This window comes from Mesoplodon densirostris, chromosome X (genome assembly GCF_025265405.1).
Source record: "Mesoplodon densirostris isolate mMesDen1 chromosome X, mMesDen1 primary haplotype, whole genome shotgun sequence".
Lineage (NCBI taxonomy): Eukaryota > Metazoa > Chordata > Mammalia > Artiodactyla > Ziphiidae > Mesoplodon > Mesoplodon densirostris.
This window is the reverse complement of record NC_082681.1, coordinates 38,858,876-38,930,964: the sequence shown is the minus strand read 5'-3', so window position 1 is coordinate 38,930,964 and position 72,089 is coordinate 38,858,876. Positions and strand designations below refer to the sequence as shown.

General features: G+C 38.8%; 1 pseudogene; it reads right to left on the bottom strand.

Annotated features, from left to right (window-relative positions):
• Nucleotides 1–33,424: 33,424 nt before the first annotated feature.
• Nucleotides 33,425–62,096, bottom strand: LOC132481544 (tigger transposable element-derived protein 1-like; annotated as a pseudogene).
• Between the last annotated feature and the right edge of the window lie 9,993 nt (nt 62,097–72,089).

Below are 72,089 nucleotides of genomic sequence, written 5' to 3'. Positions count from 1 at the left end.
GTGAGCTATGGCAAAAAGGAACAGGCAAATATCACTCATTCATTAGTTAATTAAACACATTTTTTTGAGCGCTCAACTATGAATCAGGTACTATTCTAGGCACTGAGGGAACAAACAGACACAGTTCACTGTATTCTTAGGGCTTGTAAACAAACAAATATATAATATGTTAGGAGGTAGTAAGTGCTATGAAATTTAAAAAAAATCAGGATAAGGGAATAGTGATGATGAGAGGTCGGGGTGCTGTCCCAGAACTAGGTGAGCATGATATAGAGGCTGAAAAATCCAGTGTAGCAGCAAGCCAGCACTAGTGAACAAGAGATACTAAAGACAAATGCTAATGTTTGGGCAGAGCTGTTTGTTCTCTACTTTGGTTTTTCCTTTGTTGGAGGTGGCAGACTTCAGTCCACAGGTATTGATCAGAATCCTAAAGGAGTCTAAAGAACAGGGGCATATCTTGCCTCTGATTGAGGGTGGAGTAGAGTTTTATATATCACCATTAAAATGTCTTGACATTTGGAAACATTCCTTTATACGCCAACTGTGGCTTGCACTTATGCTATCTTGCATGCCACACCCACTTTCCAGATAGCCTACAGCTTGGATTAAAGGGGTGGGTTGGAGTAAAATGAGAAAGGGAAGAAATTCCAAAGAAAGGTGGAAAATCTTTAAAATTGGCATTAAAATCTTGGCCTTGGAGGCTTAACATCTAAACAGTTCTTAAAAGCCAAAAAATATGACAATGTCTAATACAGTACTTGATGTAAAATCTATGCTTAGCAGATAGTTGAATGTATGAATGAATGAATTGAACAAATGCCACAACAAAAGGAAAAACTGGAAGCAAAAGGATAAAAAATGGCTTCTTGTGATGGGAGATAGACTTTTTCTCCAAATATAGATTCCTCTGTGGATTTTTATCTTTTGAAATAGGGCCATTTATAAGCAGTTAATGAAACCTTTTTTTTTCCTTTAAAAACCACTCCATGCTAGTTAAATGAGGTCAGTTCATTTCTCTTATTTAAAGAACTAGTTAATGTACCTTATGGATTTATAGCTCAGAACACTGTGATCTCATTGCATCCACATAATTTCAGGACCTTTATATTCATGGACCTAAGAGCAATCTCTTAATCACCTCATTATCTTTAAAGATAGAAGGAAGATCCCCCCTGCCTGCCAGTTTTTCACTTATCCTATTCAGATGCCTCAGAATATGATGTTAAATCTGTAGTTGTTATCTTTCTCTCTTTCTTCCTTTAATAGATGGCTGCTTAAATTATAATCTTAGCCATAGTACTTGAACTGCTCATTTACTTAAAAATGCTATCATTTAAAAATTTAATCAGAAAAACGTATTCTGTTCAAATTGCAGAACAACAAACATAATTGAACAGGAGAAGTATTTTCTCTCTCTTAACTCCCACATATCAAGAAAATACAAAGATTTGAATCTAGACGCTTCAAAATGGAATTTCTAACGCCCTCACTCCCACTTTCTCCCGAGAGAAGAGAACAAATCAATTCTAGTTCATGTTTTCCTTCCTGGCCAAGGCAGAAAGTATTCATCATTCTCTGGGCAGAAGGTCATGTGGTTTCCTTGAGTCATGTTTTGCTTTCACATTCAACTATTTGATAAAAGTTTCCCTGGAGACTTTTTGGATGAAGAGATCACCTCTCCAGAATGAATGTGTTCATCTTTTTTTTTTGTTGCAACACAAGAATTCATTTGAGATCTTGGTGAGAGAAATGACTTATAGACTATAGCCAGGGACTGCAAGACTGGTTTGTGACCAGGTAAGCTGGCCCACCCATCCCTTCTTTCACTTCAGGAGCTCCAACAAAACTACCTAAATGTTAACTATCTTGTTTTCGATTAAGAGCCTGCAAATAATCACCCAGGAATCCCAAGCTCATTACCCAAGTGCTTTCTTAACTGTGCTGAAAACCTGGACAGACTCTAATTAAATAGGCTAATGGTTATAGAATCCTAGAACTAGAAGGAATCTTAGAGATTATAAAGTCCAAACTTACCATCCTTAGAAAGGGGAAACTGAGGCTCAGAGAAGGGAATTTGCACAGAGTTATACAACAGTCAGTGGTAGAGCTAGGATTATAAGGCAATTTTTCTTGATTCCCAATCTAGTGCACGTTAAACTATCCTCTCATCAGTTCAGCACTGTAAACATCTTCTGCATGGTTATGCTCCTGGTAGGCTGCTTTCTCTGTAGTGCATTCGACAGCCACTGTATCCCAATGGTGATGTTAGGAGAAGGGACGTGCCCCTGCCTTTTCTTCACCTTTGCCCAAAGTTTAGTCACCTTCCCTCCTGCATCAGCTATTTTGTTGGACACATATTTTTCTCAGTAGATAGACTGCTCAGATTGATAAGTAAACAGAGAGATAGATACATAATCTCATTCAGGCTCCTTTGTTAAGTGCTGTCATAGAATTGTGTTCTTTTTATCACAGTACTTATTTACCTCTGTGTGCATAATTTCAGACTGAGGTTTGAGAGGAAGATAGCATGGTGGTTAATCGCATACATACTCTTAAGCCAAACTGCTTGGGTTCAAAACTTGGCTCTCCCCATTTGTGAACTGTTTGACTTTGGGCAAGATGCTTAATGTCTTCATGCTTTAGTATCCTCATCTTTAAAACAGGGATAACAATAGTACCCACCTCAGTGTCAATAAAGGTTCAATGAGAGAAGCGGAACCACTAGAGGTGACAGAGAATAAGGGATTTTATTATAAGGGTTAGACATGATGTAATTGTGAGATCTAATTAGTTTCCTTAAGACTCATTTCAGCATTTAATGTTGAGCCTAAAGTCATCAGGGGAAGTGGGAGAACAAATTGGAACCTAATAGGACATAATCAGTCCTGCAAGGACAGTCTAGAACCTGTGCCTATCTTGTAATGCCTCCAGCCTTGGTGATGTGGAGCTGTACATGTACCTGGTCCAGAATTCAGAGGAGCTGAAGGAGGACATCCTGCAGGAGCTTGGGGAGCTGCAGGTCTGCTTCCTGTTCCATGCCAATGAGATGGGCCCCACAATGCCATTCAGAGTGTTAAAAATGTCTGCTCCTTCACTTTCACCTTTCAAAATTTACGTGCAAATTCCTCTTATGACCAACCCTAAATTGGAACTATACAGGAAAGTAATTCTGGGAAGCATAGCTCTAGATTATAACTAATTCGACATAATATAAAGCCACCAGGCAGCGCCTGGTGTATTATAAGCACTTACTAGACATTGGCTGTTATACTTGCTAGTGTGGTTCTTTGATGGGTGTTTTTATCTTCTACGAGATTGCAAGTGCCATGAGAGGAGAGAATGTGTATGTTTTTGTGTACTATTGTATCCTACTGCATAGCATAGTGGCTGATACAGGGTGGGAACTCATAAAATATTTGTTGAATGAATAGAAAGTCAGGCAGAAAGAAAACAATTTGGAGAAAATGTAACAGTTGCAAAACAATCTATCAGGAAGTATTGTGATGTTATGGGGAATGCAAATATATGTATAAGGTCTGGTCTCTATCATAACTTGCAGTTGAAGAGTGGAAAATTGGACAGTGGGGTTGCAGGAACCTCAGTAGCATAAGGAAGTTTGAGTAAGGCAGGGCTAGTGATAGCAGAAACTGGTCCACCTGTTAGTGTAGTCCACCTATGCAGAATATTCTCCATTTTTTCCTACAGTCCTTATCCTCTGCACTCTGTTCTTTCCATGAGGAGGCTGACCTTTATGGATATATTCACTAGGTTATTTTGCCTTTTGACTTCTCAGTTGGGTACAGCCAGTGAAAGACAGCAGCAGAAGATGGGAAGAGATGGAGATCAGGATATTTAGTCCCCGAGGTTGATACTGGTGTCAGTGGCTGAATACTTCCCTCAAAGGCCACAATTTGTTGGGGGAGGGGGAGCTTCAATCTCCTAGTCACAGCTGTGGGTCTCTCTCTAGGTTCTAGTAACTGCTCCCTCTACTTGTTCCTTTAGGTGTAAAGATGGAAAAGGCTCCATTGCTATTGTTAACTTTAGGGTCCCTCATCATCCTTTGTTGGTTTCTCTTAACCTTTCCCACACCATTTATATAGCCCCTTCATTAAACTCTTCTCAGTTACCCTTCTGAATGTGCCTTATGTTTCCTTCTATAACCCTTATGGAAACATCATCAGTCCAATATAGTACTCGAAGGAATGTACTGAGGTTTGTGAGGCATGGGAACAACAGGGTCTAGGTGACAGACAACACTCAAAGTCTGGTGTGGGGCGGCATCCTGGTTCTCAAATATGGTAGTAAGAATCCCACTATAGCTGAGCGTGCCATGATACAGAACCAGCTTCCTGAGAAAGAACTGGTTAGATCTAGGCAGACAGACAAGATAACCTTTACTCTCACCAGGAAACTAAGGCCGGAAGATCAGTCATCAACACTGAATCACCATGGAATAAGGAGCAGACGTGTCACAGGAACGTGAGTCCAGGAGTCACTCTGGGCTTATTGGATACCATGAGTGGGGCAGATCAACTAAGGTCAACCCTGCCCACTGGAGGAGATAAAGCTCCCAATACACTCCCAGCCATGGTTAGGATTTGTAGGGTAATCAAGCAGACCTGGAGTTGCAAGTAAATAGTCTCAAAGACCAATGAAGTAGGAGAGGCTAAATAGTGAATTAGATGAGGCCAAATTGTGAAGGGCATTAGTGCCAAACAAAGGAGTTTGGATTTGGAACTGTAGGAGATAATGAGATTGATAGCTTTTTAGCATTTAATGTCAATGACCTTTGAAAAATGATGTGTTATGTTAATGATTTAGGGATGTCTTTACTGACAGTATGAGAGAAATTGATGATAATGATAGCATTTGTCATTTATTGAGCACATACTAGGTGTCAGGCACATGCCCCCCACTTTATAGACAAAGTCTTATTTAATCTTTGAAATAATTCTTGTATAGTCAATATTATTATTATCCTTATTTTACATATGAAGTAACTGAGACTCAAAAAAGGTTAAACATTTTGCTTAGAGTACTAGAGCTAGAGTTGAGCCTAGGACTGAATGGCTCCACACCCTGTGCTTATAATCTCTAAAATAGACCATCTCAGTTTCCCATTCTGTTGTCTTCTCCTTATCTCCAGTCCACCTATGGCCTTTTAATCTTGAAGTTGGCACTGTCCCCTCAGCAGTATTACAAAGGATACTAATTTACCAGCTTTATTCATGAGCACCAAATACTGCCTTCATTCTCAGGCAGATACTGGGCTCTCTGCCAAGGTAATGGCCCTGATAGAAATCTTCGTCCAATCCTCCTACATTTGGATAGCAGATGATGAGAAAGGAGAGTCTGGAAACTTTAAAGCTGACTTTGGAATTGCCCTCTACAGATGCCCTGAGGAGGTCTTAGAATGAGTCACCAACTTTCCTGACTGCATTTACTGATCTTTGGAGAGGAAATATTATCTAGCTCTGGCAAGGGACATTTATGAACCTTAGCTTCCAGTGACCCCAAAGCTTTGGGAAGGTACCCTGTGCCTTTGGAATAGAAAAGAAATTCATCTTCAGAAAAACTAAACCCTCATTAGCATCGGATGTTCAATTATCTTCTCCCCACTTTCATATACTCACTTGTTATTTCTTATTTATTTATTTATTTATTGACCACTCTGCACAGTTTGCGGGATCTTAGTTCCTTGACCAGGGATTGAACCTGGGCCCTCAGCAGTGAAAGTGTGGAGGCCTAACCACTGGACCGCCAGGGAATTCCCCTCACTTGTTATTTTTAAGTAAATGTTTGAGTTAGAAAGGCCCTTGAGGATCTAGTCCAACCTCTTCAGCTTACACATGGGAAAACTGAGGCCCATAGACCAGAAAGGACTTGCCCGTGGTCATATAGTAAGTTCATGTTAGAGCCAAGACTAGAGCCCGTGTCTCCTGGCCTCTTGGTCAGTCACCCCTTTCTGATCTTTTTTAGTATCTACTCATGGTTTATTTTTTACAGCTAGTATGTAAGCTCTTGAAGAAAGTAATCCATTCTATATTTCTTTTGTATGCTTATGAAATGCTTAAAGGTACCTGGAATACAGTGGGTTCTCTGTGAATGTTTGTTAATTAAACTTTTTTTTCTTCTGTTGACCATAGTTGGAGCAAAACAGATCTCTCACAGGTTTGGGGCATTGGGTCAGTTTGAAATCATCTTTACCAATTTAATTTCATCTTGGTCCAATAGAAAGGCCAGTTCAATCTTTTCACTGGACAAAAGGCCTATCAAACAGGCCAAGCTCCCCAAAGGACATTATCTAATCCTAATCCTTAGAAAAACTCCTCAGGAAACAAACTTCCTAAGAAAGCTTGATTTCAGTTTTTTCTTTTAGACCTAAGAGTTGATAAAGTCTCATTGGAGAATTATTCTCATAAATTATATACCATAGGAGCCTCTCCTTATTTTTCCTTTCATGTGGGAAATTCATGAATGCTAACACTTTACAGCTCAACTTCTCTGGCTTTTCTCATCAGGATCCATGATTAGATATGATAGCAGTGTGTTTATCTTTTCCTGGGGCTAGAAAGTCTAAGAGTGGTTTAGAAGCACTGCCAGAGTCATTGGAAATGAAATAGCTGCATCTCATGGGAGGACCTCTCTTGCCTTTTTGAGATCAACTTTCTCTATGTGGTTAGTCCCTCTGATATGGTCATTGATGATGGATAACTCAGTGCTATGGCTGTAGTGTCCATGCATTGATTTTCGGGCAAGGTTCCTAAGCTAGAGGGTCACAACTCACCTTCTACCAAAGTAGAGAAATCCCTTTCTCCACACTCTAAGAATGTGCTGGTAAGACCACCTGGAGCAGCCTAAGCAAAATGCCATAATGCCCAGTCCCTCGATTGGCAGGGGGTGCCTTGAAAGGTAGGGATGGTACATGATGGTGAACTATTAGGTAGAAATATTGCAAGAAAAAAAATAAGTGAAATGTGGACTTCATGGTCTACTGATTGCTGTTTCTGCCTCCTTGCAACCTCTATTTAATCTCCAAGTGCCCTATCTTGTACTGTTCTATTGGAAAATTGCATGTGTCCTTTCCTAACACTTCTTTCCCATCAAAATAGTCTTGGTCTCTGACACATTCACATTAGAAGGCATATGAATGCTGTGGAACGAGCAATGGACTTGGATTCAGCATATCTAGATTCTTCATTAACTTTAAAGCCTGGTAAATTATATGGCTACTAGAAACCCTTTTCTTTCCTTCCACCCTCTCCCTTTCCTCTCACCATTTTGGTATCTGTGGCTTTCCTAGAATTCTAGGGTATCATAGAGAAAAACCTAGGCCAGTTTTGATTGGAAGAATTTTAGAAACATTGTAGATTTAATGCATTGCTGTAACCATGGGATTAGGCATTAATGTATCAAAGCACAAATGAAAGTAGAACTCTTTGACTGCTGTTTTATAAAGTTAATCTTCCTTTCATTACCACTGTTTAAGATTTTCAGGATCTCCTTCTAATTCAGCTCTTTTCTCCTGTCAACAAAGAAAAGGGGTATAGGCAATTTGAAAGACCAATGGAAGGGGTAAACTTGCAAATGTGACCTTCACCTCCAATTCAGACATGCTATCATCAGTGATCTCATCAAGTGATTACTGAATGGTTTTTAGCATCTTGTGGCATAGAGCTGCCTCTCATTGCCTTCTCTTCTCATGGAAAAAGAGAGAGAAGGTGCTGAGTGCTCCATAGATTTTGGTACTAGGGATATTATTTAGCTTCACGTGTGTCTTCCCAAATATTCAGCATAAATTGATAAGAAGAACTCAAAATGGTGCTAATCGTACCAATAAAATGGGGGAAGAAAAAAGAAAGCAGGTTGTTGGTGAGCAGCCACATCCATGGATAAGAAAATGCAGTGTGTTAGAAAATTAGAAACATATGCTTCAGGGAGAACAAAAAAAGAGGAAATACTCATCAAGGTAGGCTAAATGCAGATTGCAACATCTTAAACTTGGGGGGTGGGGAGTATAACTTATCCTCACTCTACTAGCAAACAATAATAATTATTATTATGATAATAGTAATAACACAATGGATGATCACTATAAATCAGGCACTATGTTAGGGGAATTAGATTTTTATTCTCATTTATTCCTAAAAACAGCCCTATGAGGTATCCACTACAACTATCACTATATATATATATTTTTTGGCTTCACTGCGAGGCATGGAGGATCTTAGTTCCTTGACCAGGGGTCGAACCTGTGCCCCCTGCAGTGGAAGCACAGAGTCCTAACCACTGGACCACCAGGGAATTCCCTACTATCCCTATTTTATACTTGAGGAAACAAACTAGACACAGAAATAATATAAATAATTTGTCAAAGATCATAAAGACACGAAATGAGGCAATTTAGATTCTTTTATTTTAATTCACATATAATTTACATACAATAGATGTCACCATTTTAAGGTGTACAAATCAGAGCCTTTCAGTACATTCACAATGTTGTGCAATCATTACCACTATCTAATTCCAGAATATATTAATCGAGCCCAAAAGAAATCCCATACCCATTAAGCAGTCATTACCCATTTTCCTTTGCCCCCCAGCCCCTAGCAATCCATAGTCTGCTTTTTTATTTATTTTATTTTATTTTATTTATTATTATTATTATTATTATTTTTGTGGTATGCGGGCCTCTCACTGTTGTGGCCTCTCCCGTTGTGGAGCACATGCTCTGGACACACAAACTCAGCAGCCATGGCTCACGGGCCTAGCCGCTCCGTGGCATGTGGGATCTTCCTGGACTGGGGCACGAACGCGTGTCCCCTGCATCGGCAGGTGGACTCTCAACCACTGCGCCACCAGGGAAACCCCATAGTCTGCTTTTTGAAAAAAAATATTGAAGTATAGCTGATTTACAATATTGTGTTAATTTCAGGTATACAGCATACTGATTCAGTTATTTTTTCTGATTATATTCTGTTATAGGTTATTACAGAATATTGAATATATTTCCCTGTGCTATACAGTAAATCATTGTTGCTTATCTATTTTATACATAAGTAGTTTATATTTGTTAATCACATACACATAATTTGTCCCTCCACCCTCCCTCTCCCATTTGGTAACCATAAGTTTGTTTTCTATGTCTGTGAGTCTGTTTCTGCTTTGTATGTAGATTCATTTGTATTATTTGTTTAGATTCCACATATAAGTGATATTATATAGTATTTTTCTTTCTCTGACATACTTCACTAAGTATAATATTCCTAGGTCCATTCATGTTGCTGCAAGTGACAATATTTCATTCTTTTTCATGGCTGAGTAATATTCCAGTGTGTGTGTGTGTGTGTGTGTGTGTGTGGTGTGTGTGTATGATTGTATGTGTGTATGTGTACACCCCACGTCTTCTTAAACCAATCATCTGTTGATGGGCACTTGAGTTGTTTCCATGTCTTGGCTATTATAAATGGTGCTGCTGTGAACATTGGAGTGTGTGTACCTTTTTGAATTAGAGTTTTCATTTTTTCTGGATATATAACCAGGAGTGGAATTGCTGAATCATATGGTAGCTCTATTTTTAGTTTTTTTTTTTTTTTTTTTTTTTTTTGCGGTATGCGGGCCTCTCACTGTTGTGGCCTCCCCCGTTGCGGAGCACAGGCTCCGGACGCGCAGGCTCCGGACGCGCAGGCTCAGCGGCCATGGCTCACGGGCCCAGCCGCTCCGCGGCATATGGGATCCTCCCAGACCGGGGCACGAACCCGTATCCCCTGCATCGGCAGGCGGACTCTCAACCACTTGCGCCACCAGGGAGGCCCTATTTTTAGTTTTTAAAGGAACCTCCATGCTGTTATCTACAGAGGCTGTACCAATTTACATTCCCACCAACAGTGCATGAAGGTTCCCTTTTTTGCACAGCCTATCCAGCATTTATTATTTGTACACTTTTTGATGATAGCCATTCTGACTGTTGTGAGGTGATACCACATTGTGGTTTTGATTTGCATTCCTCTAATACTTAGCGATTTTGAGCATTTTTTCATGTGCTTCTTGGCCATCTGTATGTCTTCTTTGGAAAAATGTTGATTTAGATCTTCTGCCCATTTTTTGATTGGGTTGTTTGTTTATTTGAAATTGAATTGTATGAGCTGTTTGTATATTTTGGATCTTAATCCCTTGTTGTTTGCATCATTTGCCAATATTTTGTCCCATTCTCTAGGTTGACTTTTCGTTTTGCTGATGATTTCCTTTGCCTGCAAAAACTTTTAAGTTTGATAAGGTTCCATGGGTTTATTTTTGCTTTTATTTCTTTTGCCTTGGGAGAGCAATCTAAGAAAATATTGATATGATTTATATCAGAGAGTGTTTTGCCTATGTTATCTTCTAGGAGTTTTATGGTATCAAGTCTTGTATTTAAGCCTTTAAACAACTTTGGGTTTATTTTTGTATGTGGTATGAGGGCGTGTTCTAATTACATTGATTTACATGTAGCTGTCCAGCTTTCCCAACACTACTTGCAGAGGAGACAGTTTTTTCTCCATTGTATATTCTTGCCTCCTTTGTTGTAGATTAATTGCCTGTAGGAGCATAGGTTTATTTCTGGACTCTGTTCTGTTACATTGATCTATATGTCTGTTTTTGTGCCAGTACCATGATGTTTTGATTACTAAAGCTTTGTAGTATAGTCTGAAGTCTGGAAGGCTTATATCTCCAGCTTTGTTCTTTTTCCTCAGGATTGCTTTGAGAATTATGGATCTTTTGTGGTTCCATACAAACTTTAGGATTATTTGTTTTAGTTCTGTGAAAAATGTCATGGGTAATTTGATAGGAATTGCATTAAATCTATACATTGCTTTGGGTAGTACGGACTTTTTAACAATATTAATTCTTCCAATCCAAGAGCACAGGATATCTATTTCTTTTAATCATCTTCAGTTTTCTTTATCAATGTCTTATAGTTTTCAGCATATAGGTCTTTCACTTCCTTGGTTAAGTTTATTCCTAGGTATTTTCTTTTTTTAGGCAAGTTTAAATGGGATTGTTTTTTGACTTTCTCTTTGTGGTATTTCACTGTTAATATAAAGACATGCAACAGATTTCTGTATTCTAATTAGTTCTAATAGTTTTTGCATGGAGACTTTAGGATTCTCTGTATAGAGTAGCATATCATCGGCAGACAGTGACAGTTTTACATCTTCCTTTCCAATTTGGATAACCTTTGTTTCGTTTTCTTTTCTGATTGCTGTGTCTAGGACTTCCAGTACTATGTTGAATAGGAGTGGTGAGAGTTGGTATCATTGTCTTGTTCCTGAATTCAGTGGGAAGGTTTTTGGCTTTTGCCCAGTAAGTATTATGTTTGCTGTGGGTTTGTCAAAACTGACCTTTATTATGTTGAGATATGTTCCCCTTATACCCACATTGGTGAGAGTTTTTATCATGAATGGATGTTGAATTTTGTCAAATGCTTTTTCTGCATCTATGAAGATGATCCTGTGGTTTTTGTCTTTCCTTTTTTAATGTGGTATATCACATTGTTTGATTTGTGTATGTTGAACCATCCTTGTGACACTGGGATGAATCCAACTTGATCATGGTGTATGATCCTTTTTATGTGTTGTTGGATTCTGTTTGCTAATATTTTGTTGAGGATTTTTGCATCTATATTCATAAAATGTATTGGCCTGTAATTTTCTTTTTTTGTAGTGTATTTTTTCTGCTTTTTGTATCAGGGTGATGGTGACCTCAAGAATGAATTTGGGAGTGTTCCCCCCTCTTCAGTCTTTTGGAAGAGTTTGAGAGGATGAGTGTAAGTTTTTTTTTTTGTGTGTGTATGTTTGGTAGAATTCCCCAGTGAAGCTGTCTGGTCCTGGACTTTTGTTTGCAGCGATTTTTAAAATTGCAGATTCTAATTCACTTTTGATCATCAGTCTGTTCAAATTATCTGTTTCTTCTTGATTCAGTTTTGGCATGCTGTATGTTTCTAGAAACTTGTCCATTTCTTCTAAGTTGTCTATTTTGTTGGCATATGACTTTTTATAGTATTCTCTTATGACATTTTTGTACTTCTGTGGTATCAGTTGTTATTTCTACTCTTTCATTTCTTATATTGTTTATTTGAGTCCTCTCTTTTCTTCTTGGTGAGCCTGGCTAGAGGTTTGTTGATTTTGTTTATCTTTTCAAAAAAACAGCTCTTGATTTTATTGATCTTTTCTATTGTTTTTATCACTATTTTATTTATGGATTACCTCTTGATCTTTATTATTTCCTTCCTTCTGCTAACTTTGGGGTTTTTTTCCTTCTTCTTTTTCCAATTCCTTTAGGTGGTAGGTTAGGTTGTTTGAGATTTTACTTGTTTCTTGAGGAAGGTCTGTATCACTATGAACTTCCCTCTTAGAACTGCTTTTGCTGTATCCCATAGATTGTGTGAGGTTGTGTTTTCATTTTCATTTCTTTTGAGGTATTTTCTGATTTCTTCTTTGATTTCATCATTGACCCATTAGTTTTTTAGTAGCATGAAGTTTAATCTCCATGTGTTCATTCTTTTCTTTTTAACATCTTTATTGGAGTATAATTGCTTTACAATGCTGTGTTAGTTTCTGCTTTATAACAAAGTGAATCAGTTATACATATACATATGTTCCCATATCTCTTCCCTCTTGCGTCTCCCTCCCTCCCACCCTCCCTATCCCACCCCTCTAGGTGGTCACAAAGCACCAAGCTGATCTCCCTGTGCTATGTGGCTGCTTCCCACTAGCTATCTATTTTACGTTTGGTAGTGTGTATATGTCCATGCCACTCTCTCACTTCGTCCCAGCTTACCCTTCCCCCTCCCCATATCCTCAAGTCCATTCTCTAGTAGGTCTTTTCCCATTTTTCTTTTTTGTGGTTGATTTCTAGTTTCATACCAATGTTGTCAGCAAAATGCTTGAAACAATTTCTATCTTCTGAAATTTGGTAAGGATTGTTTTCTGACCTAATATGTGGTCTATCCTAGAGAACATTCCATTTGCACTTGAAAAAATATGTATTCTGGTTTTCTTTTTAGTTTTGTTTTTTGTTTTTGCATGTAGTGTCTTACAGATGTCAATTAACTCCAACTGGTCTAATGTGTCATTTAGGACCTGTGTTGCCTTATTGATTTTCTGTCTGAATGATCTGTCCTTTGATATCACTGGTTATTAAAGCTCCTACTGTTATTGTATTCCTGTCAGTTTCTCCCTTTATGCCTGTTAGTATTTGTTTTATATGTAGGTACTCCTATATTGGGTGCATATTGGTTGAGTGTAATATCTTCTTCTTCTATTGATCCCTTTATCTTTATATAATGCCCTTCTTTGTCTTTCTTTATGGCGTTTGTTTCAAAGTCTATTTTGTCTGATATGAGTATTGCTACCCACTCTTTCTTGTCATTGCCATTTGCATGAAATATATTTTTCCGACCCCTCATTTTTAGTCTGTGTGTGTCTTTGACCCTGAAGTAAGTCTCGTGTAGGCAGAATATTGCTTTTTTTAAATCCAATCTGCCTGTGTCTTTTGATCAGAGCATTTGTCCATTGACATTTGAAGTAATTATTGATAGGTAGATAGGTATGTACTTATTGCCATTTTGCAGTTCCTTTGTGTGTGTGTGTTTCTTCTTTGTTCATTTCTTCTTCTTTCTGTTTTTTCTTTTGTGGTTTGATGATTTTCTTTTGTATTATGCTTGAGTTCCTTTCTTTTCAGTTTTTGTGACTTTATTGTATGTTTTTGATTTGTGGTTACCATGGAGTTCAAGTATGTTGACCCATGAATACATCTACTTCCTTTAAACTAGTAGATGAGAGGCATACAAATTCAAACACATTTTAAAAGATCTAAATTTGTATACTCCCTCTCTCACAATTTGTGATTTTAATGTCCAATTTTACATCTTTGTACTTATCTTTTTACTGTTTGTTATAGTTATAATCACTTTTACATTATTTTTTATTGTTTTTAAATCTACATACTGGCTTATTTAAGTGATCTTAATCCTTCTATATATTTACTTTTCTTATTGTGATTTTCCCTTTCCTATAGAGTCTTGCTTCTTTTTTATTTAGAGAAGACCCTTCAATATAGAGAGGAAGTGTAGGTTTAGTATTGCTGAATTCTTTTAGTTTTTGTTTGTCTGAGAAATTCTTTATCTCTCCTTCTATTCTAAATGATAATCTTGCTGGGTAGAATATCCTCAGTTTCAGGTTTTTCCCTTTCAAGGCTTTGAATTTATCATGCCACTCCCTTTTGGCCTACAAAGTTTCTGCAGAGAAATCAGCTAATAGCCTTATGGGTGTTCCCTTGTAACTGACTCTTTTTTTTTTCTTGTTGCCTTTAGAATCCTCTCTTTAACTTTTGCTGTTTGAATTATGATATGTCTTTGTATGGGTCTGTTTTGGTTTATCTTGTTTGGGACCCTCTGTTCTTCCTGAACCTGAATATCTGTTTTCTTCTTTAGATTTGGGAAGCTTTTAGCCATAATTTCTTCAAATACATTTTTGATCCCCTTCTCTCTCTTCTCCTTCTGAAACCCCTATTATGGATAGGCTGGCGCATTTTATATTATTCTATAGCTCTCATATGTTGCTTTCATTTTCTTCATTTATCTTTCTGTCTGCTGTTCAGATTGGGTCATTTCCATTATTCTGCATTCCAGATCACTTATTCATTATTCTGTGTCATTTAGTCAGCTGTTCATTGCTTCTAGATTGGTTTTTATGTCAGCAGTTGAATCATCTATTTTTGATTGGTTCGTCTTTACAGTTTCTAGTTCTTGTTACAGTGATTTGCACTTTTATCAATAATCTTTCTTAGTTCAGTTAGCATTTTTATTACCTCCTTTTTAAACTTGGGTTCTAGTAGACAGGTAAACTCGGTTTTATTATTTGTTCTTTCAGCAGATTTCTCTTGTTCTTTTAATTGAGAATGGTTCCTCTGCCTTTTCATTTTACTTAATTTTCTCTGTCTCTATGAATTTAGGAGGAACAGTTATCTACTGTGGTCTTGAAGGTGTGTTTTTATGTGGGAGCATCCCTGTGTAGACTGTGTGTGTCCTGTGTTTTTGGTGTGAGGGCTGGGCTGGTTTTGGTATCGAGATACCAGCCATGTCTTTCCTCAGGGTGTTCTGGCCATTATCTCCTTGATATGGGGTGTGGTTGGTGTTGGGGGATTTAAAGCCCGTGTAGGATGTGAGGTGGGGCTTCCTCTCTATGGCTGTCACCACCCAGTCAGGGGTGGGGTCTGCTCCCCAGTTGTTGGAGTAGAAGCCCTGAGGGTCGGTTTGATCAGGCTCCATTGCCCTTGAGTGAGTGCCCTGCTCCAAAGGAGGTGATTGCTAAAGCAAATGAGGCCTGTGTGGTCACAGAGGACCTATGTACTGCCTGTGTAGGTATCTGCAATTCTACTCAGCAGTGGCCCAAGGTCACATCCCTTTTTCTGTTGTGTTCGTCCTAGATCTAGTGCAAGGCTGTGGTGTGGAGTAGGCTGGGGCTGAGAGTCGGGGTGTTGTGGCTACAGGAATTGAGGTGGCTGTGCTGCTGCCTGGATCCTGGCCTCCCTCTGTGGCAGATTTCTCCCAGGACCTGTCTGCCCCAGATCTAGCACGAAGCTGTGGTGTGGAGTGGGTGGAGCCGGGGTGCTCTTGCTGGGAGATGTACTGCTGTGTACTCCTGAGCATGCTGATAATGGCAACTATAGCCCAACTTGCTGCCCTATGTGCTTGCTGACCATGGCTGCCGCAGACCCACTAGGACCACACCTCAGGCCCTTTGGACTCTCTCTACGTAGCTAAATCAAGCCCTCTCCCAGTGCCTTGCTGCCTGAGATTCAGGTCTTAGCAGAGGCGTGCTTTTGTGTTACTGCCTCACATGCATGCTGACAGTGACTGCTGTGGCTCCACCCACCACCCTGTTTGTGTGCTGACAATGGTGATCACAGCTCCACCTGGCTCATACTCTGGATGCCCCAATTTGTCTCTGTATAGCTAGACTGAGTCTTTTCCCAGGGCTCAGTTGGCCCAGATCTCATGCCAGGCTGTGGTGTGGAGTGAGCAGGGTTAGGGTGTTCGCCCCTTTAGATTTGAAATTACAGTGAAGTGGCAGCCACCAGTACATGACTCTTTCCACCTTGATTGTTGGCAAGCCAGAACATGCACACTCCTTGTGAGTATTCTAGGCTTCTTCAGCCCTGCTCTCTGTCTCAGCAGATTTCCCAGCAAGCAAGAGGGCTTGTTTCCTCTGCATAGGACCCCAGGACTGGGATTCCCAGATTGTGTCTCACCCTGCTCCCTCTCCAGTGCAAAGGTTTACCTATGCAGATATTCTTTTCCTTACATATCCCTTCCTGGGGTGTGAGTCCCAACCCAATGCCTTTTTTTCCCCCCATTTTACCTGGTTACATGGAGATCTTTCTTGCAGCTTTGGTTGTATAGGAGTTCTTCTGCCACTTTCCAGTTAGTTTTCCATGAGAACTGTTCCACATTTAGATGTATTTTTGATATGTTTGTGGAGGAAGGTGAGCTCCATGTCATCCTACTTCACCAACTTGATCCCAGCCCACAGTCTCCTTTTTATGGATTTATCTATTCTGGATGTTTCATATAAATGGAATCATACAATATGAGTCTTTTTATGTCTGGCTTCTTTCACTTAGCATAACATTTTCAAGGTTCATGCATGTTGTGGCTTGCATCACTACTTCATTTATTTTTATGGCCAAATAATATTCTGTTGTATAGATATACCACATTTTGTTTATCTGTCTACCATTTGATAGACATTTGGGTTTCTGTCTTTTGGCTATTGTGATTAGTCCTGTTATGAACATTGACATTCCTGTATTTATTTGAATACCTATATCCACTTCTTTTCAGTATATACTTAGGAGTGAAATTGTTGAGTCTTATTATTATATGTTTAACTTTTTGAGGAACAACCAAATTGTTTTCCATAGTAGTTATAATATTTTACATTCCTACCAACAGTGTACCCCAGGGTTCTGATTTCTCCACATCCTCACCAAGACTTGTTATTGTCTGTCTTTTTTATTATAGTGTGCGTGGTGGTTATTGCAGTGGAATTTCATTGTGGTTTGATTTGCATTTCCCTAATGACTAATAATGTAAAGCATCTTTTCATGTTTGTCTTGGCCATTTGTGTATCTTATTAAGGGAAATAGCTATTGAAATCCTTTGTCCATTTTTAAAATTAGATTGTCTTTTTATTTTTTTTCAATTAATACATTTTAATTTTATATTGGACTATAGTTGATTTACAATATTGTGTTAGTTTCAGGTGTAATATTGAGTTGCAAGAGTACTTTATATACTTTGGATACTAGGCCCTTATCGGATATATGAATTGCAAATACCTTCTCCCATTCCTTTCATTTTTTTAACCTTCTTTATAACGTTCTTTGGAGCACAGAAGTTTTAAATCTATATGAAGTACAGTTCATCTATTTTCCCTTTGATTACTTGTGCCTTTGATGTCATACCTAAGAAACCATAGCTAACGCAAAGTCACAAAGATTTACAACTATGTTTTCAATTATTTTATAGTTTTGACACTTATATTTAGGTCATTGATCCACTTTGAGTTAATTTTCATAAATAATGTGAGGTAGAAGTCCAACATTATGTTTTTTTGTATGTGGATATTCATTAGTCCCAGCAACATTTGTTAAAAAGACTATCCACCCACAAATTGTTCTGGAATCATTTACATTTAATGTAATTGCCGATAAGGTAGATTTATGTCTGATATTTCGCTCTTTGTTTTCTATGTGCTTCATGTCTATTTTATTCCTCAGTTCCTCCAGTACTGCCTTCTTCTGTGTTTAGTAGATATTTTCTGGTGTACCATTTTCATTCTTTGTAGTTTCTATTGCTGCTTACTTTTGTGTTATTTTCTTAGTGGTTGAGTTGGGAACAGCCATTATCACTTTAATTGTAACAATCTATTTCAGAATAATACTAAGTTAATCTCAATAGCATATAAAATTTTGTTTCTCCATAGCTTTGTTCCCCCCTCCATTATGCCAGTATTTTCACAACTTACATCTTTAAACATTGTGTCCTCATCAACATAGATTTATAATTACTTTATGTGCTTAATTGCCATATGTATATCCTCTTCAGTGAAATATCTCTTCCCGTCATTTTTCCATGTTCTAATGGTCTTATTTGTTTATTTTTATTGTTGAATTTTGGAATTTCTTTATATAGTCCAGATACTAGCCCTTTGCCAAATATTTTATCTCCATTTCTAACCTGTCATTTCGTTCTCTTAACAGTGTCTTTAGCAGAGCAGAAGTTTTTAGTTTTGATGAGTTCAAATTAATTGATAATTCCTTTTATGGATTTTGCCTTTAGTATCAAGTCTAAGAACTCTTTGCCCACTCCTAAATTCTGAAATGTCCATCTTCTTTTAAATATCATTTTAGGTTTTACATATAAATCAGTGATCCATTTTGAGATTTTTTTGGGGGGGTGTAAGTTGTGCAGGAGATTTAGATCAAGGCTTTTTTGATTGTTTTTGTTTGGTTGTTTTTTGCCTATCACTGTCAAAGTGCTCCACTACCATTTGTTGAAAAAGCTATCTTTCCTCCACTGAATTCTTTTGCACCTTTGTAAAAATAAAATAATTTGGGCATATTTGGGATCTATTTCTGGATTCCGTATTATGTTCCATTGATTTATGTGTATCTCTCTGCTAATACAATTCTGTCTTGATTATTATAGCTACGTAGTAATTCTTGAAACCAGGTAGACTAATTTTTACCACTTTTCTCTGATTCTTATTACTTTGCTTTTTTTTTTCAAAATTGCTTTAGCTACTCTAGTTCCTTTGCCTTTCCATAAAATTTTAGAATAATCTTGTCTGTATCTATAAGACATCTTGATGACATTTTGATAAGAAGTTGATAGGAATTAAACCCCTATGTCAATCTGGGAAGAACTGCCATCTTTTTACTATGCCAAATTATTGTTCTTCCAATCCATGAACATGGTATATCTCTCCATTTATTTTGATCTTCTTTGACTTCCTTCATCAGTTATGTATTTTTCAGCATACAAGTCTTGTATATGTTTGTTAGATTAAATTTAAGTAGTTCATATTTTGCACAAATTGTATTTTTAATTTATCATCCATATTTTCATCACTAGTGTAAAGAAATACAATTTAAAAAAATGTTTATCTTGTATCTTGCAATCTTGCTGAACTCACTTATTAGTTCTAGACAATCCTTTACAGATTTTTTAGATTCCTTGGAATTTTCTCCATAGACAATCTTCTCATACGTAAATAAGGATAGTTCTGTTTCTTTCTGTGCTATATGTATGCCTTTTATTTACTTTTCTTGTTATTTTTGCACTGGCTAGAACTTCCCAGAACTGTGTTGAATAAAAGTAGTGTGAGCATAAATCCTTGGCTTGTTCCCAGTCTTGGGAATAAAAACATTCAGTCGTCCACTATTAATTATAACATTAGCTGTAGGTGTTTTGAAGGTTCTCTTTATCAAGTTGAGGAAGTTCCTGTCTATCCCTATTTTTCTGAGAGATTTTGTCATGAAGGAGTGTTACATTTTTTCAAATGCTTTTCCTGCATCATTGATATGATTATCTGATTTCTCTTCATTATTCTGTTAATGTGGTGGATTATATTGAATAATTTTTGAATATTGAACCAGTCTTGAATCCCTGGAATAAACCTTACTGGGTCATCATTTATAATTTATTTCATGTATTGTGAATTCTAAATGCTAATATGTTGTGAAAGATTATTGTGTCTGTGTTCATGAGGAATATTGGTCTGAAATTTTCTCTTTTTTGTGCTGTCTTTGCCTGTTTTTGGTATCAGGTTAATACTAGCTTAATAACATGAATTAAGAAGTATTCCTTCCTCTTCTGTTTCCTGGAAGAGAGTGTGTAGAATTGGTGTTAATGTTTTAAATGTTTGGGGAGAATTCTTCAGTGAAAGCATCTGGGCTTGGAGATTTCTTTTTTGGCAGTTTTAAACGTACAACGTCAATTTCCGTAATAGTTCTATACTTGTTCATATTATCTGTTTCATATTGGTTAACTTATAGTAGATTTTGTGTCTTCAGGAACTGTTCCATTTCATCTAAGTTCTCAAATTTATGTGTGTAGGATTTTTCATAGTATTCCCTTGTTATCCTTATGAGGTCTGCAGGGTCTGTAGTGATAAACTTTCTTTTCGTTGCCTGTGGTAATTTGTGACTTCTCTCTCTTTTTCCTCCTCAGTTTTTTTAGAGGGTGGTCAATTTCATTGATCTTTTTAAAGAATTAGCTCTTTTATTCCATTGATTTTTCTCTATTGTTTTTCTGTTTTCAATTTCATTGGTTTCTGTTCTTATCTTTATGACTTCCTTCCTTCTGCTTACTTTGGATTTGTTTTGCTCTTTTATTTTCCTGGCTCTTAAGGTGAATGCTTATATTATTATTTTGAGGTTTCCTCTTTCCTAATGGGTGCATTATCTCTATAAAATTTCCTCCTAGTACACTTTGGCTGTTTCCCACAAATTTTGATATGTTGTATTTTCCTTTTCATTCATTTCCATGTACTTTTTAAAAATCCTTTGGGACTTTTTCTTTCAGCTATGGATTATTTAGAAGGTTGTTATTTAGTTACCAAGATGTTCAGATATTTTCCTTTCATCTGCCTGTTATTCATTTCTAGTTTGATTACATTGTGATCTGAGCACACATTACGTGTGATTTCGAGGTCTGTTTTATAACTCAGGATATGGTCTATCTTCCCATATGTACATGGGTACTTGGAAAGAATGTTTTCTGCAGTTGTTAGTTGGAGTGTGGACAGGGATGGACCCCTGCTAATGCTGGGTAGTGGTGGAAATCCAGGTTCTCCACCAGGCCTCCACTGACACTGTGGAGGTGTAAGCTCATTCTTGGTCATACAGTGAGGAAAGTATCAGCTTCTTGCTTAGCCTTATCTGGTCCTACCCCAGCACGGAGGTTTGGCTGCCTCATTACAACATTGTGAGTGTGGAAGTCTAAGCTTTCCACTCTGGCCTTACTCTTGGGGGTGAGGTCACATTTTTTTCTGTGGGGTATAGGTGGAGTACAGCAGTAATGCCTTATTGTATTGCAGTATTGTTTTAAAGTTTTCTTTCTTGTTAGGCTTCTTCTTTTCTGATCCTCTGGCTAGAGAGAGTAGGCTTTGTTGGGGCTTTTTTTGTCTGCACCTATTGGCACTGCCAGGTTATCAGCTTCTTCAGCTACAAGTATGAGTTATAGGAGGCGAAATAAAAACACAGGAACCTCATGTTCACATTGTTCCCTGGGTCCTGAGGTCTCTAGCTGGTGTGCTTTTTTTCCTCTTCACCCTTCAGAATCTTCTTATGCTTGTTTTTTAATGTAATTTTCATGAGTTTAGTTGTCCTTAGTGGGAGAAATAGGGAGAAGTATGTCTGTCACATATTCCTGGAAGCAGAAGTCCCAAATTAGTTTCTGTAAATGTCAATTTTATGACCGTTTCTCTCCACAGCCTCATAAATAGCTAATCCCTAACTGCTTTTCCATGGTACAGAGAAACAGAAGAAGAGAATTTCAGAGCAGAAGGCCTTATCTGAGGGTCTGATGCTGAGCACATGGTGGGGGATTAGGACTCAGTGAAAAATGTGGCTTGCCAGAAAATGTTAGATCTAGTGTTGTGATGGTTCACAGGGAGGGGAGCATGCTCTGAAGAAGATATGTGCATGTGTGGAAAAATGGGGCAGAAGGAAAGAACCTTGGATATGCTACTTTCTTTTTTAAAAAATTCTTAAAGAATAGAAGATGAATAAAAAATGAGCTCAGTGTGTGTTCAAGGAACAGATATGGATATGCTACTTTCTAACATAATTTACTTACTAACCTTATTTATTGTCTCTCTCTCCCCACTAGTATATAAGCTCCAAGAGGGTAGGAATTTTTGTCTGATTTGTTTACTAACATATCCACAGAGCCTGGAGTGGCACCTGGCATGTATTGGCTCTCAATAGATATGTGTTGAATATTCATTCAAGAAATTCAACAATATCTTGGAGTTGGGAGACCTAGATTCTTGTCCTGACTTTGCCCTAACTAGAGATCTTAACCAGGCCACATTCATCTTTCTGGGCTCAGTTTCTAAATTTATGAAAGATGAAAATTGCACTAAAAGTTCATTCTGGTTCTTTTGTCCTCTATTATTCAGTAGTTCTGTAAATATTTCTATTTTTTTCTGTAACATATCTATGATGTCTATTCATCCATTTTCTCATCCATTCATTCATTCATCCATCCCCGTTCCATTCTTCCATCCATCCATCCAACCATCCAACATTTCTTGAATAATGACTGTGTGATGAGGACTTCAGGATATACAAGGATTTGTGCCAGGGGTAAAGAGGCAGTTAAAGTTGTGCAGTGTGTTACCATGGATAACTGTGGAGTACCATGGAGTGTATAACTGTGTATAACCTCTAAGCTAAGGGGCTAGGTGGGGCTCTGTGATGAAACTAGGTGAGAGCATGGGTTGCAGAAGTGGGTATAGCATTACCAGCAGAAGGAGAAATAGATTCAAAGGCCCTGAGGCAGAAAAGAGCTTTACCTGTGTCAGGGGAAGAAAGAACTGTTCATGGAGTTTAGTGACCTAAGGGCATGGTGGGTGCAAGATAAAATTCAAGAAGTAAACATGTACATGTGAGTCCTTAAAAGAGTGCTCAGAGACCATCTATGTGTATATCTTGTCTCCTTTCAGCTCCTTGAGGAAGAATGGATGGGTAGTGGATAGGGGAGGCTCCATTAACCTCCTCTCAGCTCCCCTCTCTGCATTTATATTTCTTTCTTGGAGACTTTTTATAGAATGAAAGAGTAATAAATAACATTGTTAGGTTATAATCAAAAAAGGAATATCTAGTTAAAATTATTATACTTGCCACGAGACTGACTACTATGTAGGTCATTTCTCATAAAGCCATTTGGATGAATCTAACTTCACAGAAGAGCCCTTAGGCTCATCAAACTCTACCAAAAATTTGCTCAAACATTTAAAAATAAATGCTGTATACTTCCCAGAAAGGGCTGTTAATCACATTGCACAGAAAAGTTCTATTTCAGATCATCTTTCCTCAGATTTTTTTTTTTAAAATTCCTTTCTTAATTATAAGAAGAGTAGTGTAGTAGTAGTAGTGGTAATAGTTAAAATTTATGGAGCATTTACTAGTGGCAAGCACATAAGTAATGACTTTCCATGCATTGTTTCATTTATTATGTGCCAGGCACTATTCTAGTACTTTACATAACTCATTGAATCCTCACCACAACCTAGAAGTAAGAAACGTTATTATACCCATTTTACAGATGAAACTAAAATCTAGAGGAGTCAGTTTGTGATTCAATGTCCCCCAGATAGCAAGTAGGAAGTTAATAATTTAAATTTAGGCAGTCTAACTCCAGGGATTGGGCATTCAACTATTTTGCTGTGTAATGAGTTAAGCCAGCATGAGCTGCCAGTGCCAAGATACAAAGGGATCAAAAATGGCAGAAGCCAACAGATAGACACGAGAATCCAGTTAGTGAATTAGGAATTGGAAAGAAAGATAAGCTCAGATATTGGGTTCAGTTACCCACCACATACAAACCTGAGTGGGATTAATTTGAGCACCAAAGTTGGTGGGGTGATCCTGAGTCAAAAGCCAACAGGAGCAAACCAAAAATTAGGGAGGGAACATCATTTATGAGTCTGCAGTCATTCTGATTGGTTCTGGTGGTTGGAACATATGCTCCCTTTGAAAGCCTGGTGTCTCTTCCCCTCAACAAACTGCCCAACTTAAAGGTAGGCTTTTGCATTTTTCAGGGATAGCATGGAGACTCAAGAGTGATAGAATAGAGAGAGTATTCAAAGGAAGAGAAGTGAAAGGCTTAATGAAGAAGGATCTCTTCCATTATCATTATTGTTTTTTTATTTTTGAATTTTATTTATTTATTTTTGGCTGTGTTGGGTCTTTGTTGCTGTGTGCAGGCTTTCTCTAGTTGCAGCGAGCAGGAGCTACTCTTCATTGCGGTGCGTGGGCTTCTCATTGCAGTGGCTTCTCTTGTTGCAGAGCATGGGTTCTAGGCACGTGGGCTCAGTAGTTGTGGCTCATGGGCGCTAGAGTGCAGGCTTGGTAGTTGTGGCACATGGGCTTTGTTGCTCCGTGGCTTGTGGGATCTTCCCAGAACAGGGATTGAACCCATGTCCCCCGTATTGGCAGGCAGATTCTTAATCACTGCACCATGAGGGAAGTCCCAATTATCATTATTTGCATCTCACCATCTCCTTGTGGTACCATTATAATATCTCTACTTTGTTGTAAAAATCATTTGCATGCACTCCCAGTTTCCTCAAAAGGAATTCTCCACTCACCTGCATCCCACAGGCATCTTTAAGAGAGTAAGTGCCTTTCATCAGTGGTTATAATGCACTCGAAACACGTCAAGGACCAGAGAAATACAAGTAATACACAGATAGAAGGAGAGGAGACTGAAAATCACCTAACCTATTGGGAGCACAGTTGAGAAGCAGGCAATAAGGAGGAAAAGAGCCTCTGAAAAATCAAATTAGGTTGAAACAAGAGGCTGCAGTAGAGCCGCCTTCTGTGTGAGAAATGCATTCATTTCAGGACATTGATTTTGCATTACCTGTTTACTTTTTAAAATGTGCATTGACTTTTATTTTAACATCTTTCTTGGAGTATAATTGCTTTACAATGGTGAGTTAGTTTCTGCTTTATAACAAAGTGAATCAGCTATACGTATACATATATCCCCATATCTCTTCCCTCTTGCGTCTCCCTCCGACTCTCCCTATCCCACCCCTCTAGGTGGTCACAAAGCACCAAGCTGATCTCCCTGTGTTATGCAGCTACTTCCCACTAGCTAGCTATTTTACATTTGTAGTGTATATATGTCAATGCCAATCTCTCACTTGGTCTCAGCTTACCATTCCCCTCCCCGTGTCCTCAAGTCCATTCTCTACGTCTGCATCTTAATTCCTGTCCTGCCTCTAGGTTCGTCAGAAACACTTTTTTTTTTTTTTTAGATTCCATATATATGTGTTAGCACACATATTTGTTTTTCTTTTTCTGACTTACTTCAATCTGTATGACAGACTCTAGGTCCATACACCTCACTACAAATAACTCCATTTCATTTCTTTTAATGGCTGAGTAATATTCCATTGTATATATGTGCCACATCTTCTTTATCCATTCGTCTGTTGATGGACATTTAGGTTGCTTCCATGTCCTGGCTATTGTAAATAGAGCTGCAATGAACATTGTGGTACATGACTCTTTTTGAATTATGGTTTTCTGATGGTATACGCCCACTAGTGGGAATGCTAGGTCGTATGGTAGTTCTATTTTCAGTTTTCTAAGGAGCCTCCATACTGTTCCCCATAGTGGCTGTATCAATTTACATTCCCACCAACAGTGCAAGAGGGTTCCCTTTTCTCCACATCCTCTCCAGCATTTATTGTTTGTAGATTTTCTGATGATGGCCATTCTGACTGGTGTGAAGTGATACCTCATTGTAGTTTTGATTTGCATTTCTCTAATGATTAATGATGTTGAGCATCCTTTCATATGTTTGTTGGCAATCTGTATATCTTCTTTGGAGAAATGTCTATTTAGGTCTTCTGCCTATTTTTGGATTGGGTTTTTTGTTTTTTGATATTGAGCTGCATGAGCTGCTTGTAAAATTTGGAGATCAATCCTTTGTCAGCTTCTTCATCTGCAAATATTTTCTCCAATTCTGAGGGTTGTCTTTTCATCTTGTTTATGGTTCCCTTTGCTGTGAAAAAGCTTTTAAGTTTCATTAGGTCCCATTTGTTAATTTTTGTTTTTATTTCCCTTTCTCTAAGAGGTGGGTCAAAAAGGAACTTGCTGTGATTTGTCATAGAGTGTTCTGCCTATGTTTTCCTCTAAGAGTTTGATAGTGTCTGGCCTTACATTTACGTCTTTAACCCATTTTCAGTTTATTTTTGTGTATGGTGTTAGGGAGTGTTCTAATTTCATTCTTTTACATGTAGCTGCCCTGTTTTCCCAGCACCACTTATTGAAGAGGCTGTCTTTTCTCCAGTGTATATTCTTGACTCCTTTATCAAAAATAAGGTGACTATATGTGCATGAATTTATCTCTGGGCTTTCTATGCTGTTCCATTGATCTTTATTTCTGTTTTTGTGCCAGTACCATATACTCTCTTGATTACTGTAGCTTTGTAGCATAGTCTGAAGTCTAGGAGCCTGATTCCTCCAGCTCCGATTTTCTTTCTCAGAATTGCTTTGGCTATTTGGGGTCTTTTGTGATTCCATACAAATTATGAAATTTTTTGTTCTAGTTCTTTAAAAAATACCATTGGTAGTTTAATAAGGATTGCACTGAATCTGTAGATTGCTTTGGGTAGTATAGTCATTTTCACAATGTTGATTCTGCCAATCCAAAAACATGGTATATCTCTCCATCTCTTTGTATCATCTTTAATTTCTTTCATCAGTGTCTTATAATTTTCTGCATACAGGTCTTTTGTCTCCTTAGGTAGGTTTATTCCTAGGTATTTTATTCTTTTGGTTGCAGTGGTGAATGGGAGTGTTTCATTAATTTCTCTTTCAGATTTTTCATCATTAGTGTATAGGAATGTAAGAGATTTCTGTGCATTAATTTTGTATCCTGCTACCTTACCAAATTCGTTGATTAGCTCTAGTAGTTTTCTGGTAGCATCTTTAGCATTTTCTATGTATAGTATTATGTCATCTGCAAACAATGGCAGCTTTACTTCTTCTTTTCCGATTTGGATTCCTCTTATTTCTTTTTCTTCTCTGATTGCCGGGGCTAAAGCTTCTAAAACTATGTTGAATAATAGTGATGAGAGTGGACAACCTTGTCTTGTTCCTGATCTTAGTGGAAATGGTTTCAGATTTTCAACACTGAAAAAGATGTTGCCTGTTGGTTTGTCATATATGGCCTTTACTATGTTGTGGTAAGTTCTCTCTGTGCCTACATTCTGGAGTGTTTTTTATCATAAATGGGTGTTGAATTTTGTCGAAAGATTTTTCTGCATCTATTGAGTGGATCATATGGTTTTTCTCCTTCCGTTTGTTAATACGGTGTATCACATTGATTGATTTGCATATATTGAAGAATCCTTGCATTCCTGGGATAAACCCCACTTGATCATTGTGTATGATCCTTTTAATGTGCTGTTGGACTCTGTTTGCTAGTATTTTGTTGAGGATTTTTGCATCTATGTTCATCAGTGATATTGGCCTGTAGTTTTCTTTCTTTGTGACATCTGTCTGGTTTTGGTATCAGGGTGATGGTGGCCTCGTAGAATGAGTTTGGGAGTGTTCCACCCTCTGCTATATTTTGGAAGAATTTGAGAAAGGTAGATGTTAGCTTTTCTCTAAATGTTTGATAGACTTCATCTGTGAAGCCATCAGGTCCTGGACCTTTGTTTGTTGGAAGATTTTTAATCACAGTTTCAATTTCAGTGCTTGTGATTGGTCTGTTTATATTTTCTATTTCTTCCTGGTTCAGTCTAGGAAAGTTGTGCTTTTCTAAGAATTTGTCCATTTCTTCCAGGTTGTCCATTTTATTGGCATAGAGTTGTTTGTAGTAATCTCTCATGATTCTTTGTATTTCTTCAGTGTCAGTTGTTACTTCTGCATTTTCATTTCTAATTCTATTGGTATGAGTCTTCTCCCTTTTTTTGTTGATGAGTCTGGTTAATGGTTTATCAATTTTGTTTATGTTCTCAAAGAACCAGCTTTTAGTTTTATTGATCTGTGTTATTGTTTCCTTCATTTCTTTCTCCTTTATTTCTCATCTGATCTTTATGATTTCTTTCCTTCTGCTAACTTTTTGGGGTTTTTTGTTCTTCTTTCTCTAATTGCTTTAGGGGTAAGGTTAGGTTGTTTACTTGAGATGTTTGTTGTTTCTTGAGGTAGGATTGTATTGCTTTATACTTCCCTCTTCCAACTGCTTTTGCTTCATCCCATAGATTTTGGGTTGTTGTGTTTTCATTGTCATTTGTTTCTAGGTATTTTTTTATTTCCCCTTTGATTTCTTCAGTGATCTCTTGGTTATTAAGTAGCATATTGTTTAGCCTCCATGTGTTTCTATTTTTTACAGATTTTTTTCTGTAATTGATATCTAGTCTCATAGCGTTGTGGTTGGAAAAGATGCGTGATACTATTTCAGTTTTCTTAAATTTACCAAGGCTTGATTTGTGACCCAAGATGTGATCTATCTTGGAGAATGTTCCATGAGCACTTGAGGAGAAAGTGTATTCTGTTGTTTTTGGATGGAATGTCCTATAGATATCAGTTAAGTCCATCTTGTTTAATGTATCATTTAAAGCTTGTGTTTTCTTATTTATTTTCATTTTGGATGATGTGTCCATTGGTGAAAGTGGGGTATTAACGTCCCCTACTATGATTGTGTTACTGTCGATTTCCCCTTTATGGCTGTTAGCATTTTCCTTATGTATTGAGGTGCTCCTATGTTGGGTACATAAATATTTACAATTGTTATATCCTCTCCTTGGATTGATCCATTGATCATTATGTAGTGTCCTTTTTGTCTCTTGTAATAGTCTTTATTTTATTTTTTATTTTTTATTTATTTATTTTTTTGTGGTACACAGGCCTCTCACTGTTGTAGCCTCTCCCACTTCGGAGCACAGGCTCCAGACATGCAGGCTCAGCAGCCATGGCTCATGGGCCCAGCCAGTCCATGGCATGTGGGATCCTCCCGGACCGGGGCACGAACCCATGTCCCCTGCATTGGCAGGCAGACCCTCAACCACTGCGCCACCAGGGAAGCCCTAGTCTTTATTTTAAAGTCTATTTTTTCTGATATGGGAATTGCTACTCCAGCTTTCTTTTGATTTCCATTTGCATGGAATATCTTTTTCCATCCCCTCAATTTCAGTCTGTATGTGTGCCTAGGTCTGAAGTGGGTCCCCTGTAGACAGGATATATATGGGTTTTGTTTTTGTATCCATTCAGCCAGTCTCTGTCTTTTGGTTGGAGCATTCAATCCATTTACATTTAAGGTAATTATTGATATGTAAGTTCCTATTTCCAGTTTTCTTAATTGGTTTGGCTTTGTTATTGTAGTTCTTTTTCTTGTCTTTTGTTTCCTGCCTAGAGAAGTTCCTTTAGCGTTTGTTGTAAAGCTGGTTTGGTGGTTCTGAGTTCTTTTAGCTCTTGCTTGTATATAAAGATTTTAATTTCTCCATCCAATCTAAATGAGACCCTTGCTTGGTAGAGTAATCTTGGTTGTAGTTTTCTTCCTTTCATCACCTTAAATATGTCCTGCCGCTCCCTTCTGGCTTGCAGAGTTTCTGCTGAAAGGTCAGCTGTTAACCTTATGTTAACCTTATGTATGTTATTTATTGTTTTTCTCTTGCTGCTTTTAACATATATATATATATTTTGTATTTAACCTTTGATAGCTTGATTAATATGTGTCTTGGCCTGTTTCTCCTTGGATTTATCCTGTGTGGGACCCTCTGCACTTCCTGGACTTGATTAAATATTTCCTTTCACATATTAGGGAAGTTTTCAACTATAATCTCTTCAAATATTTTCTCAGTCTGTTTCTTTTCCTCTTTTTCTTCTCAACCTCTATAATTCCAATGTTGGTGCACTTAATGTTGTCCCAGAGGTCTCTAAGAATGTCCTCTATTCTTTTTATTTATTTTTTCTTTATTCTGCTTTGTGGTGTTTTTTTCTACTCTTTTGTCTTCCAGGTCACTTATCTGTTCTTCTGCCTCAGTTTTTCTACTATTGATTCCTTCTAGAGAATTTTTAATTTCATTTATTGTGTTGTTCATCATTGTTTGTTTGCTCTTTTGTTCTTCTAGGTGCTTGTTAAACGTTTCTTGTATTTTCTCAGTTCTATTTCGAAGATTTTAGATCATCTTTACTATCATTACTCTGATTTCTTTTTCAGGCATACTGCCTATTTCTTCTTCATTTGTTTGCTCTGGTAGACTTTTACCTTGTTCGTTCATCTGCTCTGTGTTTCTCTGTCTTCTCATTTTGCTTAACTTACTGTGTTGGGGATCTCCTTTTCACAGGCTGCAGGTTCGTAATTCCCATTGTTTTTCGTGTCTGCCCCCAGTGGCTAAAGTTGATTCAGTATGTTCTGTAGGCTTCCTGGTGGGGGGTACTTGTGCCTGTGTTCTGGTGGATGAGTCTGGATATTGTGTTTCTGGTGGGCAGGCCCACGTCCAGTGGTGTGTTTTGGGGTGTCTGTGACCTTATTATGATTTTAGGCAGCCTCTCTGCTAATGGGTGGGGTTGTGTTACTGTCTTACTAGTTTTTTGGCATAGGATGTCCAGCACTGTAGCTTGCTGATCATTGAATGGAGCTGAGTCTTAGTGTTGAGATGGAGATATCTCTGAAAACCTTCGTCATTTGATATTATGTTGAGCCGGGAGGTCTCTGGTTGACCAGTGTGCTGAACTTGGCTCTCCCACCTCAGAGGCATAGTCCTGACACCCGGTTGGAACACCAAGACCGTGTCAGCAACGTGGCTCATAAGAAAAGGGAGAAAGAAAGAAAGGAGGAAAGAAAAAAATAAAATACAGTTATTAAAAATTAAAAATAATTATTAAAAATTAAAAAAATAATAAAAAGAATAAAGCAAAGAAGGGAAGAAAGAAGAGAGCAACCAAACCAAAAAAACAAATGCACCAATGATAACAAGTGCTAAAAACTAAAATAAAAATAAAAAAGAACCCTAGAACAAATGGTAAAATTAAAGCTATAGAGACAGAATCACACCAAGTAGCATACACATACACATTCACAAAAAGATATAAAGAAAAAAAATATGTATATATATAAAAAAGGAGGAAGAGACCAACCAAATCAATAAACAAATCTACCAATGATAATAAACTCTAAATACTAAACTAATATAACCATAAAACCAGAAACAAATTAGATGCAGAAAGCAAACCCCAAGTATCCTGTTGGTACTAAAATCCACCACCTCAATTTTGGCCTGATTCGTTATCTATTCAGGTATTTCACAGATGCAGTGTACACCAAGTTGATTGTGGAGATTTAATCCGCTGCTCCTGAAGCTGCTGGGAGAAATTTCCCTTTCTCTTCTTTGTTCGCACAGCTTCTGGGGTTCAACTTTGGATTTGGCCCCGCCTCTGCATTTAGGTCACCGGAGGGCATCTGTTGTTCGCTCAGACAGGATGGGGTTAAAGGAGCAGGTGAATAGGGGGCCCTGGCTCACTCAGGCCGTGGGGAGGGAGTGGTATAGAATGTGAGGTGAGCCTGCTGTGGCAGAGGCCAGCGTGACCTTGCGACAGCCTGAGGCACACTGTGTGTTCTCCTGGGGAAGTTGTCCCTGGATCACGGGACCCTGGCAGTGGCAAGATGCACAGCCTCCCGGGAGGAGAGGTGTGGATAGTGACCTGTGCTTGCACATCGGCTTCTTGGTGGCTGCAGCAGCAGCTTTAGCATTTCATGCCTGTCTCTGGTGCCCGCGCTGGTAGCCGCGGCTTGCGCCCGTCTCTGGAGCTTGTTTAGGCAGTCCTCTGAATCCCCTCTCCTTGCGCACCAGGAAACAATGATCTCTTGCCTCTTATTTAGGTCCAGACTTTTTCCAGACTCCCTCCCGGCTAGCTGTGGCACACTAGCCCCCTTTAGGCTGTGTTCACGCCACCAACCCCAGTCCTCTCTCTGGGATCTGACCTCCGAAGCCCGAGCCTCAGCTCCCTGCCCCCACCCGTCCCAGCGGGTGAGCATTCAACCCTTTCGGGCTGGTGAGTGCTGGTCGGCACTGATCCTCTGTTCGGGAATCTCTCTGCTTTGCCCTCCACACCCCTGTTGCTGCGCTCTCCTCCCTGGCTCCGAACCTTCCCCCCGCCACCCCCTGTCTCTGCCAGTGAAGGGGCTTCCTAGTGTGTGGAAACCTTTCCTCCTTCACAGCTCCCTCCCAGAGTTGCAGGTCCCGTCCCTATTCTTTTGTCTCTTTTTTCTTTTTTCTTTTCCCCTACCCAGGTACGTGGGGAGTTTCTTGCCTTTTGGGAAGTCTGAGGTCTTCTGCCAGCATTCCGTAGGTGTTCTGTAGGAGTTGTTCCACATGTAGATGTATTTCTGATGTATTTGTGGGGAGGAAGGTAATCTCCATGTCTTACTCCTCCGCCATCTTAAAGGTCTCCCTGCACTGACTTTTAAAACATTTTATTTTGAGGTAATTTTGCTACATTCAGTTGTATGAAATATCACAGAGATATCCTAAGTATGCTCTACCTAGGTTATCCCAGTGATGACAGCTATATATGACTATGGAGCACATCACACCAAGAAATTAATATTGTTACAAACCTATTATCCTATTCAGATTGCCCCAGTTTCACTGGTTGTACTTGTGTATGTGTGTTGTCATGTGCGCAGATTTGTGTGACCACCACCACAGACAAGATACATAACCGTTCAGTAACCACAGGGGTCCTCTGTGTTGCCCTTTATAAGCAAACTCACCTCCCTACAGAACCCCCCAACCTGACCTTAACCCCTGGCAATCACAAATCTATTCATTTCTGTAACTTTATCATTTTTAAAAGTTATATAAATGGAATCATGCAGTATGTTAAACTTTAGTGATTGGCTTTTTTTTCCACTCAGCATAATTTTCTAGAGATTTATCCAAGCCATTGCTTCTACAAATGGTCTTTTCCTTTTACTGTTGAGTAGTTTTCCATGGTATGGATGTAACATGGTTTGTTTAATCATTTAATCATTTACTGCTCAAGGACCTCTGGGTTAAATCCAGTTTTTGACAAGTGAATAAAACTGCTATTGATATCTCTGTACATGTTTTTGTGTACATAGAAATTTTAGTTCTCTGGGATAAATGCTTAGATGTGCAACTGCTGGGGTCATATGGTAGTTGCATGTTTAGTTTTATAAAAAACTGCCAAACTTTTTTCCAGAGTGGCTGTACCATTTAAATTCCCAATGACAATATATGATCTTATTCCTCTGCATACTCTCCAGCATTTGGTGTTGTCTCTATTTTTTATTTTAGCATTTCTTATAGGTGTGTCATAATATATCATTGTGGTTTTAAGTTTCATCTCTCTGATGGTAAATGATGCTAAATATATGTATATCTCAGAGATACTGCAGGTTCTGTTCCAGACCACCACAATAAAGCAAAAATTAAAATAAAGTGAGTCACATGATTTTTTGGTTTCCCAGTGCATATAAAAGTTATGTTTACACTGTACTGTAGTCTACTGAGTATGTAATAGCATTATGTCTGAAAAAACAATGTACATACCCAAAAAGATTTTATTGCTAAAAAATGCTAACAATTATCTGAGACTTCAATAATCATAATCTATTTTCTGGTGGAAGGTCTTGCCTCTATGTTGATGGATGCTGACTGATCAGGATGGTGGTTGCTCAAGGTTGGGGTGGCTCTGGCAATTTCTTAAAATAAGACAACAATGAAGTTTGCCACATTGATTGACTCTTCCTTTCATGAATGATTTCTCTGTAGTATGCAATACTATTTACTAGCATTTTACCCACATAGAACTTCTTTCAAAATTATAGTCAATCCTCTCAAACCCTGCTGCTGCTTTACCAACTAAGTTTATGTAATACTCTAAATCCTTTGTTGTCATTTCAACGATCTTCAAAACGTCTTCACTAGGAGTAGATTCCATCTCAAGAAACCACTTTCTTTTCTCATCCATAAAAAGGAACTCCTCATCCATTGAAGTTTTATCATAAAATTACAGACATTCAGTCACATCTTCAGGCTCCCCTTCCAATGCTAGTTCTCTTGTTATTTCCACCACATCTGCAGTGACTTCCTCCACTGAAGTCTTGAACTCCTCAAAGTCATCCATGAGGGTTGGAATCAACTTATTCCAAACTCTTGTTAATGTTGATATTTTGCCCTCTTCCCATGAATCACCAAAGTTCTTAATGGCTTCTGGAATGGTGAATCCTTTTCAGAAAGTTTCAATTTACTTTGCCCAGATCCATCAGAGGAATCACTATCTATGGCAGCTATCACCTTATGAAATGCCTTTCTTAAATAATAAGACTTGAAAGTTGAAATGACTCCTCGATCCATGGGGTGCAGTATGGATGTTGTATTAGCAGGCAGGAAAACAACATTAATCTCATTGCAGATTTCCATCAGAGCTCTTGGGTAACCTGGTGCATTGTCAATAGCAGTAATATTTTGAAAGGAATCTTTTTTTTCTGAGCAGTATCTCTCAACAGTGGACTTAAAATATTTGATAAACTACGTTGTAAACAGATGTGCTTTCATCCAGGCTTTGTTGTTCCATTTATAGAGCACAGGCAGAGTAGATTTAGCATATTTTTAAGGGCCCTAGGATTTTCAGAATGGTAAATGAGCATTGGCTTTTCAAGTTTAAGTCCCCAGCTGCATTAACCCCTAACAAGAGAGTCAACCCATCCTTTGAAGCTTTGAAGCCAGGCATTGACTTCTTCTCTCTAGCTATGAAAGTCCTAGATGGTATCTTCTTCCAATATTAGACTGTTTCACCTACATCAAAAATCTGTTGTTTAGTGTAGCTGTCTTCATAAATTTTCTTAGCTAGATCTTCTGGATAACTTGCTGCATCTTCTACATCAGCACTTGCTGCTTCACTTTGCACTTTTATGTTATGGAAACACCTTCTTTCCTCAAACCTCATGAACCAACCTCTGCTAGGTTCGAACTTTTCTTCTGCAGCTTCCTCACCTCTCTCAGCCTTCATAGAATTGATGAGAGTTAAGGCCATTAAAGGACCTAAAATTTGGCCTTGCTCTGGATTGGGCTTTGGCTTAAGGGAATGTTGTGGTAGGTTTAATCTATATAGACCACTAAAGCTTTATATCAACAATGAGGCTGTTTCACTTTCTTATCATTCATGTGTTCACTGGAGTAGCACTTTTAACATCTTTCAACAACTTTTCCTTTGCATCCACAACTTAGCTAACTAGCACAAGAGGCCTAGCTTTGGGCTATCTCAGCTTTCAACATGCCTTCCTCACTAAGCTTAATCATTTCTAGCTTTTGAATTAAGGTGAGAGATGTGACTTTTCCTTTCACTTGAAAACTTAGAGGCCACTGTAGTGTTATTAATTAGCCTAATTTTAATATTGTTATAGGGAGGAATAGGGAGACCTGAGAAGAAGGAGAGTAATGGGGGAATGGCCTGTCAGTGTAGTGGTCAGAACACACACAACGATTGTCAGTTAAGTTCACCTACTTATATGAGTGTGGTTCGTGGCATCCCAAAACAACTACAATAGTAACATCAAATATCACTGATCACAGATCAGCATAATAAGTATAATAATAATAATAAAAGGTTGAAATAAATTTTGGGAATTATCAAAATGTGACACAGAGTCACAAAATGAGCAAATGCTGTTGGAAAATGGTGCCTATAGACTTGTTTGATGCAGGGTTGCCACAAACCTTTGATTTGTAAAAATCACAGCATCTGTGAAGTGCATTAAAATGAAGTATGTCTGTGTCTTTTTCTGTGCCTATTTGACATCCTTATATCCCCTTTATGGAAATATCTCCATGTTTTTTGCCTATTTTGTACTTGGATTTTTTTTCTAATGAGTTTTGAGAGTACTTTACGCATTCTAGATATTAACCCTTTGTCAGATATATGTGTTGCAAATATTTTCTCCTTTTCTATAACTTACCTTTTTCATTCTCTTAACAGAGTCTTTCATGGAGCAAATGTTTTAAATTTTAGACAAGTCTAATTATTCAGTTTTCCTTTTCTGGATCATGTTTTTAGTATCAAGGCCAAGAAATTTTTGCCTATCTTTAGAACCCAAAAATTTTCTCCTATTTTTTCTTAAAAAAGTAGCTTTAGTTTCATGTTTAAGTCCATCATTCATTTTGAGAAATCTTCTGTATGAGGTGTGAGGTTTAGGTCAAGGTTCTTTTTTTTTTTTTTGCGGTATGTGGGCCTCTCACTGTTGTGGCCTCTCCCGTTGCGGAGCACAGGCTCCGGACGCACAGGCCCAGCGGCCATGGCTCACGGGCCCAGCCGCTCCGCGGCATGTGGGATCTTCCCAGACCGGGGCACGAACCCGTTTCCCCTGCATCGGCAGGCGGACTCTCAACCACTGTGCCACCAGGGAAGCCCGGTCAAGGTTCATTTTTATGGCTACAAGTGTCCAAGTACTTTAGTACCATTTGTTAAAAAGGCTACTCTTCCTCCTTTGAATTGCTTTTGTATCTATGTCAAAAATCGTTTGGGCATATTTGTGTGGGTGTATTTTTGGCTTCTATGTTATGGTCCATTGATTAATATGTCTATCCCTCCACCAATACAACACCATCTTGATTACTTTAGCTATATAGTAAGCCTTAATATCAGGTAGGATGATTTCTCTCACTTTATTCTTCTTTGTCAAGGTTGTTTTAGCTATTCTAGGATTTGTGCCTTTCCATATAAATTTTAGAATAACCTTGTCTATGTCTCAGATAATCTTGCTATGATTTTGATTGGAGTTGCTTAAACCCAACTTAATGTGGGGAAAATCTTTACTATGTTGAGTCTTTCAATCCATGAACATGGTATGTCTCTCCATTTAGTAGGTTTTCTTAGATTTTTCATCAACATTTTGTAAATTTTAGTATGCATATCATGTACATATTTTTTTAAGTGTATACCTTAGTATCTCATTTTCACTGGGGCAATGGTAAATGGCATTGTGTTTTTAATTTTAGTTTCTATGTGTTCATTGTTAGTATAAAAAATGTGATGGATTTTTCTGTATTGCTCTTGTATCCTACAACCTTGCAGATATTTATTTACTTTTATTTTTCTCATAGTTCTAACAACTTCCTGAACCTGGTTTCCAAGATTGTTACTAATTAAGAGGGAGAGGGATTTCCTCAGGCAGATGCACTTACAGCAGTACAATATGAAAGTTGACATGACGGGAGGAGGGATACAATTTAATTAGGTGGACATAACTCCCAAAGCACAGGGCTCTAGGGGCCCTTTTGCAAAGTGGCATACAGATTATACTCCCTCAAAACATCCTTGTATAATTGAGGTCCTTGATGACCTAAGAGGTCATTAAGAGGCCATGTCTGACCTAAGAGGTCATGAAATGACATTCTTAATATACTTAAGGAAAAAAATGTTGAAACTATACAAATGTATTTTACTTAAAAAAAAGAACACGGTAATTTTCAAAAAATATTTTTACAAAATAAAGTTTAAATCACATTCTAGGTCCTTTAATGGAGGCAAATACAACTGAATTGATCATCCTGAATAACTCATTTCTTAAATATACCATGTGCTTAGATTCGTAGACGCACATGTACGTGCATACACACACACACAAACACTCACACACAAAACCCCTTCACACTGAAAAGAGTGAATTGACCTGCATTAACTTTAACATGAGGGACTTAGATCAACAGTTATAGAAGGACCATTTATTTTTAAACTAGCTAGTATTGAATGTCCAGTGGTAATATAAGTCTATTTCACCAGTTTGGATCACAAGCCCTATCTCTACCATGTGTTAAAAGATATATACTGGTGAAACAACCACATCAGTGGAGAAAGAGCTGGTTAAACATGGGCCAGCAAGATAGGCAGTGCATCAGAGGAGGGTGTGATGATTATATGTTGCAATATTCATTAGGGACTGGGGCTTGTAGGATTTCTTCTTTAAATTTAGATAGTGGTTTTCAATTCCCTACACATCTTTCTGCTGAAATGATTTAAATGTTTTTTTTCACAGGGTTAATATTGGCAGTTCCCTCTGCACATTTTGAATCACTCTTTATTGACTCTTGGTCTTCTCCTGGGGTGGTAGAGGAAGTACATCTTTCTCTAGGCACATCTGTGGTCATGTTTTTGCCTTTATCCCCCACCACTGCCAAAACAAAGACTTGATCTGTTAAATTTTACTGGGCCAGATCTCATTCCCAGCAACAGTTTTAAGCAGCAGTTGGCAAGAAGATGTTTGTTTGCAATGGTTTCTCTTGATAACTTCCTCTCTAGTTCTTTTATGTGGTCTTCTTTGGCCTGTGGCTGTTCTTATACCTCTACAAAGTAGGCGACTAGCCAAGTGACAGTATTTCAGAAAGAGTGGGAAGACTGTAATGACTTGCTCCTCCCTAAATCTTTCTATTTATTGGCCAAAGACTGAAATTCCACCATCAGTTCTCTGTCTTTATCTTACTCTATTCCTCAGAAACTTTTGACACAGGCGACCAAACCCTGCTTTCAGAAACACTCTTTTCTCCAGACTTTTATGATACCACACTCTCCTGGTTTTTCTCCTACCTGACAGAGTGCTTTTTCTGTTATTTTCTTAGCTCCCTTTTTCTCTGTCTTCTAAAATTCAGGGTTCCCCAGCATTTAATTGTGTCATGCCTTCTCTTTTCTATCTATATTCATTAAGTAGGTAATCTCATTTAGTTTTATGGCTTTTATATTGTCTCTGTGCTGATGACTCCCAAAGTTATATCTCCCTCGTAGTTCAGACACCCATCTCCAACTGGCTTCTTGATATCTCTTGGATGTCTAATAGGTATAGCAAACATAGTACACTCAAAAAATTATTCAATTGATTCTGTCCCCTAGTCCCCTCCTCTGCCCTGGTCAAACATATGTGTTCATTACATAGTATTTTTCATCTCACTTAATGGTACTACAATTCATGCAAACCTAAAGCCAAAGAATCATTCTTGATTTCTCTTTTTCGTTCATAACTCACATTCAATTCAACATCAAATGCCCTCAACTTTACCTCTAAAAGTATATCCCACATATATCTGTTTCTGTCTTCCCTATTACCACTCTAGTTAGTAATCATCATCGCTCAACTGAACTATTATAATAGTCTCCTTAATACTTTTCCCTATTTCTCTCCTGCCCTCCTCTACAACCAGCCCAAGGACTAATCTTCTGCAATATTTTTAAACATCTTTATAGGAGTATAATTGCTTTACAATAGTGTGTTAGTTTCTGCTTTATAACAAAGTGAATCACCTATACATATACATATATCACCATATCTCTTCCCTCTTGTGTCTCCCTCCCTTGCACCCTCCCTATCCCACCACTCTAGGTGGTCACAAAGCACTGAGCTGATCTGTGCTATGTGGCTGCTTCCCACTAGCTATCTATTTTATATTTGGTAGTATATATAAGTCTATGAAACTCTCTCACTTCGTCCCAGCTTACCCTTCCCACTCCCCACGTCCTCAAGTCCATTCTCTAGCAGGTATGTGTCTTTATTCCCATCCTGCCCCTAGGTTCTTCATAACCATTTTTTTTTAGATTCCATATATATGTGTTAGCATACGGTATTTGTTTTTCTCCTTCTGACTTACTTCACTCTGTATGACAGACTCTAGTTCCATCCACCTCACTACAAATAACTCATTTTCGTTTCTTTTTATGGCTGAGTAATATTGCATTGTATATATGTGCCACATCTTCTTTATCCATTCATCTCTCGATGGACACTTAGGTTGCTTCCATGTCCTGGCTATTGTAAATAGAGATGCAATGAACACTTTAGTACATTACTGTTTTTCAATTATGGTTTTCTCAGGATAAATGCCCAGTAGTGGGATTGCTGGGTCGTATGGTAGTTCTATTTTCAGTATTTTAAGGAACCTCCATACTGTTCTCCATAGTGGCTGTATCAATTTACATTCCCACCAACAGTGCAAGAGGCTTCCCTTTTCTCCACACCCTCTCCAGCATTTATTGTTTGTAGATTTTCTGATGATGGCCATTCTGACTGGTGTGAGGTGATACCTCATTGTAGTTTTGATTTGCATTTCTCTAATAATTATGATGTTGAGCAGCTTTCCATGTGCTTCTTGGCAATCTATATGTTTTCTTTGGAGAAATGTCTATTTAGGTCTTCTGCCCATTTTTGGATTGGATTGTTTGTCTTTTTAATATTGAGCTGCATGAGCTGTTTATATAATTTGGAGATTAATCCTTTGTCCATTGATTTGTTTGCAAATATTTTCTCCCATTCTGAGGGTTGTCTTTTCATCTTGTTTGTAGTTTCCTTTGTTATGCAAAAGCTTTTAAGTTTCATTAGGTCCCATTTGTTTATTTTTGTTTTTATTTCCATTTCTTTAGGAGGTGGGTGAAAAAAGATCTTACTGTGATTTATGTCAAAGAGTGTTCTTCCTATGTTTTCCTCTAAGAGTTTTATAGTGTCTGCTCTTATATTTAGGTCTCTAATCCATTTTGAGTTTATTTCTGTGTATGGTGTTAGGGAGTGTTCTAATTTCATTCTTTTACATGTAGCTGTCCAGTTTTCCCAGCACCACTTAGTGAAGAGACTCTCTTTTCTCCATTGTATATCCTTCCCTCCTTTGTCATAGATTAGTTGATCATAGGTACGTGGGTTTATCTCTGGGCTTTCTATCCTGTTCCATTGATCTATATTTCTGTTTTTGTGCCAGTACCGTATTGTCTTGATTACTGTAGCCTTGTAGTATAGTCTGAAGTCAGGGAGTTTGATTCCTCCAGCTCTGTTTTTTCCCTCAACACTGCTTTGGCTATTCGGGGTCTTCTGTGTCTCCATACAAATTTTAAGATTTTTTGTTCTGTTCTTTAAAAAATGCCATTGGTAATTTGATGGGGATTGAATTAAATATGTAGATTGCTTTGGGTAGTGTAGTCATTTTCACAATAGTGAATCTTCCAATCCAAGGATGTGGCATATCTCTCCATCTATTTGTATCATCTTTAATTTCCTCCATCAGTGTGTTATAGTTTTCTGCATACAGGTCTTTTGTCTCCCTATGTAGTTTTATTCCTAGGTCTTTTATTCTTTTTGTTGCAGTGATAAAATGGGAGTGTTTCCTTAATTTCTCTTTCAGATTTTTCATCATTAGTGTATAGGAATGCAAGAGATTTCTGTGCATTAATTTTGTATCCTGCAACTTTACCAAATTCATTGATTAGCTCTAGTAGTTTTCTGGTAGCATCTTTAGGATTCTCTATGTATAGTATCATGTCCTCTGCAAACAGTGACAGCTTTACTTCTTTTCTAATTTGGATTCCTTTTATTTCTTTTTCTTCTCTGATTAGTGGCTAGGACTTCCAAAACTATGTTAAATAATAGTGGTGAGAGTGGATATCCTGTCTTGTTCCTGATCTTAGAGGAAATGCTTTCAGTTTTTCACCATTGAGAATGATGTGTGCTGTTGGTTTGTCATATATGGCCTTTATTATGTTGAGGTAGATTCCTTGTATGCCCAGTTTCTGGAGAGTTTTTATCATGAATGGGTGTTTAATTTTGTCAGTAGCTTTTTCTGTATCTATTGAGATGATCATATGGTTTTTATTTTTCAGTTTGTTAATATGGTGTATCACATTGATTGATTTGCATATATTGAAGAATCCTTGCATCCCTTGGATAAATCCCACTTGATCATGGTGTATGATCCTTTTAATGTGCTGTTGGATTCTGTTTGCTAGTATTTGGTTGACGATTTTTGTATCTAAATTCATCAGTGATATTGGTCTGTAATTTTCTTTTTTTTTTAGTATTTTTGTCTGGTTTTGGTATCAGGGTGATGGTGGCCTCATAGAATGAGTTTGGGAGTGTTCCTTCCTCTGCAAATTTTTTGGAAGAGTTTGAGATGGATGAGCATTAGCTCGTCTCTAAATGTTTGATAGAATTCACCTGTGAAGCCATCTGGTCCTGGACTTCTGTTTGTTGGAAGATTTTTAATCACAGTTTCAATATCATTACTTGTGATTAGTCTGTTCATATTTTCTATTTCTTCCTGGTTCAGTCTTGGGAGGTTCTAACTTTCTAAGAATTTGTCCATTTCTTCCAGGTTGTCCATTTTATTGGCATAGCATTGCTTATAGTAGTCTCTTAGGATGCTTTGTATTTCTGTGGTGTCTGTTGTAACTTCTCCTGTTTCATTTCTAATTTTATTAATTTGAGTCCTCTCCCTCTTTTTCTTGATGAGTCTGGCTAAAGGTTTATCAATTTTGTTTATCTTTTCAAAGAATCAGCTTTTAGTTTTATTGATCTTTGCTATTGTTTTGTTTCTATTTCATTTATTTCTGCTGTGATCTTTATGATTTCTTTCCTTCTGCTAACTTTGGGTTTCGTTTGTTCTTCTATCTCTAGTTCCTTTAGGTGTAAGGTTAGATTGTTTATTTGAGATTTTTCTTGTTTCTTGAGTTAGGATTGTATTGCTATAAACTTCCCTCTTAGAACTGCTTTTGCTGCATTCCATAGGCTTTGGATCGTCATGTTTTCATTGTCATTTGTCTCTTGGTGTTTTTTGATTTCCTCTTTGATTTCTTCAGTGATCTCTTGGTCATTTAGTAGTGTAGTTTATCCTACATGTGTTTGTGTTTTTTTCGCTTTTTTCCTGTAATTGATTTCTAATCTCATAGCGTTGTGGTCAGAAAAAATGCTTGATATGATTTCAATTTTCTTAAATTTACTGAGGCTTGATTTGTGACCCATGATGTGAACTATACTGGATAATGTTCCATGCGCACTTGAGAAGAAAGTGTAATCTGCTGTTTTTGGATTAAATGTCCTATAAATATCAATTAAATCTATCTGGTCTATTGTGTCATTTAAAGCTTGTGTTTCCTTATTAATATTCCATTTGGATGATCTGCCCATTGGTGTAAGTAAGGTGTTAATTTCCCCCACTATTTTTGTATTACTCTCAATTTCTTTGTTTATAGCTGTTAGCAGTTGCCTTATGTATTGAGGTGTCCTATGTTGGGTGCATATATATTTATAATTGTTATATCTTCTTCTTGGATTTATCCCTTGATCATTACGTAGTGTCCTTCTTTGTCTCTTGTAACATTCTTTATTTTAAAATGTATTTTACCTGATAAGAGTAGTACTCCTGCAGCTTTCTTTTGATTTCCGTTTGCATGGAATATCTTTTCCATCCCCTCAATTTCAGTCTGTATGTGATCCTAGGTCTGAAGTAGGTCTCTTGTATACAGCATATATATGGGTCTTCTTTTTGTATCCATTCAGTGAGCTTGTGTCTTTTGGTTGTAGCATTTAATTCATTCACGTTTAAGGTAATTGTCAGTATGTATGTTTCTATTACCATTTTCTTTATTGTTTCTGGTATGTTTTTGTAGGTCCTTTTCTTCTCTTATTTTTCCCACTTAGAGAAGTTCCTTTAGCATTTGTTGTAGAGCCTGTTTGGTGGTGCTGAATTCTCTTAGCTTTTGCTTGTCTGTAAAGCTTTTGACTTCTCCATTGAATCTGAATGAGATCCTTGCTGGGTAGAGTAATGTTGGTTGTAGGTTCTTTCCTTTCATCACTTTAAATATGTCATGCTACTCTCTTCTAGCCTGTAGACTTCTGCTGAGAACTCAGCTGTTAACCTTATGGAAGTTCCTTTGTATTTTATTTGTCATTTTTCCATTGCTGCTTTCAATAATTTTTCTTTGTCTTTAATTTTTGTCAGTTAGATTACTATGTGTCATAGCATGTTTCTCCTTGAGTTTATTCTGTCTGGGACTCTCTGCACTTTCTGGACTTGGGTCACCATTTCCTTTCCCATGTTAGGAAACTTTCTGCATGTAATCTCTTCAAATATTTTCTCTCTCTCTTTTCCTTCTGGAACCCCTATAATGTGAATGTTGTTACATTTAATGTTGTCCCAGAAGTCCCTTTTGTTGTCTTCATTTCTTTTCATTCTTTTTTTTCTTTATTCTGTTCTGTAGCAGTGAATTCCACCATTCTGTCTTCTAGGTCACTTATCTGTTCTTCTGCCTCAGTTATTCTGCTATTCATTCATTCTAGTGTATTTTTTATTTCAGTTATTGTATTGTTCACCTCTGTTTGTTTGTTCTTTAATTCTTCTAGGTCTTTTTTAAACATTTCTTGCATCTTCTCAATCTTTGCCTCCATTCTTTTTCCGAGGTCCTGGATCATCTTCACTATCTTTATTCTGAATTATTTTTCTGGAAGTTTGCCTAACTCCACATCATTTAGTTGTTTTTCCAGGTTTTTCTCTTGTTCCTTCATCTGGTACATAACCCTCTGCCTTTTCATGTTGTCTGTCTTTCTATGAATGTGGTTTTTGTTCCACAGGCTGCAGCATTGTGGTCCTTCTTGCTTCTGCTGTCTGCCCTCTGGTGGATGAGGCTATCTAATAAGCTTGTGCAATTTTCCTGATGGGAGGGACTGGTGGTGGGTAGAGCTGGCTGTTTCTCTGGTGGGTAGAGCTCAGTAAAACTTTAATCCACTCATCTGCTGATGTGTGGGGCTGGGTTCCCTCCCTGTTGGTTGTTTGGCCTGAGGCGACCCAACACTGGAGCCTACCTGGGTTCTTTGGTGGGTCGAATGGAGGACTCTGGGAGGGCTCACGCCAAAGATTACTTCCCAGAACTTCTGCTGCCAGTGTCCTTGTCCTCACAGTGAGACACAGCCACCCCCCGCTTCTGCATGGGACCCTCCAACACTAGCAGGTAGGTCTGGTTCAGTCTCCTATGGTGTTACTGCTCCTTCTTCTGGGTCCTGATGAGCACACTACTGTGTGTGTGCCCTGCAAGTGTGGAATCTCTGTTTCCCCCAGTCCTGTCAAAGTCCTTCAGTCAAATCTAGCTAGGTTTCAGAGCCTGATTCTCTAACATTTCCTCCTCCCATTGCCAGACCCCCAGGTTGGGAAGCCTAATGTGGGGCTCAGATCCTTCATTGTAGTGGGTGGACTTCTGTGGTATAAGTGTTCTCCAGTTGGTGAGTCACCCACCCAGCAGTTATGAGATTTGATTTTATTTTGATTTCAACCCTCCTACCGTCTCATTGTGGCTTCTCCATTGTCTTTGGATGTGGGGTATCTTTTCTGGTGAGTTCTAGTTTGTTCCTGTCGATGATTGTTCAGCAGTTAGTTGTGATTCCCGTGCTCTTGCAAGAGGGAGTGAGAGCACGTCCTTCTACTCTGCCCTCTTAAACCAATCTCCAGAATAAGTAGATTCTTAGAGTTTGTTTTACTGTTGAAACAGCCCAATCATTATCATTTCATGCTATTTTTTTTCACCTGCCCTCTTAAACCCTACTCCATGTCTTATCTGAGAGGTATTATAGGATAGTGGCTAAGAGAGTGATATTTGGAGAAAGACAGACCTGTGTTGTAATCTCAGCTCTGTCAGTTATGAGCTCTGTGATCATGGAGTGTGTTAGTTACTTCTCTGTACCTCAGCTTCCCCATGTACAAAATGAGAATAATAGTAGTACCTGTGTTGTATAGTTGTTGTGAAGATCGAATAATAGAAAAAATGAAAACAAAAGGCATAGTGCCTGACATATATTAAGTGCTTTTTAAAGGTAGCTTTTATTATATCTAAGCTATAGTATATGAAGTAACTCTGATTGTGTTACAAACATGCAGTCATGACAGATTCTGTATGAGTTAGTTCAGCGATAATAAGAACATTGAAGATATTGACATACAGAGCTAATATTTTAGTTTCTTGTACATTACTACGTTTTCATTATATCTTATCCAAAATTCATGTTGATAACTTTCCTAAAGATCTAAAATCCCTGTGTTTTTTTTTCCCAGATTCACCTGAGGTCTCCTAAGCCAGTGGGGATTTCACAAAGAGAGCAACACAAACCACTGACCTAGTCAGTTAATTTGCATTTGCTAAAGTTTCAATTGACATTTTTAGATAGGTTTCAGGGTATCACATCCAAGGAGGAAAAAGCCTCTTGGTAGCAGGTCTTCAATTTTTCAGCTCCTGGGAGAACTTGAGAAAAAAAATTTGCATTTTAGCTTGGATTTCACCAAGTCCTAGAGAACATCAAGTTTTCCCTGAAGGAGAGTTATTTTTCCTTGAGAATTGTCTTCACTATGTCATGGGATATACATTCACTTTTCACCATTAGAAACCAGTAATAGGAATGGCAAGGACATAAGGGAGCTATTTCTTCAAAACAGTTGGTTTATATATTCTAAAACTCTGTAAAAAAAGAATAGGAAGGCCTTGGAGACGAGACTTCACCCCCTTCAGAAAATGACACCACATGGAATGCTGAATACATCTTTCTCTCTGCATGAGATGATATTAGTGGCCTAGAAATAGAACTTGGTAAAATGAATCTCACAGTCATAAATAGACAACTGAAGGTTTGGAAGTGCAGGGAGGGGATTTAATCATGAAAACGTTCTTTTAATTTTAACAGTTTTTCATAGCAAAGCCACTGAGGAGCTTAGAAAGAGGACTAATTAAAACAGGGGGACAGAGGGTGAAATAGATGATTCTTGTACTGAGGCTGCTGCAGTGTTGGAAAAGTGCATTGGCATATTTTCTTCTCAAGAAAATTGTGGAGCTGCTCATGTGAGCCACAACCTGGGTCAGCCCTACATGGTAGGACGATTTGTTAGAATGTGTATTGCAGTTAGAACAGTGCTGCCTAGAATTGGACCATGGGGGTGGCAAACAGAGTAAGACAGCATTTAATAGACTGTCTGATGAGCTGTGCCTGCTGTTGATTTGGCTGCTTTGATACAGCACATGGATCTGGGTTTATTGTGAACTTTGCAGATGACTGAACCAGAGTATTGGCCAAAATTTGGTGCTGGCAGCCTACAACAATTCAGCAGTGTCATTTAGTAGTTAAGAGCATAGGCTCTGGAGTTAAATCTGCCTGGGTTTTAGTTTCTCCCTTCTTCTTTGCTTCCCTCCCTCCCGTAAGTGTTTATTGAGTGCTAAGTAATATATAGGCACCATGTTAGGCTGTGGAGATGTAATGTGGAACAGTACTGGATATGGTTCTTGTCCCTTTAAAGTTTAGCATCTAGTGAGGGAATGGACAACAACAAACTACAAATTGTAGGAATTACTGTGAAAGAAACAAACAAGGTTTGGTGATAGCGATGAACAGGGAGTGTATAATCAGGTAGTGTGGTAAACTTTACTACCTACTCACTGTGTTAACTTACCCCCTCTTAACCTAAAATTATCTCACCTGTAAACTAAGGATAACAATAGTACCTTCTTTATGGAGTTTTTGTGAAGATTAAATGAAATGATGTGTAGGCAGAGCTTATTAGATCAGTTCTTGGCATTGAATACAACCATTGCTACTGCTCTTCTATTAGAAACAAGGCTTAGTGTCACTAAACGTTCTCTTCTCCAAACTAACGTCCCAGGTCCTTTGGGCGTTCTTCACCTAAAACACTTCCCTGATCTCTTGATGTTTTGGTTCTTCTTTCCAGACACTGATGCTGGGGTTTTGAGTAATCTCTCCATAATCTCATAAACTAGCACTGGAAGAGGACTCAGCTGAAGTTCTGAGAGTTGGTTGCTAGTGGCAAAGTTGAAGTGCAAACAAATTGGCAAGGGGTGAGGGGGCTGAGGCAGAATAGCTAGTGAGATATTCAATGTTCAGTACTTTCACTAGTCACCTTTCAGTGTCCCAGATTTGATCAGTGGATGTTTTCCTTTCCAAGTTCAACCAAGATTCTCTCTCCCTACTGAAATCTACTTACATAGGAGCTGCTACATTTAATTACAGTGATGCATAAATGAACAAATTGGCCTACAATGTGGGTTTAAACCGGCTGACCACACCCCAACCCCTATCCCAATGTTGGCTTTAGGTGCCAAATGACCCTGGAGTGGGGATATATTAGCTATGTGAGTAGCAATATTTGCTGGCTTCAGTAAGTTTGTCCTATAGGAAAACCTGATAAGCTCACTTCTATGTCTTTATTCTAAGTTGGGAGAAAAAGCCAGTAAAAGAGAAAACAGAATAGTCATGGCAATGGGGGAAAACTGACTATGCATAAGTACATGGAAAGGAAAAACATATCTGGAAGTTTGTAGTGGACCACAATCTTACTATGTATTGAATGTTTTAGAAGCCACATAATGCTGTTGGCAGGCTTCAGTTTCTTCCTCAATAAAATAAGGCTAATAAAAATCACTTCACAGGATTGTTGGGAGGATTAAATGAGTTAATAAATGAATGGTGCTTGGAGCAATTCCTTTCATAGTGTAACACTGAGAAAGTGTTATCGTCTTAGTATGAGAATAAGTCTGTTCTTATTAAAATCCCTGATCTAGATCAAGAGAGGTGATAAAGTCTATTATACTTGGTGCTGGCTAGGCCTCATTTAGACACCTGGGTCCAGTTCTGGTGCCATGTAGACATGTTTTACTTGTACCATTGAGTATTTTTTACTATTAAGCTTCATATTTGTTCAGATTTCACCATTTTTTAAAGTGGTAAATCTATATTACATAAAATTTACCATTTTAACCATTTTTAAGTGTACACTTCAGTGCCATAAAGGATATTCACATTGTTGGGCAACCATCACTACCATCCATCTCCAGAACTTTCTCATCTTCGAAAAGTAAAACTCTGTACCCATTACAAAATAGCTCCCCATTCCCCGCTCCCTACAGCCCCTGGCAACTACTGTTCTGCTTTCTGTATCTATGAATTTGATTACTCTAGGTACCTCATATAAGTGATATAATAAAATATTTGTCCTGTTGTCTCTGGTATATTTCTCTTACCTTAATGTTTTCAAAGTTCATTCGTGTTGTAGCATGTGTTAGAATTTCCTTCCTTATTGAGGCTGATTAATATTCCATTGTATGGATATACCACATTTTGTTCATCCACTCATCTGTTGATGAACATTTGGGTTATTTCCACCTTTTGGCTATTGTGAATAATGCTCCTATGAACATGGGTGTACAAATATATCTTTGAATCCCTACTTTAAATTCTTTCGGGTATACACCCAGAGGTGGAATTGCTGGATCATATGGTAATTCTATGCTAAATTTTTTTGAGGAACTGCTATACAGTTTTCCACAGTAGATGTACCATTTTACACCCTTACCAGTAATGCATAGGGTTCCAATTTCTCTCCACTGAGTAGTTTGGAGACTTTCAAATTAGTTGCCAACACTTAAAAATTAGGAGATTTCACCTCTTTCAATACTATTTTCCTTTATGTAAAAGACTAGGGAGAGGGGGTATTATTTGCTTTAATTTCAGATTGAGGGTCTAGGGGACTGCACCAATGCTGAGGAGTAGAGCTTCTAGAGAGGTCAATCTGGACTCAATTTGAAATACCTGTGGCAAAGTGGGCTGCCTTGGAAAGTAAAGAGTTCCCAGTCATCTCTTGGAACCCTGTCTGTCAGGGACGTTGTAGAGGAGATTGGTGAGCTGAGTGAAAGATTGAAATAGAAGGCCTCTTTGGACTTATCCACATCAAATATTCCACCATATTAAACACTACAGTTAAGCAACAAGAGTGATTGCCATGAACGCCTTAGAACATCATGACTTTATAATCACCATACTCCTAACCATAGGATATTTGTATTTTAATAGCTGCTGTAGCCTTAAATAAACCCCCCAATAATGAACCTATCTCTAAAGGAAGAGCTTTTCGATATTAGTATCAGGGCCTCAGAGGAATATTTTGTCTGCCTTAGCCCATTACTTATTTTGGCTATAAGTTTTGGTTGCAGGAGCTTATATGAAACCTATCTGAAAATTCCAGGTTAAATTTGGAATCTGTGTTCTCCACTTCCTCTGCTTCCTTTGCTTCTCCATGAATAGCTTTCCTACAGTGATGGATGGCCCCTATTTTTAATGGACTTGTAAAGATGGGAAGTATGATTGGCTGAGAGGGATTTGAGATGGAATTTCTTGAGTATGTTTATATTAGTACAAAGGGGATAAGAAATCCTCTCCAGCATCTGTAGGATGATAAATTGGTCCATTTCCCCCAGTGGCAATGGAACAGCCCATTAACATCCATCCATAAATTGAGGGCATCTTGTTGCTTATTCCAAAGTCTTTGACCTCTGCATACTTAATGAGAAATTTAATCTAGCAGTCCTTCACTAGATATGTGAAGAGTTAATGATCCATTCTTGACAACAGGGATCCTCCAGGACTTTATGAGCCTTGGAATCAATAGCTCTCATAACATTAGAAAAAGTGACATTATTTGGCCAGAGGTTAACACTGGTCATTGCTACCATGCATGAAAGGAGATTAGAGAATGAGATGGGGAGAGAGAGGAGAATAGATACAAAATTCTCATTGCTTGTGATCTCAGGGGAGCTGAGCAATGTATGCACTAACTCTGCAGATCCATCCTGCCCTTCTGCCCTTCTGCAAGGGTCTGGAACAGTGGCAATAGGAAGTGTCCTGAGTATTCTTAGAAAGTAACGTGTAGGGTGCCCTCAGTCCATGGGGCACATGAATACAGGAGATGGTGACCAGAGAAAGCATAATACTTCATGAACCCAGGAAGGACCCTGCCTTTTCCATTATAAGTGGTTTGAGGTCAACCACACTCACAACTCTTTTTCATTTCTACTTCCCAATAGGCAGTAGAAAGTAGTTTTAAGAATACCAACTCCAGAGACAACTTGAGTTTCAGTGTCAGCTCTGCCAATTACTATCTGTATGCTCTCATCTAATTCCTTAACCTTTTCAGATTTTGATTTACTCATCTATTAATGGGGGAAGTCATAACAGCACAGGCCACATATGATTGTTTTGAGTATTAAATGTGATAATGCACATAACAAACAACCAGATGTTGGATAAGGAGAAAAGAATATGCCAATAATATTTCCCGCCAATAGTATATATACAATAAATATCTAACTGCTCTGCTTAACACAGAGTTGGCCTTAAAGGAGCCTAGGCAGTATGATTAAAAATTATTGGCTAGTCCCTTACATGAAATATTTCCTTCATTCCCTTTCATGGCATCTGAAATTTCATTTAAGATTTAATTTACTTGTCTATGGAAGAGTTTCTAGTCTTCAGGAGTGTCTTGCAAAAATGGAAAGAAAAAAAGGGGAGGAAAGAACCTCTGTGAAAAGGAATACTGTAAGCCATTACTAGACAATTCGGCAATTAATAGACAATTCTTATTGAGAGTTCATTGACAGCCAACTGGCACTAGCTTTTTGAGGACAACATCTAGGTTAAGTGTAGGATGAATCAGGAGTACCAGTAAAGGGGCAAGGGAAACTAAAAGAGAAGTGAGGGGGGTTACTAAAAACCAATATTGCCAGTGGTATAATTTGCCCAGTAGTTCATCAGGAGTTCAGGATACTTAGCAAAGGTGGTAATTTTGGTAGGGATCAAACTAAAAAACAAACTGTATATAAGCAAGGGATACAACTTCCAACCCTGTGTCTATTTCTTGGCTGAGATAAACTAACCTCTCAGGGTCTGTTTCCCTGTCTCTGTGATGCTGGTCTGCATTAGGCCATCTACCAAGCTGCCAACTTGTGTTGCTAGCTGGTGCCCAAAATAGTGTCTTTTCATGTTTCTCCATCTGGGCAAAGAAGGAGGTAGTTGTCCCAGGACCACATTGCAAAGCCCAAGACTCAGTCTATAATTAGGCTGCCTGAGGGCTTCACCTCATAGGGTGTCTTTCTGTGAACATTGTCCTTTACTTCTTCCCCAGTTTTCCATTGTCTGCCTACTGGCAGCTGGCATTCCAAGTCCCTCTGCACCCAATTCAGTTCCCTTCAGATGAAGATCAAGTAGTTTAAGCCATTTAAGTCCTCAGCAAATTTTTCCTACTAGTTTCTGTTCCCTCACCTCACTCTCATACACAACTCTGGGTGTGGTGTGATTAGCACTTTCTAGTTCTTGGTTGGTAATAGGGCCGGTACTTCCCTGGAGTTCCAGTGGTTAAGACTCCATGCTTCTACTGCAGCGGGCGCGGGTTTGATCCCTGGTCAGGGAACTAAGATCCCCCATGCTACACGGTGCGGCCAAAAAAAAAAAAAAAAAGTCCACAGGGCTATTGGTTTCTGATCATATATTCTACTGGCAATTTAAGTAGCCACAACTGTATAGACATTAGTGCTGCTTGGCTGTCAGCTATGGTATGAAGACCTAAGTGCTTGGAAATTGCCATAGTCAGGCTTGATGATGATTGACAGCAACTGAAATTTATTTTGCTTCTACTAGCATTTATATTATAAGTCCTTTATCAACAAATAAGAAAAGAAAATCAGTTTTTTAAAATTCATTTTAGGAGTCACAAAGACTAAAGGGTGATTTTGGCTCTGTAATGCTGGCATGGTAACTCCTGATACTACATAAGACCCATCCAGTAGATAATAAATGAAACATGACTTAGGTCTTTTATGATGGCACATGTCTATGTGTTGTGCTGAAGAGGATTCTAGAGTGGTAGTCTCCAAAATGGCATGCTGGAAGAAAATATTAGAAATTCTAGTGTTATCTTAACTTTCATTATATGAAAGAAATTAGCATGTGTTTACATTTGATATTCAGATTGACATTTGTACCCTTATTTAGTATATATGTTAGAGGGTTTCATTCCACCCGATTCACAAGATATCCTGAGGGAAGGGTAAGAACTTCACAACCAGAAACTCATTGATCTGCCTTCAGAACATCGCAATACATTGCAGTTTATGTATTCCGGATCAGTGAATATATGAATTATATTATCTGATTTTAACTAAATAAACTCACAAAATGAACACTTAGCTTAATAAATATTTCTTCGAAGCAACTGTGGATTGAAGATCATACTCGTCATGTAAGCACAGATGAACAACAATAAAATGGCAGAGCTGTCACCTCTCCTGTTTTGTGGTATGAGCTATTCATCAGCTATTGAATTATCAGGTAAAAACAGTGGTGATCTAATTAATTTAGAAAAGCAGTTTTCCAAGCAAAACAAAACAAAATTATTGAGAAGACAATTAAAAAAAACTCTCTTTATGTCCATTATTATTATTGATTATATCTCATCCTAAGTGTATATTTTGCCTTGAGATATTAGTGAATTATAATGGATTATGTACACAATTTAGAGATAAGTAAATTTACATATATTTAGACATTTTCTCCAAAATTCTTTTGTAATGTGGTACATGATCTCTGCCCTTATGCTAGGTATAGCTCTGGTTAGATTATTGAGGGCTTAATCCTAAGGATAACTTAGGATAGAGAAATTCTTATTTCTCCACACCTTCTCTCCTTCTATTCCTTAGCGTTCACTCTACCTCTTCCCTCTCTGATTGTTTCCCCAGTTCCTAAAATCCAAATCATTCCAGTATTCCTATCCCTACCTCCACCTGTACTGTCAAATCAGTAATTCCCTCTCTGTATAATCAGTTATGTTTACTCATTGAAAACCCTCATAGCAGATTTATAGCCTGGCTCTTGACACTAATATTTCTCTTCAAAGAGACACTGCCCCTCTTTCCTAGAACATAATCAGATTTTTAAATAATCCTATAAAATAGTGACTTCTTAAACTAAGAATTAGGTCAAGTTGTTTTGCTAGTCTAGATTGTATTTGCTGAATAGAAAGACTGTATATATTTTTTTAAAGGCGTCTAGTCAAATTCAAGCAATGGCACAATCGTGGGAATAGTGACACTGTTAACAGTAAAGGCAGTAATCATGCAATTAATTAGATTCCAAAGGACTCCAAAGTGCTCTCCAAATAACAGATATCATAGTTTGGTTGTACATGAATTAGGACTTTTTTAGTTGTGTGTAAGAAAGGAAATAACTCAAAGTGGTTTTGGAAGAAAAATTGACTCATGTAAGTAAACAATCCAGAGAGGTATTTAGCATCAGGCATGGCTGGATCAAAGTATTACAGCCAGGTCATTAGGAATCTGTTTCTATCACTTGGTTCTGCTTTTCTCGAATTCGGTGTTATTCTCAGCCAAGATGGATACCAACAGCTCTAGATTTACATCCTATTAGCTTAGCAGTCCTAGTAGGAAAACTCTCTTTTCCAATAATTTCAGTTAATATCTTGAGATTTACTCTTATTCACCAGGACTGAGTCACCTGCTTTTCTGTGAAGTCAGGGGGATGGGGTCAGCCACATGAACTGAGAGTGGTGAAGGAGTTGTTTTCCAAAGGAGATTTAGGGTATTATCAAAGGAAGGCTCAGTGGCCTACCAAAAGCAAAGATTTAACTTTCTTATTATGGCATCTCTTGGGCTGAATGTAACTCCTTTGGGGTTGGTCAATGGCTTTCATTATTCAGATGGTCCTGTTTCCTGTGAGATTCTGAGCTTTTGTTGAAAATAGAGCCTTGCTCTTCTTGCTTCCATTGTGTCCTAGACAACAAAAACAATGAGTGTGAAACAATAAAACATCTTGAGCTCGTCTTGCATTCATTCTGTACTCCTCATTCTCTTACTCTTTACAAGATAAATATTAAAGGAAAGAGCTTATTTGTCAGAATGGAGGGTGAGTTCTAAGATTATCACTGTGGCAACTGTATAGTATCCTAAGGACTTAATTTTTTTTCTTGAATATATAGAGGCTCATCAGACCCATGAGATCTGTAGTCATGACCGGAAAAAAAAAAAATATGGGAAGACAATACTCTCCTATGTTGCCTTGGAGACAAAAAATATTATTTTTACCATCTCTCCAGAAATTCCCCATCTCTCCTCCCACCCCACACATTACAGTAGGTCCTCTTACAACTAGGGACAGGAAATACATTCTAAAGTCTAGAAGATCAGCTAGCACTGCAGAAATAGGCCCAGCTTTAATAGCCCAGTCAGTGGGTTTTTTTAATCAGCTTTAATAGTAAAGATTTTCCTGTCATTCAGTAGGATCCAGTCAAAGAAATGCTGAATGGGGTTGATGCCATGTAATTGACAAGAAGGTCCCCTTGCCCTGGTATACTAGTGACAACTGTCTTGGGCTTTCCAACTAGTCACCAGTAAAAGAAGTGAGCACTGGGGGAGGGAAATCATTACCAAGGTTTTCACCCTCATCTAGTCCAGATTGAACACATTATGATACAAGCGTTAAGGTATCATGAAAACAGAATTATTGACAATTCTCAGCAGTGACTGAAGTGTGCACAGGATGCTGAACACTGCTCCTTTGGCTGACGTTTTGCAAACAGCCTGAACTGGGTGCAGGAAAGAGGAAGAAAGGTCAGGAGATGAGATTATCACCACAAGGATTTTTTTCTTCCTGTTCAAGCTGTCACCTGTTAATTGTATTCCGTTCTCGTCACTGTTGGTAAAGGAGGGTGACTAGAATTATGAATATGAAACCTTCCAGCTTTTAATTCATTTGTAACCAATGACTGATTGACTAGCACAACTGGGTTTGCATTTTAAATAGCTTTTTGGCATCCTTCCACCACCTGATACAATACAGATAATTCCCTGACAGCGTGCCAGAGATAATGCAATTACCATTGAGTTTCCTTAGACATGTTTTATATTATCTACTTAAATGAATCCTATTTCCTTGCTGTAATCTAATCTAACTTGGACCTGACTATCTTAAATGAGACAGATAGTTTAAAGACAAAAGGATAAGCTGGGGACGGGCTAAGGTGCTTGCTTCCTTTGCCTCCCCTGTGAGACCACATCTTCTGTGTAATCTGAGTCAAAAAAGAGGCCACAGCCCTCAGCTCTGCATCCTCATATCCCTAGAGACATAGGTGGTAGCTTCAGGATATTCCCATGGATGCTTCCAGTTACATACTCATAGGAAGAGATCTTGAGGCAACATATAGTTCATTTCCATCCCTCTAGGAGGAACTACATTGGGACTATTCCAGGAGACCCTGTTAAAAACTGCTTGAAATAAGAACCTTCTGTATAAAAAAAATAAAATAAAATTCAAATATTCAAAAAAAAAAGATCCTGCTGTATAAAAAATAAATAAATTAAATTAAACAAAGGGAAGAAAAAGAAAACAGCTTGAGCCAGGTCCTTCGGCCTTTCTCTGCCCTACACAATAATCCACAGCAGTGCCTATTACCTTTTTCTCTCAGGAAGTTCTTCTTTATATCTGGTCTAAGTTACTGACAGTGTAACTTCGTGCTCATTTTTCTTTAATGGAGATTTACGATACCATCTTCCTCTTCATGTAGTGATGACTTACAGTTCCTAGAAACCAGTCAAATCACTCTTTGGTCTTCCCTGATAAAATTGTTCCATTTCCTTTATTTTTTTTCTTTTAGGCCTCAGTTTTGAATATATGTTAATTAGCTATCTGCTCTCCTTGGCCGCCACTTAGGTGTCCACATGTGCTAAATTTGTGGAGCCCAGACCTGGTCCCTAATTTTTTTTTTTTCTATGCAAGAGGTTCTTTTTTTTTTTTTACATCGTTATTGGAGTATAATTGCTTAACAATGGTGTGTTAGTTTCTGCTTTATAACAAAATGAATCAGTTATACATATACATATGTTCCCATATCCCCTCCCTCTTGCGTCTCCCTCCCACCCTCCCTATCCCACCCCTCCAGGCGGTCACAAAGCACCGAGCTGATCTCCCTGTGCTATGCGGCTGCTTCCCACTACCTATCTACCTTACGTTTGGTAGTGTATATATGTCCATGCCGCTCTTTCACTTTGTCACAGCTTACCCTTCCCCCTCCCCATATCCTCAAGTCCATTCTCTAGTAGGTCTGTGTCTTTATTCCTGTCTTACCCCTAGGTTCTTCATGACATTTTTTTCTTAAATTCCATATATATGTGTCAGCATACAGTATTTGTCTTTCTCTTTCTGACTTACTTCACTCTGTGTGACAGACTCTAAGTCCATCCACCTCATTACAAATAGCTCAATTTCGCTTCTTTTTATGGCTGAGTAATATTCCATTGTATATATGTGCCACATCTTCTTTATCCACTCATCCGATGACGGACACTTAGGGTGATTCCATCTCCAAGCTATTGTAAATAGGGCTGCTATGAACATTGTGGTACATGTCTCTTTTTGAATTATGGTTTTCTCAGGGTATATGCCCAGTAGTGGGATTGCTGGGTCATATGGTAGTTCTATTTGTAGTTTTGTAAGGAACCTCCATACTGTTCTCCATGGTGGCTGGACCAGTTGACATTCCCACCAGCAGTGCAAGAGTGTTCCCTTTTTTCCACACCCTCTCCAGCATTTATTGTTTCTAGGTTTTTTGATGATGGCCATTCTGACTGGTGTGAGATGATATCTCACTGTAGTTTCGATTTGCATTTCTCTAATGAGTAAACATGTTGAGCATCCTTTCATGTGTTTGTTGGCAGTCTGTATATCTTCTTTGGAGAAATGTCTATTTAGGGCTTCTGCCCATTTTTGGATTCGGTTGTTTGTTTTTTTGCTATTGAGCTGCATGAGCTGCTTATAAATTTTGGAGATTAATCCTTTGTCAGTTGCTTCATTTGCAAATATTTTCTCCCATTCTAAGCATTGCCTTTCGGTATTGTTTATGGTTTCCTTTGCTGTGCAAAAGCTTTTAAGTTTCATTAGGTCCCATGTGTTTATTTTTGTCTTTATTTCCATTTCTCTAGGAGGTGGGTCCAAAAGGATCATGCTGTGATTTATGTCATAGAGTGTTCTGCCTATGTTTTCCTCTAAGAGTTTGATAGTGTCTGGCCTTACATTTAGGTCTTTAATCCATTTTGAGCTTATTTTTGTGTATGGTGTTAGGGAGTGATCTAATCTCATACTTTTACATGTCCCTGTCCAGTTTTCCCAGCACCACTTATTGAAGAGGCTGTCCTTTCTCCACTGTACATTCCTGCCTCCTTTATCAAAGATAAGTTGACCATATGTGCATGGGTTTATCTCTGGGCTTTCTATCCCGTTCCATTGATCTATCTTTCTGTTTTTTGCCAGTACTATACTGTCTTGATAACTGTACCTTTGTAGTATAGTCTGAAGTCAGGGAGCCTGATTCCTCCAGCTCCATTTTTCATTCTCAAGATTGCTTTGGCTATTCGGGGTCTTTTGTGTTTCCATACAAATTGTGAAATTTTTTGTTCTAGTTCTGTGAAAAATGCCAGTGGTAGTTTGATAGGGATTGCATTGAATCTGTAGATTGCTTTGGGTAGTAGAGCCATTTTCACAATGTTGATTCTTCCAATCCAAGAACATGGTATATCTCTCCTTCTATTTGTATCATCTTTAATTTCTTTCATCAGTGTCTTATAATTTTCTGCATACATGTCTTTTGTCTCCTTAGGTAGGTTTATTCCTAGATATTTTATTCTTTTTGTTGCAATGGTAAATGAGAGTGTTTTCTTGATTTCACTTTCAGATTTTTCATCATTAGTATATAGGAATGCCAGAGATTTCTGTTCCTTAATTTTGTATTCTGCTACTTTACCAAATTCATTGATTAGCTCTAGTAGTTTTCTGGTAGCATCTTTGGGATTCTCTATGTATAGTATCATGTCATCTGCAAACAGTGACAGCTTTACTTCTTTTCCAATTTGGATTCCTTTTATTTCCTTTTCTTCTCTGATTGCTGTGGCTAAAATTTCCAAAACTATGTTGAATAAGAGTGGTGAGAGTGGGCAGCCTTGTCTTGTTCCTGATCTTAAAGGAAATGCTTTCAGTTTTTCACCATTGAGGATGATGTTAGCTGTGGGTTTGTCATATATGGTCTTTATTATGTTGAGGAAAGTTCCCTCTATGCCTACTTTCTGCAGGGTTTTTATCATAAATAGGTGGTGAATTTTGTCGAAAGTTTTCTCTGCATCTATTGAGAGGATCATATGGTTTTTCTCCTTCAATTTGTTAATATGGTTTATCATGTTGATTGATTTGCATATATTGAAGAATCCTTGCATTCCTGGAATAAACCCCACTTGATCATGGTGTATGATTCTTTTAATGTGCTGTTGGATTCTGTTTGCTAGTATTTTGTTGAGGATTTTTGCATCTACGTTCATCAGTGATATTGGCCTGTAGTTTTCTTTCTTTGTGACATCCTTGTCTGGTTTTGGTATCAAGGTGATGGTGGCCTCGTAGAATGAGTTTGGGAGTGCTCCTCCCTCTGCTATATTTTGGAAGAGTTTGAGAAGGATAGGTGTTAGCTCTTCTCTAAATGTTTGATAGATTTCGCCTGTGAAGCCATCTGGTCCTGGGCTTTTGTTTGTTGGAAGGTTTTATTATCACAGTTTCAATTTCAGTGCTTGTGATTGGTCTGTTCATATTTTCTGTTTCTTACTGAGTCAGTCTTGACAGGTTGTGCATTTCTAAGAATTTGTCTATTTCTTCCAGGTTGTCCATTTTATTGCCATAGAGTTGCTTGTAGTAATCTCTCATGATCTTTTGTATTTCTGCAGTGTCATTTGTTACTTCTCCTTTTTCATTTCTAATTCTATTGATTTGAGTCTTCTCCCTTTTTTTTTCTTGATGAGTCTGGCTAATGCTTTATCAATTTTGTTTATCTTGTCAAAGAACCAGCTTTTAGTTTTATTGATCTTTGCTATCGTTTCCTTCATTTCTTTTTCATTTATTTCTGATCTGATCTTTATGATTTCTTTCCTTCTGCTAACTTTGGGGGATTTTTGTTCTTCTTTCTCTAATTGCTTTAGGTGCAGGGTCAGGTTGTTTACTCGAGGTGTTTCCTGTTTCTTAAGGTGGGATTGTATTGCTATAAACTTCCCCCTTAGAACTGCTTTTGCTGCGTCCCATAGGTTTTGGTTCATCATGTCTCCATTTTCATTTGTTTCTAGGTATTTTAAAATTTCCTCTTTGATTTCTTCAGTGATCACTTCGTTATTAAATAGTGTATTGTTTAGCCTCCATGTGTTTGTATTTTTTACAGATCTTTTCCTGTAATTGATGTCTAGTCTCATAGCATTGTGGTCAGAAAAGATACTTGATACAATTTCAATTTTCTCAAATATGCCAAGGCTTGATTTGTGAACCAAGATATGATCTATCCTGGAGAATGTTCCATAAGCCCTTGAGAAAAAGGTGTATTCTGTTGTTTTTGGATGGAATGTCCTATAAATATCAATTAAGTCCATCTTGTTTAATGTGTCATTTAAAGCTTGTGTTTCCTTATTTATTTTCATTTTGGATGATCTGTCCATTGGTGAAAGTGGGGTGTTAAAGTGCCCTACTATGAGTGTGTTACTGTCGATTTCCCCTTTTATGGCTGTTAGTATTTGCCTTATGTATTGAGATGCTCCTATGTTGGGTGCATAAATATTTACAATTGTTATATCTTCTTCTTGGATCGATCCCTTGATCATTATGTAGTGTCCTTCTTTGTCTCTTCTAGTAGTCTTTATTTTAAAGTCTATTTTGTCTGATATGAGAATTGCTACTCCAGCTTTCTTTTGGTTTCCATTTGCATGGAATATCTTTTTCCATCCCCTTACTTTCAGTCTGTATGTGTCTCTAGGTCTGAAGTGGGTCTCTTGTAGACAGCATATATATGGGTCTTGTTTTTGTATCCATTCAGCCAATGTGTGTCTTTTGGTGGGATCATTTAGTCCATTTACATTTAAGGTAATTATCGATATGTATATTCCTATTCCCATTTCCTTAATTGTTTTGGGTTCGTTATTGTAAGTATTTTCCTTCTCTTGTGTTTCTTGCCTAGGGAACTTCCTTTAACATTTGTTGTAAAGCTGGTTTGGTGGTGCTGAACTCTCTCAGCTTTTGCTTGTCTGTAAACGTTTTAATTTCTCCATCAAATCTGAATGAGGTCCCTGCTGGGTAGAGTAATCTTGGTTGTAGGTTTTTCTCCTTCATCACTTTAAATATGTCCTGCCACTTCCTTCTAGCTTGTAGAGTTTCTGCTGAGAGATCAGCTGTTAACCTGATGGGGATTCCCTTGTGTGTTATTTGTTGTTTTTGCCTTGCTGCTTTTAATATGATTTCTTTGTGTTTAATTTTTGACAGTTTGATTAATATGTGTCTTGGCGTATTTCTCCTTGGAGTTATTCTGTATGGGACTCTCTGTGCATCCTGGACTTGATTAACTATTTCCTTTCCCATATTAGGGAAGTTTTCAACTATAATCTCTTCAAATATTTTCTCAGTCCCTTTGTTTTTCTCTTCTTCTTCTGGAACCCCTATAATTCGAATGTTGGTGTGTTTAATGTTGTCTCAGAGGTCTCTGAGACTGTCCTCTGTTCTTTTCATTCTTTTTTCTTTATTCTCCTCTGCAGCAGTTATTTCCACTATTTTATCTTCCACCTCACTTATCTGTTCTTCTGCCTCAGTTATTCTGCTATTGATCCCATCTAGAGTGTTTTTCATTTCATCTATTGTGTTTATAATCGATGCTTGATTCATCTTTAGTTCTTCTAGGTCCTTGTTAACTGTTTCTTGCATTTTGTCTATTCTATTTCCAAGATTTTGGATCTTGAAAATAGAATCTTGGATCATCTTTACTATCATTATTCTGAATTCTTTTTCAGGTAGACTGCCTATTACCTCTTCATTTGTTAGGTCTGGTAGGTTTTTATCTTGCTCCTTCTCCTGCTGTGTGTTTTTCTGTCTTCTCATTTTGCTTATGTTACTGTGTTTGCGGTCTCCTTTTTGCAGGCTGCAGATTCGTAGTTCCCATTGTTTTTGGTGTCTGTCCCCAGTGGCTAAGGTTGTTTCAGTAGGTTGTGTAGTCTTCCTGGTGGGGGGGACTACTGCCTGTGTTCTGGTGGCCGAGGCTCGATCTTGTCTTTCTGGTGGGCAGGTCCACCTCTGGTGGTGTGTTTTGGGGTGCCTGTGGCCTTATCATGATTTTAGGCCACCTCTCTCCTAATGGGTGGCGTTGTGTTCCTGTCTTGCTAGTTGTTTGGCATAGGGTGTCCAGCACTGTAGCTTGTCTGTCCTTGAGTGAAGCTTGGTGTTGGTGTTGAGATGGAAATATCTGGGAGATTTTCGCTGTTTGATATTATGTGGAGCTGGGAGGTCTCTTGTGGACCCGTGTTCTGAAGTTGGCTCTCCCACTTCAGAGGCACAGCAGTGACTCCTGGCTGCAGCAACAAGAGCCTTTCATCTACCCGGCTTTTGCCAACTTCTGCTACTTTTCTCAGGATCCAGTTTTCGGGCACTGGAGTCAGTGGGGTGTGCTAGCAGTTCTCATCCTGGTCATTGAGGCCTCACCTTGGGCCCAGTCCAGTTTAAGCGGAACCCAGTCAGCTCCCAGACCCGGTTCAACTTCTCGAGAGACATCTTTATTGGAGGCATGCTCTTTCAGCAGACCCATCCTGATTAAACAGAGCAACATGGTGCAGGAAAGCAATGCGGCATAGTGACAAGAGCATGGCGTTTGGGAGCTAGACATAGATGAATTCAAACCCCAGCTCCAATATTAGTCACCCCTGTAAGCCTCGGTTTACATAGATGTAAAATGGGAATAAGAGTGACCCTGCAGGATCATTATAAATATCAGTAATAGTTTATGGGAAGCACTTACAAATTGTGGCTATTATTATTCATGTATTTGCCCTATACCAACAAATGCTAATACTGACTTTGCATCATCAATTATTTGATACCAGAGACACAGACTACAGTGTAGCTTTCCCTTTATCAACTGTGAATACCACTCTCCAACACACCCAACAAAAAGAATAGTATTTGAGATTGTCTTTGGTGACTCTCAACCTTGCCCTGAGCTGTGGTCAGGGCTGCCAATCCATGCAAAAGCTATGTCCTTTGTTGCCCTGCACCTGTAAATGGCTGGCTTGCCTGATACCCATCTCTCCCCTCCTGCCTCATCTTCTTTATGGCTTTCAGCGCTATGAGTGAGTCAGGAGGGATAAAGTTGAGGTTGCGATGGAGCCCATGTACTACAGTATCAGTGTATCAAAATTCACTCTCCATGCACTGCTTGAGTGGCAGCCAGGCTCAGTGGGCTGATGAAGTGATGAAGTGGTTGTCAAAGAAACAGCTGATACCAATCCATCAAGTCAGCCTTTGGCCTACAGACAGGAGAGAGCCAAATGTGTCTGGAGTTCACAAGCCTAGGCCTGGATCCTACAGGATGATTGCCGCCAGGCTGGCATGCTGGAGAATATCCAACTCTACACAACTCTGTGGTGTCTAAAGACTTTCTGGAATGTTCTTTTTTAAACTAAAGGCATTATTGAAGGCTGTTTTCAAAGTGTAATGATTGTGAGTGGGGCCACTATCTGATATGGACACCTGTGCAGAAATCAGTTTATCAGTTTAGTCAGTCATTCAGTAACGCTGAGTGAGATTCAGGCAAGTGAGGTTTACAGTTTGGCCAGGATGGGCTGATTCACTATCAGAACTGGGCAGGGGTTAACAGAGCACTTGCATAGTGAAGTGTGAGAGGAGGGGGAATATTGGAGTAGTTTTGAAAGCAAACTTAGCCATTCAGAAATGGGAGTTTTGTGGCTTAGGAACAAATTTGCCAGACTTTGCCATCTTGCTCAGGCTGATTCTGGGTCCCAGACTTAGAGCAGCTCCCTGAATAGCCAAGCAGCAAATGACTTCACTCACTGTTATCCTGCACTGAGAAACAGTAGATAGTGCAGTGACGATACCTGTACATACTTGCATGCACTTGCTGACAGCCCAGGGACTCCAGTTGCAGAGCTATATTTCAACAGCCTTTTTCACTGCTCACTCTCCCTACCTGTGGATGCAGGGATCCTGGGGAATCTCAATCTGTCAGAAGTAAGGATTTGAATAACAATGAGGGAAGCCAGTGCTGATTGCATTTCTTGGAAGAGTCCTAGTTGAGGAGAGGGGTAGCCAGTGAGGACAAGGGCCCAGGATCACGATTGGCTTTGGTCTGACTTCTTCCCGGCCATACCCAGACGTTCAAAGGCACCGTTTTTATTTTAATTGTAACACAGTGAATTCTGTGAGGGATGTGGGATTTTTTTCCATATAATTATAATTTTGTCTCAAGATCTGGTTAGCTGGGAATTATCTCAGAAGAAAATTTCAAATCAATTTACTAAAGCCAGGCAACCACACTCAGTCTTTCCTCACTGACTTCCTAATAAAGACAAAACACCAGACACCCAAACCCTCTATGAGATGAGTGATGCTTGACATCTATGCCAAAGAAGGTGTCCCCTCTAGGGGAAAAAGTACGTCCACAAGGATTCAACATCATTAATCCTCATTCAGCCCACTAATTATCTTGTCCACTCTTATCCAGTCTCTCGAGGGATGATGTTTTGTTTCTCTTGTCCCTCCTGTTGCAAATGGTAGGCTGTTTATTTCCACTCCATAAATATTTACTGAGTGTCTATTATGTATCAGGCACCATGCCAGGCATTGAGGCTGAAAATATAAATAATTACAATAGTTACCACTTGCTGAGTACTGAATATGTACCAGATACTTTAGATGGGTTTTCTCTTAAATCCTCCCAGTTACTCTAGTAGATAGGTACTATTATTGTTCCCATTTTACAGATGAGCAAACTGATACACAGAGTGGTTAAGCAACTTGTTCATGGTCACAAGTGGTAGAAGTAAAACTTTAAACCTAGTTTTCTCTGGTTCAACAGTGAAAGCTTTTATTCGATCATGTATATTACTGTGATAAGGTCTTTACCTTATCTCATGTGATACTCATAAAAAACCTGTAAGCTAAGTATTATTATTCCCAGTTTACAGATGAGGGGACTGAGACTGAGAGGGATTATTTAACTTGCCTGAGTTCATATGAGGAATAAGTGGTGGGGACAAGATTTAAGCCTTTGTAGTCAGACTCCAGAGCACATGTACTTAACTGCTATGTTCTACTGCCTCCTTGAAAGCAATCTTTGATTATTACATGAAGACAAAGAGGTCAAGAAGACATATCAGTGGCAATAAGACGGGGAAAACTAGAACTAGAAGCCCAGGAGATAACTTGGAATTGGCAGGTATTTTAATTCAGGTGGACCAATGGAATACCAGCAAGATTACAAGGAGCAAGAAAACAGGTAACTTAGGTTCAGGTACAGGAGATGAAGCCTAGAAATGTCAGCTAAGGCAGGTAGTAGCACAAATGCATTCAGCAAAGGGGTCATATCTGTTTTTTTCACAGAAGTCTGGAGATTTGCACCCTAGTCTGAGCCTTACTATCACCTCCCTGGGTGATAGTGGGCAAGTTAGGTCTCTTTGAGCTTCAGTCTTTTCATCAGTAAAATCCAAATTAGAGTCCCTCCTCTGTCTATCTTACAGGGATAGTGTGAGGATAAAAGAAAATAATAGACACAAAGACTGTTCAAATGTTTTCATTTCTATTAAATTCATTTTTGGAGTAATTAGGTCTATTTTTCTATGTCTTTGCATCATGTAGGCACCACCTGAATTTGACTCTTGGTGATTAACTGATTCCAAACAAACCTTCCAATTGCCTTTATTTTATTTTATTTTATTTTTGGCTGCATCAGGTCTTAGTTGTGGCACGCGGGATCTTCACTGTGGTGTGTGGGCTTCTGTCTAGCTGTGGCATGCAGGTTTTCTCTTTAGTTGTGGCATGCAGGCTCCAGGGTGCATGGGCTCTGTAGTTGTGGTGCGTGGGCTCTGTAGTTTGCCACATGCAGGCTCTAGCTGAGGCACACAAGCTCAGTAGTTGTGCCACGTGGGCTTAGTTGTCCCACAGCACATAGGATCTTAGTTCCCTGAACAGGGATTGAACCCACGTCCCCTGCATTGTAAGGCGGACTCTTTACCACTCGACCACCAGGCAAGTCCCCCCAATTGCTTTTAGACATATTTAAAAATGAGAGTCAACTGTTATTCCACAGGTGTTTCCCTGGGATCTCACACTGAGAGATCTGGGCATGGGCCCAAGCTGATTTCCAGTCACTTTTACTATCGACTTTTTAGTTTTGCAACTTGCTCATTTGGTTAAGGCAGAGGACACTGGAGTGGGCTTCCTTGAATTTGACAGAAAATCCCCCACCCTTTCTTTGTTTCTTGAGCCATTAGCTGGGATTTTCCTGCATCCTCCTCCAGTTTACAAATTTTAGGAGACTAGGAAATTTCCCTATGTCTTAATCCCCTACCCTCTTCCCCACCTTCCTTACTCCTTGAGGGGAACTAAGCTAAGGCCTAAAATCCTTTCCCTATTTTGAAACTGATTCTCAGGAAAGGGGGTTATGGTATTGAAACCGTGCATCTCAGATTGGTACTTAAACCCACGGGCCGGGACTAGAACCCAGCCAAAACCCAGATTGGGACTTGAACCCATGGTCTTTTAACTGAGACCACACACATGGTCTCAGGACTTAATGAAGCTCAGGTTCTTGATGTTTCATCGCAGAAAGAATTCAGTGAGAGACAAAGTGATAGGTAAGAAGTGGATTTATTTAGAGAGAAACACACTCCACAGATAGAGTGTGGGCCATCTCAGAAGGCCAGTGTGGCCCCAGGGTATGGGGTTGTCAGTTTTTATAAGGGTGCGTAATTTCATAGGCTAATGAGTGGGAGGAGTATTCCAGCTATTTTGGGGAAGGGGTGGGGATTTCTAGGAATTGGACCACTGCCCACTTTTTGACCTTTATGGTCAGCCTTGGAACTGTCATGGCGCCTGTGGGTGTGTCATTTAGCTTGTTAATGTGTTACAATGAGCATATACTGAGGATCAAGGACTAGTGGAAGTGACTCGTCTGCCATTTTGGACCTATTTGGTTCTAATCAGTTTATGTCATGTACTCGGGCTATGTCATTCTTTTAAAGGTTGTGCCCTGACTCCTTCCCTCCAGTTTCAGTATTACAGCCATCATTACCACTATTCATAGGACAGCAGGAAGGATGGTCAGCCAGTCATATGGTCCTCAGCTTCTTTGGGACCAAGAAGTAGTAACAGTAGTGGGATTGAATCACCCATTTTGACTCAGAAGAACATTAATGCATCTTGGTGGGCACAGAGGGGAGAAACAGGCTTTACCCTTTCTTCTCACTGGTCATCTCAGTCACTCACCAACCGTGTACCTGCCAACAGAGTGTGAACTCACAGGAAGGTCACAGTGGGCATAGGGGAACATGTGGCAGAAAGGAAGCTCAAGAAACAGCCAACAGCATCCATCTCCTTCAAATTGGTTAGTTGATTTATCCTGTGGTTGTAACTGAGTTGAACCTGTGTTTGGGGCTGTGCTTTTTTCATGCTGGGGAGAGCTCAGAAGAAGCTAAAACACATGGTTGTGGCCCAGAGTCAACTGATTTTGGAGCCGAGTTCTATTATAGCCCTTGAGGCAAAGAGGTCTCAGTCTGGGCATGACTGAGGTCTTAGACACCTCATATGGAGTCAGTTGTTTGTTACTGAAGGAGTAGCAGCAAAAAGAATGTCGTTGGACTTTCTAAATCTTTCTATTGTCACTGTAGAACTTTGATTTTATTTATTGGAAGATTTTTCTCAGAAGTCATGATGAACCATTGATTTTGACTTTGGAGTCAGATTAAACCCTTACTGGCTGTGTGACCTTGGGCAATTCACCTAATCTTTCTGAACTGTAGTGTCATTTTTGCCCTGTCCACAGGGCTAGTGATGCTCTCCTCACAGATAGGCAATGAGGATTAAGTGGAATACCATAGGTAAAGCAGCCAGCATAGCACCCTGTCACATAGTAGACATGTAACAAGTACCAATTCCATGGCCCTCATTGTTTTGGCACTATTTGGCAAGGAGACATGGGTACTGATTTGCCTTAAAAAAAACCTTTCTGCCACAAATAGTAAGTGGTTGGTTTGTTAACCAATAAATTCTTTATCTTCTAGAACTTAAGGGCCAGAGTGTCGCCTTATATATACTTACCCCTTTGTTCCTTCTGTTGGGTCATCAGCCCTGTACAAGTAGGACATAGCCATGTAAAAGAGAAACCAGTAAGTCTGAAACCCTAACCTGGGTTGATGTAAGGGTTGGTTTGCCTGGGGCCCTCCACTGCAGTGATACCATCATTCACACCATATATTCTAGGGACTGGGAACCCCTGGGTCTTTGATCTAAATATAGGAGTGCTGTCTCCATGGTTACAGTCAGCTGTAGAACTAGTGTTCAACTTGCTAAAGTTTGTGATTTCCACAGGCTGCAGTTGGGACAAAGGCTGCAAGCCATGAGTCATCCTTGAATCCCACCCACCCACCTGTACTCACTCCTCCTTTTCCTCTCCCACTGTCAGAGCAAATGAGTGGCTGGAGAGAAGCCAGATTGATGACCTCCTTTTTGTACTCCAGAAAAATCTGATTTTGAATCTCTACTTCAGGCAAGTGGGGTCAACATCACTGCCTCCCGTAAATATAAACATGGATGGCTTGATTTATCTCTCTCAAACAATTTCATTACGGTCACTTTATACTTAATGGAGCAAAAAGGTGGGGGGTAGTACTCAGTAGAGCTTTATGATTCTGGCCTGGTGGCTGATTATATTCACCCTGGCCTTGAGTTTGGCTAGTATTTATCAAGTGGGAGGGTAGGCTTGGCTTCTTAGATGTGTTTGGTTCTTCTGCTTTTGGAGTTTATGATTCAAACTTGCCTTTTTCAGGATTCAGGTAACTTTCCTTCCCTTTTTCTACTCCAAGTTGTTTCTGGCAGCAAAACTGAGAAATATTATCAAGGTCTTCTTATAGAATTATTTGCCACAGATGGTATCAAACTTGAATAAATATGTGTTCAGTTTGGGCTTCTTTAAAACCTACCACTTATCCCCACAGCCAACTTATATTAGTGGACTCAGTCAAGGACAAATGACAAATAGCTACCCTAGGCTAGAATATGGTCTTCTTAGCAGCAAGTGACATGACCACAGCCCAAACGTGAGTCAAACCTGGGCCTGCAGCTTACTTGATAAAGGAAAGTGGACTTCAGTATCTAGGTCTGAAGTTCTAGGATACCTCTGCTAAGTCCCCAGAATGATTTAATTCTTCACAACAGCTATGTTTCTTTGCTTCTGGCCCAAAGCAATCCCTGTAATTGGCATCACTTCCAGGACTGTTGTTTGCCTTAGAGGCAGATTGTCTGCCTGACTGTGTCTTTTGTGAAGGCAGGATTTGGCCACACAGCCTGTCATAGAATTGAGTCCCAGAGCTCTAAAACATTTCTTCTCTAATTATTGGGTAATATCGTTTTAGTTGTTGTGACTTAAGTAAAAGTATAAATATTAGTTGTATCCAATAAAAATGCCAAGCCAATTCAGAACTCTGTAAGGTCTAGCCAAGGTCTCACTGAAAAGTTGGGCCTGGCATCCTTCCCAGAAGGTCAACAGACTGGCTTTATTGATGCATCATGGAAGGAGTCATTCCCAAGGCAAGGATTCTGACTTGCTCCCACCCTGTCCTTGGCTGTTTAAATCTGAGAAACATTATCAGGAGCATATTGGGAAACCTCAGCTCCCAAGAGTCAACTCATGAGTAAGGCTGAGGAAATGATCCATTTTAAGGCTGTAAATGTTTGTGGAAATAGCTCCTTACAAGTACTCATACAGAGTCACGCATCCCAGGCTGTACCAAATGTTTCTGGCAGTGGAGGAAGCTATTGCTTTGGAGGCGGGGTGGAAAGAGATAAAGAGAGGAGGGAAAGTGTGAAACAGTTTAGACTGCAAAGTTGGCTCAAGTGCCATGGAAGGGAAGAGAATGGTTTGAATGAACCTAGTAGCTCACCTATCAGGTTATTTTTGCCTAATTTTGATGAATTGGTTCAGGGAACCCAGTGTCACAACAGCATTCTCTCATCTATGGTTTGCCACTTCCTATCTGTGTGATCTAAGTAGGTGATGTAACCCCTTTGAGCCTATTTCCTCACTTACATATGGGGAAAATAGTATCTACCTTATAAGTTCATTGTAAGGATTAAATGTCCTTCCTTTCCCCTCTCTGTGGTATAATGCCTACTCCTCATTCTCCCAGGTACTCGCTTATATATATTATCCTTTCAGAGTAACCAAAAGATAGGGAAATTCACACTGTCCAGACTCATACCAGGGTCAACACCAGAAATCAGTAGACACCAGTGACAAACTTTGGATCAGGAGTCCAGACCACGAGGTGGATAAAGAAGCAAAGCAGAATATGCCCCACCTCAGCCTAAGGTATCTACATACTAATCCCTGGAATCCATAAATATGTTACTTTACATGGCAAAAAGGGTTTTATGCATGTGATTAAATTAAGGATTTTGAGATGGGGAGATTATCCTGGATTACCTGGGTTGGGCCAATATAATTACAAGTGTTCTTATAAGCAAGATCCAGAGGATCAAAGGCAGAAGAAGGCAATATGATGACAGAAGCAGAGGTTGGAGGGATGTCACTACTGGCTTTGAAATGGATGGGGATGATGATCTGAGACAAGTGCACATCCCCTAGAAGGTGGAAAAATCAAGGAAAGAGATTCTCCCTTAGAGCCTCCAGAAAGGAACTAAAGAGCCCCAGAATTAAGTGGTCTCTATTAAATAATCCTAGATTTCAGAACAGTCTCCTCTTCTTTTGATCAAGACTAACATTCTGTAGTGTGAGGTCAGCTGCCAAGATGGTTTTATGTCATTAGAATTCACATTAGAATCATGGAGGGAAGACTTGTGTGGTTTATTGAGGAAGTAGGACAATTAGATAGCAACCTATTGGAGTAGAATGGTTTGCCACACAGCAACTCCACTCATAAAATTCACAGGGGCTAGACCTTTGCCTTGGAAATTCCCTGAGGATCAAGGTAGTGACCACCATCTTGATCTCCTTTGAAGTGGCCTCCAAAGGGCAAGTTCACAAATGAATAATTGCAGCTAGCAGCAGGACAGATGGCTACAGTTTACTAACTGGCAAATTCTCTAGGGATTAGGTCCTACATTATGCTAGTTTAAGTATAAAATAAGGAAAGGAAACATTTTTCCTCCTTCCAAGTCTTTAAAGCTCAATTACTATATCTTACTGAACTCTAAGGGAAAATTAGTCTGAACATTTCTATAATGGAGGTATATACTCTGTATACATTTCTATTATAGCTCTTGTATAATATATTTTGTTTCTAAACACTGCCTTTGTGTTATTCACCAGTGTATGCTCAGCACTTAGCATAGAGGGGAGCACTTACTACATTGTTTGAATGAATGCAGAGCAGTTTGTTCAGAAAGTCAAATGAGGCTGAGTCTGTCTCAATAAGTTTGGGACATGAGAAAGACTAAATGTAATTATCTATTAAATGAGTATGTCATGCTTTTCTAGAGTAAGGAAGGTGGACTCACTACAGACTGCATAATAACCACTTCAGAGGAAGTTCTATTTCCCTAACATGGCTCCTACAACAAAGCAAATGTGTCCTTTGCCTTCTATTGAGACATGTTAAAATACAGACAAGTGCAAAGAAAAAGAACACCCATATCCCCCAGCCCAGTCCTATAATTAACTATTAGCATTTTATCTTATTTCCTTCTATTTTCTTCCTTATTTCACTCTCACTGCTATTGCAAAGGGCATTGGAATGTCTTTCTTTTTTCAGACAAGATGGAGCAGCCTCATTCCTCCCACTTTCTCCCTCTTACAAATAAAAAAACATCATCTTAACACATCAAACAAACAAGAAATATCCAAAAGGATGAAATAAGAAGGCAGACTGCTTTAGAAACCTCAGGACTTGAGTAACAACACAGCAATAATTCTGCTGGGCTTTCTTTTTTACCTCTCATCTATCCCAGACAGGGTACTGTATTAGCCTCCAAACTGGAACCAACAGGTACAGCCACAAAAAGCCTATTACGAAAAAAAAGAAGAAGAAGAAGAAGAAGCCTGTTACTCCTATTCAAAGCACTGGGAAAAGGGTGACCTAACAACAAAAAATCTTTTTGGCAATACCTGCCCTACTCCAGCTAAACACCAATGGAAAAACTGTACAATTTTCACACCTCCCCCCACCCATCTTACAGAAATAGGTGATTATATTCCAATTCCCCCACTGGGAAGCAGATTTTCCAACCTGTCTCCACCTACTGAAAGCAGATGGTGGTACTCTGAGTACCTCATCCAGGTGGTATTGATAGGCAGAGTAGGGAGCTGAACTTCAACTCTCCTACTCCTTCTCTCTGTTACCTCTTGCTCCATGGAAGTAGGTGATATTCTGATTCCCTTCCTGGGATGGTGTTGGCAGGGCTAAGCAATAGGGAACTTATTTTATATCCCCCCACCTGACAGGAGCAGGTAATACTCAAAGTCCTTACTTTGAGAGTCAGTGGGGCTCAGTGAGGATGTAGGCTTCTACTCCTGCCCAACATCAACAAGGTAGGATGAGGAGGAGCAAGA